The sequence below is a fragment of the Telopea speciosissima genome, chromosome 1 (assembly GCF_018873765.1).
Source record: "Telopea speciosissima isolate NSW1024214 ecotype Mountain lineage chromosome 1, Tspe_v1, whole genome shotgun sequence".
In the NCBI taxonomy this organism is placed as follows: Eukaryota; Viridiplantae; Streptophyta; class Magnoliopsida; order Proteales; family Proteaceae; genus Telopea; species Telopea speciosissima.
Genome location: NC_057916.1, coordinates 4,609,659 through 4,661,626, shown reverse-complemented (window position 1 = coordinate 4,661,626; position 51,968 = coordinate 4,609,659). Strand labels below are relative to the sequence as shown.

The following is a 51,968-nucleotide window of genomic DNA, read 5'->3' as shown; positions in this document are numbered from 1 at the left end:
AAAATCTTAAGTTGAATATTGGAGACTAAAATGAATTAATACTTCTAACTGATTTGAAGTTTTAGTGGTTCTCCAATAGCTAATTTCTTTTGGGAATGAAAGGTGAATTCAAATGTTCAAAGGAGAAGCTTAGCTTGACTGTAACGGCTAGTTCGTTTGCCTATAAAAGGATAGAGTCATTTGCTGTCAAAAAACAGATCAATCACAAGTAAAAAAACAACAGCAAGAGCCTAAATCGATCATCTTCTTGAGTAAAGCTGTTGTGCTTCATTGTAAGAGCATCTTGAAAAAGTGTTGTTGCTGCTGTGACTACTAGTGTCATATCATCTTGAGAAGGGCTGATACAAGCGTTGTAACGTGTAAAGTTCAAAAGCAAAGCATCTTGTACTTGATCATAGTGTACTTAATTGGTTTACTATCAAGCTTGAAAGTAGAAGCCATTTCTGCAGTAAAGGAAGCCTGTGTGGCTTAAGAGAAATCCTTGGTCTGTGTGACCTAAGTGGAAATCCTTGGCCACTGGCCAGGATGGTCTGGGTTCTCAGCCTGAAAAAGGGTTTGGGTTTGAAAGGGCTTGATTCTTACATGGGAAAAGAATTAGTTAGTGGAGAAATCCTTGGTCCCTGATCAGGGTAGTAGACGTAGGACAGCTGGACAGTCTCTCTCTCTCAACACACACACACTCGATTTTGGTCATCAGAATCAGAGGAGACTTTGAATCTGAGATATTTCTGAGAAAAAAAGTTCTGAATTCAGTTTTTTATCAGATGAGAAACAGAAGGAACAGGACATCTCTCACAGTCTCCCTTCCCATCTCTTTATTTTCCATTTTACCGTTGCCCCCAAGCAAAGCTAAAGAACAGATAGCAAGCAAAAGAAAAGGCAGCAGGAAGAAGAAAAAGCTCCTACAAACTCCCAGCCATTAATATGAGAAGAATTTGCAATTCTGAAGGAGACCCAATTGGATTTTTTTATGGGATGTCCACAAAGACTGTTAAACAAGGGCATTGTATGGTACGTATGGATTCAAAGGGAAAGAAAAGGGAGAGTAGCAAAGGGAGCAGCGCAAAAGTATTTTTACATAAATCAGAGAGGAGTGGAAAGAGAGGCAAGAAAAAAGATAAAAGAAAACATGAATTTTTTAGAATGACACCAAAGGTGTAATTTTGTCAATTAAGGGGAAAAAAGGAGATGGACTTAAGAAGATTCATGGCATGAATGGTCACCTCCTCCTTGTCCAAGCAAGTAGCAGAAGAACAAGTGGCTGATTGGGAGAAAGTCCTTGCTTCCTGCTATAAACCCCAGAATGGACCCTATGACTGCAAAGATACCTCCTCTCCCAGTCACAAAAAATTGCAGGCAAACCGCTGTCAACACACCACCATAAAGCTGAAGGAACAGAAACAAAAGATGAAGCCAATCTCGAAGATCGAATTCCAGTCCATAAGGTCTGTATCCTCTATGTTTTGTTCTTCATCTTTGTCACCTGAAGAACGGACAGTGAGCCCGTGGGTTATTTCAGGGCGTGCAAATCAGACAGAGTAGGCGAATTTAGTCCGACATCGACCAGCAGTAAAGGGGAAAAGGGAGGGAAGTGGACAAATAAGGGTGCCCACCTAATATTTTTTGTTCTTTCTGTTTTTTCTTCTTCTTTTTTTTTGGGGGGGGGGGGGGGTTATTGTTGGTTCAAAATGGAACTGACCGGTTAAAAGTGATTAGTCAAAACCAAAGACCGAAACTGATGAACTGATTATTAATCGGTCTCAGTTTTGTCTTTGAGAACTGATTACAGAATCGGCCGGTTTCAGTCTTAGGCTTCAGATGTTAATGCCCGATTAAGGCCCAACCGAAACCGACCAGTTGACACCCCTACCAGAAGCCTACTGTCTCCAAATTTAAGCATGAGTAAACTATCCATATGATCATTAGATTTACCCAAATGAAATTTAGTGCCAAGCTTCCCTGGTTCTCTTTTTCTCTGGAGTAGTGCCTTGTTGGACAATAAGTATCAACCTCTCAATAGATGAACAAAAACCATACTGAAACTACAGGCAAGACTCTACAAAACAAAAGTCAAGGATAAAAATGGAATATTATACCCAAAATAAATCCTGGTCCTAACAAACACTTGCTGGGTCAATTCATCAAGTCATCATCAATCTGATTGATTGGTCCTGGAACCTCCCCCCCAAAAAAAAGGATGTTAATAAGAGAAGATATGGAATGAGCTTGCCAGAAATCAGAATCTCGATGGACCACTCTAATAACTCATTCATTTAATAATCTTCCTCAACAATAGCAGTCTGAAACCTCTAGAAATGGCATGCCCAATGCCAAACAAAGAGATTATGACAGCCCAAAAGACTCACTTTTACCCACTGGACCTGAATATGCAGAACCATGTCACCTCCACTATCTCTAAATGTAATGCTTTTCTTCAAGGCCTGGGGATTGCTTTGCAAGGATCCGTCAGCTTGAGACTCTATGATCCCTCAGGCTGAGGAAAAGGCTATGATCTGCACTATAGGGAAAGAAAACAAAACTTCCTAAAAATCTGATAAATGTAGCTGGGAGTCCCACCCCTCCTAAACAACTCATCTGCCACATTTTACCAAAAGTATTTTTTTCAACTGCTGCAACCAAACAGAAAGGGGAACCTTACTTCAGACAAAGAGTTCCATACTTTACTAGAGCAGAAGGAAACTGCAAAGAGCCTGCAACTCAAGGATTTAAGCAGAAAGCACCTCTCTTGGGTCAAGGCACTAAACACGATTATCTATCTTACCATGTTGTGTTGGGATGTGTTTCGATAAAGGTCACCAAATGACATATTCGGACGTGCTCACTGTAGTCCTATCATCCACTGTATCACTTCTACAACTTTGAATTTCGCAGTCTTGTGTGTAGCTTTATAGCGGGACTTCTGTATGCTGAAGGTTATTTCAACTTGGCCATTTGACCACTGACTCGCGTCATCACTTCACCAAAGGTTGTTTTCATTTTATCTTCCTTTTACTAGTTTGATGAAACTGTTTAAGGTCCTCAACTTAAGAATAATAATGAAAACTACAAATATAGAACTAAAAAAAAAAACCTTCCAATGGAGACCTAGAAGTACCATTGAGGTGGCTAAAAACTTGGCAAAACAAGAGGTAGTCAGTCTATGCAAGGCTATGTTATGGGAATGATGTTCCTTTGACACAGTTCGGTAGTTTATCCAGCCGTGGGGAATTTACCTTGTATTGGGATTTGTATAAGCCCTTAATGCTGAGCCTTCTGTTTTGAGGGTCTAATGTTGTTGCTGTACTACTATTTCACATATCAATAAAATTCACACTCGTCAAAAGAAAAAATGAAAAAGAATTTTTTTTATGAATCTTTCAATACAAGAGACCGGACAATGAAGCTGGCCCACAACTCATTCATAAAAAAAAATGGTGTATAACTTAAGAGAAAAATGAAAATTAAGAAATATAGAACTAAAACTAAGATAAATTGTTTTATAAATCTACCCCCACGAGAGGCCACGGAATGAAGTTAATCATCATAAATTTCAAAACAGGGGAAAGGAAAACGCATCTAACTCCTTGAGATGAGATTCCTTGAAATGACACTGGAAGAAAGAAGCAAAAGCACAAAAACATGGTTATCTAACTTCCAGTGCTTCAACACTTATTCTGATCTGGAAGCATCTCAACCTTCAAAGGACGTTGAGTGTTTATCTGTGTTTATTTCGTCTTTCAGCTACCTTTGGCTCTATTTTTGGAGGTCAAAATTTGTCAGTTTTTCAAGATTTAGGTGCTATTTTCAAAGCTTATTCAGTTAACTTCCCAGTGATACCAAGATCTTTAACTCAGAAATTTTTGAGAAACTTAAATTAATGTTGGAATTTTTAGTTTTGAAGTTTAGATCATTAGGCAGTTGAAGCTCACTTTCTATTAAATATTTATATTTTATTTGGAAAGCAATCACAGGAGTTGCCAAAATTGTAATTAGATTCAAAATAGTAAGTTGGGATTGCAGGTCCTCAATTTATAGTTATGCGTCTAGTTTAAAAGGTTAAGAGAACTAAAATGCTTCTAGGTTGAGTCAAGTTAAAGGAAAGTCAGTTTGTAGTTCTTTCAATTTTTTCCTGAAACCATTGAACTCTTTATAAAGAGCTAGACATACAGATTTTAGAGAGAGAGAGTGGTTCTTTGAGTTTTGCATAGAGGAACCTGAAAGTCTTCTTTCTCCAAGCTCCAGTCAAGTTTTTCGGTTGTTTTGCTGCTGCTATTACTTAAGTTGCTACTTATCATCTGTTATTCTCTTTTACTATTTTCTACTTATTAATCTACCTTTTGTCAAAATTACTGTTCATGGATAGTGTTCACAACCTCATTACAGCACCTTATTTATTATTTCCTTCCCTAGTTTCTTTGATTCCTTTAAGCCATAATCAGCCTAGCTCTTTTCCCATTATCTCTTCCTTGTATTCAGCCCTAGAAATTTTAGTCTGCCCCAGGCAAGTTTTCAAGATTCAACCAACATACAGAAACAGCTCTAATATCCTATCAAGCAAATCCAATCAGGTAGAGAAAGCAAAGAATATCCATTAGAGGATATGGAGAACATTGATTTTTCTAGTGTCATTTTAAATTATGAACAGCCTTGGAACTGAATGCTTGAGTGATCTGATCGATCAGGCAAGCTCTTTATTTATAATACAGAGAAAAATACAAAGGGACAGAATTACCCCTACACTAGCCGACTCTATAAGAGCAGGCAATACCTAATAAAATAACAAATAACCAACCTAAAAGGACCAGAATACCCCCACGGTATTCTGGTGTACATAATTCAACACTCCCCCTCAAGCTAGAGTATACATATATCAAAAGAAAGCTCCAGCTTGGACCAATAAGAATAGAAAAAAGGTAAATGCTACACCAGTTTTGAATAGTAGTCGTAGACTCCAATGAGCACAGAGGGAACTCCAATCAACCACCATAAAGCACATACTCCAACATTCTAACAAAAATATAATTTTACGAAGCCCTAATGAACTTCCCTTTTTAGCCATTTTTACATCATGTCTCTAATCACGCCTCCATTGTATATCATAATTTAAAGCAGATATAAAAAGCTATTACTTTCTATATGAGTATGACGATAGAAAAAACTGGAACCAGCTCCTTTTTCAATTCAGTCTAAGTACCGTTCTGCTCATAAATTGGGATCAAACTGGGCACTTTTCTGGAAACCGTCCAGTTTGTGAGAACCGCCGGCTTGGTTTGATTGCTTCCCTCATTCCAAACTTTATATACAGATGTACTTATGGAGAATCAAGCCCCGTACGTATTAGTTAGACTGTGAAACACGAAGCACTAGGCTAGCCTACGGTGTTGGTATAAAGGAGCTTAATTTATCCTCATTTATTACTTTCCGATAGACCGATTCTTTAATTATGTTTTTGAACTGTGGTTTGGCCAGTCAAAACCCCTCTGAACGGGTACCAGGGCCTTTTCAGTATGATGCCCAGTCCGGTTTTGAAAACTACGAGTATGACTAGATTGAAGTCAGTCAAATCTGTGAGTACATAGTTGGGCCATTTCCCGTTCACCAGTCACCACAACATAGCCACTTGCAATGACATGTGGTAGCACATTACAAACGCACTTCTAAAGTTCAGCCACACTTATGGGCTTCTCTAAATTCAATAGCATTATTTGAGGCATGATTCTCTAACCCACCTCTCCTGCGAAGCAAAAGCAGGCAGTAAGGCTGCATACATTTGCCCCTCCCAGACCCTGCAGTTGCGGGAGCCTCATGTACTGGGACGCTCTTTTTTTTTAGTTTCTTTTAATTTGTAACAAGTTTAAGCAAAATAGAGCAGAGAAGGAAGTATTTATTCATATTTACATACAACAAGGTTAATAATCAATCCAATGAAAGGATCATATCTGAACTTTTCAATAGTTCTTCCCTGATTTCAGTATGGTTTGTCCTTAGGTTTTCTCCCTGATCCCCAAAAAAAAGGGATTATGTAGAACCAAGTTCCCAACTATTCAACTAGGAACCCAACTCTGTGAATTGGAATATGGCATTGGAAGAAGGATTAATTAATCTCAATGAAATCTGGAACCAAACAACACCCAGCAGCAGCAGCTATCGAACAGATTGCAAAAAAGTATGTAGATGGCGGCAAACAGAGGAAAAAGAAGGGGAAAACCTATCTCAGGTCAAAGAGTATCTCACCCACTGTATCACACGGCTCTCTTGCAACAAGGCAATCTCAAAATATCATTAATCAAATTGTGCACAAGACAGTAGCCCTTTACAAATTTATATAGAGGACTCAAAAACATACTCAAACACTAAAAATAAAAGCCCTAACCCAATCCAACTAATAAGGTAACATAAATTGACTAGTGAACCAAAATAATGAAAGAAACTAACTCAAAACAATACTCTAGCTAAACTAATGAAGTAAATCTCGTTATCCTACTTTCTACCCATATTTTAGGCCCATTAAAGTTGCCCATTACAAAGAAAACCTATCGGATCTAAGGCCAAACACCTACTGACCTACATAACCCAACCCAAAGCTTATTTCCAACAAAATAAACCCTTTAGGTGACTTATATGCATCAACGGATCTTTTTCATTAAATTTTATTAATGTATATAACAAGGAGTGAATGAAGAGGAAATAAGGTTTTAGGGAGGAAGCAGTTTGGTGGAAAATGGGAGGATGAATACCCTCAGCAACACCATTCTTTCAGTTGGAGGGAAACGGGCTCACATCAATGCAACAAGTGCAAGGCATTAAAAGTAATAATTCCCTACCAGAATTAGCTAAAAAGCTGGCATTGTAGGAGATGTGGATAGCTTTCCTGTTCGCAACTCCACTTGGAAGCCATGAGGACAATAAGATCACTTCACTCGTTTTTGAGTTTGCAAGAAACAGGCAGATGGCTAGTTTTCTTTTGCTTTTGTTTACAGCACAGTAAAATCAAAGTAATTTCAATTGTCAGATTGAAGGGAAGTAAATGAGAACTTTACTCGCTAAAACTGCCATAAACTGAAACAGTCCATTTTCCTCCTGCTTTTTTTTTCAGTTACCTCTTTCCTAGTGAAACAAAATTTGAATGGGTATCTTTTACATGTTATAAGAAACAAGAAAACTCAAGGGATCCTCCCTTGAAAATTAAGAAAGCTTCCGTTTTTAAAGTAATAGAACAGAGTTTCTTTTCGGGTTCTGATAGAGAGAGATTAACTTAGAGTTCTTCGTCCTAAATTGATATTCTTTATAGATAATCACATATCTATCCTCCATAATACCAGAATTTTACTTCTTCCTGTTTGTTCTTACTGTCAAGCAAGTAATACTCGATAAATACCACACGATAGTTGGAACTGGGACCTTTTCAACAATGTGGGTTTTCATGAGTTTTCAGTCCAGAAATTAAAGTTAACCAAGGAAGTGCTGGCATCTATATGCACTATATTCCACAATTAAGACGATCCAGCAGTATATTTCTGAAAATAAATAAATCAATTAATTAACAAGCTCTAAAATCTGACAGCGATTTCCCTAAAATTAAGGTGTGCAGAGGGAGAGAATAATTCCTAAACGGTTAAAATAAAAATAAAAGGCCATGTATTATGAAGATTGAAGAATGCGTAGTCGATTCAATACCACCACATAAGAAAACCCCAACAAAATTGAACTTGGTAGTCCTGGATTAACAGAAAACATACAGAGATAGAGGTTTATCGTTTTGGTTGACTTCAAGAATCTTCAGCTATTAACTTCCTTGAAGAATCCTCTGCAACTGCGAGTACAGTAAGTCAATTTAGAGAGCGGGAGAAGGAGAATGTGTGCGCTGCTCAGTGTCCACGGTGCTATACCTCAGCGAGCTTTAATCGAGAAAAGAGGGCAGGTCCAGGGCCACCCCAGGACTCCAGGGTTTTATGCAAACACACTACTACACAAACTCTCTAGTCTCTACGCATCAAATTGATTGTGTCACCCGTGGGTGAGGGGATCCTTTCCGGTGCAAAATCTATCGTGATATCCTCACCATGGAGACTTCTGGACTAATTCTTTGCCAACAAAAAAAATAAAAATAAATAAATAAAAAAAGACTTCTGGATTAATTGCTTTGGTATGATTTTTGTTTCAATTTCATGGGTGATTTCTATTTCCAAAATTGTTTGCTTTGATTTCTGTACCTTATTTCAGTGAAATAAAAATCAAATTCAATTGAAATTCTGAAATATGAATAGGTAAGAAACTCTTTCGATTTTGCAATTAAAATTGCACCCTATTGTTCTTTAATGAGCACATAGTTAATTTGATGGGCAAAGCAGTAGTTTTGTGTTAAACATAAAACACCGGAGAAAAATTCTCTATGGGGGACACAGTGGGGGGACAAATGATTGCCCCACCCCCCATGAAAGGTAGAAATCTCACCCCCCAAATGCCAGCATGCGCACGCATGGCCCCTGCACTCCCCCATAGAGAATGCTCCCCCTAAAACACTACATTTCTTCTACTCTTGATGGTCTCACCACCACCATGCCCCCACCACCGCTACAACCACCACAAATAAAAGGAGGTGGGTGGTGAGGATGAGTTTATATGAGTCGGGCTTTCCTTTTTTGTTTCTGAGCTTGGGTTGGACTTGAACTTGGACTTGGGCCACTTTGTGTGACTTAATTGTTACATGGGTTTGGATTCATTTAAACGATACATTAAATGAATTGAGGTGTCTATATATTCATTTCGTATGGACATGTCTTTACAAAGACATAACCATATGGATACACGTGTCAATATTCATGGATATAGAATTTTTTGCGAGATTAAATTTAGACCGTTGAAGCCTGTACACCTGTAACCCTTCACCAAAAACTGCTTAGCTCAGTTGGTGAGCCTAGGTGCACTTCATGTCCATGCTCACCAAGAGGTCTCGAGTTCGAGTCTCTTGGCTGGTATCTTATCCCCTCCCCGGTTCGATTCCCCCCCCCTCTTCTATCAAATATATATGTAAAGCTCCCAATTACCAAAAAAAAATACGAGGGCCCATAACTCTCTATCTCTCAATTATTCTCTTGAACGGATTTCATCATCTCTGTTTTTTGGCTTTTAGTATCTAAAATTGAATACAACTCCAAAATATCCTGACAAGGCATAGTCAGCAAGTATAAGTGGGGATGAAAGTCTTGAGGAGAATGATCAGTGACACAACTCAGCTCCACTGTATTTCTCTTAACCTTATTCGGATTAAGAGACTATAATAGATGACGTGATATACAACACAGTGGAGGCCTTGACTATTATAATAATGCTTCATCAATAATAATGAGTTTCAATAGCATTCATCAACAAAGATAAACCAAGTTTTATGCTCTATTTCATACCTTGCATTACAATGTCAAAATTGATCATCAAACAAAAAAATTGAATCTTTCTCCCAACGTCTCTCTTAACACCAAACATACGTGAATCCTGAAGTAACAAGTGAATTAAAAGGGGGAGGGGGAGCACAAACACATATGAGGCAACATCATTCATTGGTCCAGTTAAGGTTTCAGCAAACCATGAAAGGTTAAAAAATGTGAACATTCATCGAGATGTGGCGGCATGGGTTGCAACGAGAGAAAGATGTGGATTGTAGCAGCGAGCAAGAGACATAGAAAAAGGTTATGCAAACATCATTGGGCGGAGTGTGTGTTGCAAATAGTGAGAGAGAGAGAGAGAGACGGTGCAATGATGATGGAGTGAAGGATCATTCTCTGTTCCATTTCCCCGAGTTTTCCAAACAGGGGGTGGAAATAATCACCCAACCCCTGATCGGATGGGATCCACCCCCTATTAGAGGCACTTGAGGAAATGGAGCGGATAATTTTCCATGACTCTAAGTGGTAAGGTAATAGAAGGTTTAGATTACAAGCGAAAAAAAAAAACTTTATGTGGGAATAGACATCTTGTGTATTCCCCACCTTTAAAAAAAAACAAAAAAACTGGAAGTGGGAATTGACAATTTAGATTAAATACAAACGTAAAAATAGATAACTTAGATTTATATTATGATTTTCAAAAAACATCAGGATGTAAATAAAAAGTTTCCTTAAACAACCAGTAATGATTGAATTTTCATTTGTTTTATCATATGGAAGAGTGATATAATCCATTAAATTTTCATTTGTTTTGCCATATGGAAGAGTGACATAATCTAGTTGATTATTTAGGGAAATGTTGAAGAGACCATGTGTCAATTTGATATTCAATAATTTACCAAAAAATATATATTTTAATCTTGTAATAGAAAAAAGGTTCTCTCAGCAAGAGGGGTAGGATGGAATCTCTTCCACTCCCACCTTATTAACCATTTAATCCTCACATCTCAGCCACTCAATCCATTTGCTGCTACAACCTACTCACTCCATGGAAAATTATCTATTCCATTTTCTGTCCACTCCATTTCCCCGAGTGAGAGACTCTATAGTAATGTCTAGTATTGGGACGAATAATTATCACCTCCAATTCGTGGGCACCTTCAATTCCTACAAGTTCTCTAATAGGGGGAGTGGATCCCATCTTGGACAGTGTTTTCGAACAAGGGTAGAATAATCATTTTTGCCCCATGTGAGGAATTGGAGGAGACAGCTAATTGGAGGGGATAATGACTCGTGACACATCCATGCATGGACATACACCATGCGTGCCGATACAAAATTAGATAGTCGATTGTGTCAAAGTGTCAAATTAGGCAATGTCTTTTCCACCTGTCAAATTAGGTAAAATGATAAATGTTTTATTAGAAAAAAAAAATAAAAAATATTTGTGATAAAAAAAATCGATTTTTAAAATACTGCACCGCCAAACGGAGTATAACTTTACCCCCTTTCAACGTTTCCAATGCATCCCTGGATTCCCTTTCCCCCCAACCCAAATTAAACCAGAGTTTCATTTTCCTTTCCTCTCCCCGCCTCCTGCGAAATAGCTGCAAATAGCTTAGAAAGGAATGGAGATCTCTGAACTCGTCGAAGCGTTCAAGCACTTCCTTATTCGCTACCACTCCGAAGATATTCGCTCCATTGTTCTCTCCCAAGATCCCATGCTTCACTACCCTCTCCACATAGAGTAAGTAAACCAGGGCAATTCACATTTGCTCCTTCTCCATCATTTTTTTTTTCTCTTTTTATAAATTTCTCCCATGCCTATCACCATCTGTCGTATGATATCACTGTTCTGGTTAATCCATTGCCCTAATTTATCAGTTTTGCGGAGCTCACACAAGATAATCCTCCACTCTCACACCTCCTCTTCTCTCAACCCACAAACTTCTTGCCTCTTTTCGACAAAGCGGCTTATCTGGTTCAGGTATTAAAGTTTTGTGGAGCTCTCGTTTTCTCTATATGATATGTTAACTTCTAACTTTGAATGTATTCATGGCAGAAAGATGTTTTCGTTGATCTTAAGGGTTGGGACGATGCAAGTGTCAAGGAATTCGTGCACGTCCGCATCAATATTAGTGGTTCACCTTTGGAATTTCCTGGTTCGTTTGCTTACATGTGGCGTGATTTATGGGTTAATGGCTTCATATATGCTTGTTTTTGGTTTGATTTGTGGTTGTTTGGATGCACGCAGAAACCTTCCCGAGCATTGGACGTGTGAGAGTGAAGCACCGGGGGATTCTTCTCACTCTCAAAGGGACTGTCATTAGGTCCGGGTCCGTCAAAATGATTGAAGGAGAGCGGAAATACATGTGCCGAAAATGCAAGTTCAGGTGACTTTCTTTTATTTATTTTTCTCCTGGTCTCTCTTGTTTATTGTCCTGTTCTACATTCACTGTTTTGTTTTCTCATCAGTAGGCAGTTTGATATTCATTTTTCCCCTTTTAATGTTGCAAATATAGAGCATTGGTATATTGTAAATCTTAGAAGCCTCAGATTCTTATTACAGTAGTTTGCCTATTTCTTTACCCGTTTATTTTCTTAAATTTACATGGAATTCTTGTTCTGTGATGGGTTTTCCTAATTTTACTCTCTAATAACGAAGTAACTTTTTAACTTTTCATGGTTCCCAATGAATGGTTTAGGACTTATTTTGTTACTAATTTGTTGTCTTTGCTTTTAAAGATTGTATACTGTTACATTTTTATGGATCCTGATGGTCTATCCTCATCATTGGTATCGGAGGGAGGATCTATCGTTTCCAGTCTATTCCGAAGGTGCAATATAGTTTCCCGATTGAAAGAAGTCTGAAAGTTTATTCAAACAGAATAAGTTCCATTCCGAACTGTATTTCCACAAATTGAAAAGCTAAATTGCTCACCTTGGAAATGATGGATAGGTTATGTCTTATCTAATTTAATTTGGGCGGATAGGTATTGGTTCTATAAGCTATGACTAATCTCTGGATTGACTTTGTGTTTAGGTTTGATGTTCATCCTGAACTGGAAAGTGGAAATGCCATAAGGCTTCCATCATCTTGCCCTTCCAAGGTCTATTTCTTTCCACCCCCATGCTATGCCATGCATCAATTCCTCACTACCAATCCTCTTTAGTATAATCATTGCTGTTATAACAACATGAACAACCACAACAAACTTATGTGACTAGTATATTGCTACTGCTATTCTACCTCCTATTATTATCATACTATATGCTCTCTCATTTCCTCCTTTCTTTTTTCAAACGGCATATTTTATGGATTATAGATGAAAACTCAATGAAACAATCAAACCATGCAACTGTGATGTCCGAGATCTGAAAATAAATCAGTCCTGTTCCTCTTTTATCGTGCTTTTACTTTCTATCTTAAATTTAGTGTCTCCTTTGTATTTCAAATACTTTCTTTGGTAATTTTTTTTAACAGGAGTAGTTGTTAAATGCCTTGCAAATATTATACCATTTTTTAATGGCTGCTAACTGGAATGGTGGAGTCCATTTGCATATTTTACTTCATTTCTCCTGTGGCTTTGTGCATTAGTGCCTGCCATTGAAACTTTTGTATTCTCTAACAGGGGGCTAGATCATGTGAAGGCACAAGTTTCGAATTTCTAGAAGGCAGTATTGTTTGCCACGACTATCAGGAAATCAAAATTCAAGAAAGCACACAGGTTCTGGGGGTTGGATCTATACCTCGCTCAATTACTGTTGTTTTGAAGGATGATCTAGTTGACCTTGTCAAAGCTGGAGGTACAACATCTTGGAAGCTCCTCCTTGGGTCTTTATTAAATTCCTATTTTCATTGAATATTTGTTCGTCTTATGGCCTTATACTGCCTAAGAGCATCCATCATTAGGGTGTCCTGTATCAACTCTAGAAGTTTTATTGGTTTAACCATGTTACATAAAAAAAAAAAAAAAACTTATACAACAACAACTCAGCCTTATCCCAACTAAATGGGGTCGCCTACATGGATCCTTACTAGGACACAATAATAATAATAAAGGAAAGGGAACATACCACCACAGCTACGAATCAGTCTAAAACAAACTAACTGGGGTCGGCTATGCGGATCTTTGCCTTCCAATCAGCTCTATTCGACGTCATACTAGACACAATCCTTTCTAATAGGCCCTATTCTACACATGATTTAGTATTGGAAAGCATACAATTAATGTAAAACAACTTAAATAATGGGAAGAATTCTTAACTTTTGGAAGTCCACAACGAAACCACCGAGATGACCGAGACTTATCTAAATCTCGATTGGTCTCGGTTGAGATAAGGCACCTTTTATTCCTGGGTTCGGTTTGCTTTCGGTCGAACCGATATCTCGATTGAGATACGAAATCTTGGTCAAGACACGCAATCTTGGTCGAGTCGATGCTGATTCTTTATTTCGTATGCTGTCTCGTCTTGGTCTCTCGGACCTTAAAAAAACTGAGATAATACCAAGATCTTGGCGAGATCTCAGCGAGACCTCGTTCCATGGCTGACTGAACTGCACCAAGATGAACTGTGTTGACAACAACCAACACACATGCACTGTGTTGACAACAATGACAACCAACACAATCAGTGCCATCTGCACTATGTGTTCAACAGTTGTATGCTTTAAAGCACCACCGATACTCCTTTTTCTAAAACCTCCATCATTTGCTTGTTATAGCTGAATATTAGTCAAGAAAGCTGGCAATTCACATGACCCAAAAATTTCTTAAAAACTCAAACAAATGCTTTGTTTAACTTCAGTGAATTTAAGTGGACAAGATATCCTCTCCCTTATTTATACATACTATCTCAAAATCTTCCACGCCTTCACTTAAACTGCTCACCATTTCAAAGTATATATCTGTGGTTCCAGAAATGGAATTGCTATTCTCGATTCAGATAAGACACTGATTTGTTTACAAAACACTTGTTATTTTATAGAATCTCCCATTCATCAAAAAGGCCGTTCGATGAGATAATAGAACAAATGGTGACGAGAATCGGTTGTATCAATGATTCTCAATAGAGACCGGGAAGTCTACTATATGAATAGCTGCAAAAGTAAAATTTAAATGAATTTGATAGATTCCCACTATTTACTACCTCTTATAAAAAAAAGAGAAAGGTTCATGATACTAACATCATGTCCAATAGGCTTGAGTTTGTCCGGCATTGGGGCCTCTAGTGAAAGAGCATTATTTTAGGTCGGTTATTTGTTTGTTTTGCTTTTTAACGAGATATTTATTGCAAGAGGAAGTATAAAGAGGAAGCCTGATGTAGTGAGTACTACTCCATGGCCAGGAACGATGGGTTTTAGTTCCACATCGGTCGGGTAGTGTACGACTGTTGGGTTATGGGCTATGGCCTTGGAAAGGTCATCTACACCCTGATGCCCGAGCTTTTGGGTTAGACACCATCAAGTGATATCAGAGCGAGTTATCTGTGCGCTGACCATATGGGGGCTTATGGTCCAAAGTTTGGGGAGTTGATGCAGTGAGTGTAGTTCCATGGCCAGGAATGGGGGGTTTTACTCCCACATCAATCGGGTAGTGTGCGGCTGTTGGGCGAAGGGCCTCTCCAACCTGAAGCTCGGGCTTTTGGGTTGGATACCATCAAAGCTTTTATGCTTTGGTTGTTTTGTTTGGAAAGGCGATAGAGGAAGAGAGAGAAGAAGTAGGGGAAGGAAGGACAAAGTGTTCTCCATCTATAAATAATTGTGATATGGATGAGAACTTTGACGTTAATTTGTTTTATTTATTGAGATATTTGTTTTGTGTATTTTCCTCCCTTGTTTCCCTCTTGTTTTCAATTCAAATTTTTTTTGTTGATTTTTGTTTTGAAGAGACTACTTCAATGCTCTTTATTTTTTTGGGGTGGGTTGTCAATGGTATAATAGATATCTTACTAGAAAGAGAAGGAAAGAGAAGAGAAGCAGGAGCATGTGCAGGCCCCGAAATGGAACAGAAAAGAAAGACAAAAGGGAAACAAAACACCCAAGTGACACCCCCCCCAAAAAGAGAGAGAGAGAGAGAGACCACACCACCCTGCAAGAAACTGCTTAAGCAGCAAATAATTGGAGCAAAGCCCCTCAAAACCCCACTCCTTCAACTCACTAAACAACCAAGGCGTTGGAAAAAAAGCACAATAGATGGCTAGCGTTATACAAGATAATGGTAAGCAATATGTTAAATTATGTTAGGCAATGTTTAATTTGATGTTTACCTCTCACCTCTGTTGGATAGATTGCATTTATATATCCCTTGAACTTGTCTTGGCTTATATCTTTTTATGTATTCCTTGGTCAGATTTTACTAATATCTTGATTTTTCCAGATAATGTAATTGTTACAGGGGTTTTGACTGCAAAGTGGTCCTCAGATTTAAAGGATGTCCGCTGTGATCTTGACCCAATATTAGTTGCTAATCATGTTAGGTAAATGGAATTTTGTTTATTTTGTGAATTTAGAAATAACGACACTTGGGAGTAAAAAACTTTTCAACCACGTGCTAGTAACTAAATGGTCCACATCAATATACTCTTGCTTTCTTAGGCCAGAAAGCATGGTTACTGCAAAGTGGTCCTCAGTTTTAAAGGATGTCCGACAAATGGAATGCTTCCTCAGGCCAGAAAGCATGGTTACTCCCTATATTAGTTGCTAACCAGGAGTAGTCATGCTATTCCTAGCAATATGTAAGGGGAAGAGGAAGCACTTGCATGTCCCAATGTACCCTTCTCTCTTTTTTTGAATAGATATATCTCAATAAGCTCTTCACTTGTACATTTATTTTTTCAGGAGAACAAATGAACTAAAATCGGAGATAGATATACCTGATGAAGTTGTCAAGAAATTCAAGCAATTTTGGACAGAATTCAGAGATACCCCATTGAAAGGTATTATAAGGCATTTAAAATCTTTCATAGTCATCCAATCATCTATATATGTTCCAGTAAGCATGTAAGATTTTCATTTGGGTGCCAGTACCGCCTTTTAGCTGAACTATAAGTCTGTAAAGCGGTAAAAAGTTAATGCAGGAAGAAATGCCATTCTCCGAGGTATTTGCCCACAAATTTTTGGACTCTTCACAGTAAAGCTTGCAGGTAAATTGATATTACATATCATTTTTCTCGCTATTCATTTGAAAATTGAAATTGCATTCCTATTGTTGCAAGGAAAAGGTGGGTGAGCTAACCTTCAATTCCTCACTGCTTAAAATAATGTACCAAACTACTAATGAAGCAATTTTTTATTCTTCTGGATCTGACACCTTCATCATGTTTTGCCTTGTTCAACCTTTAGTTTCCTTAACTCTGATTGGAGGTGTACAACATGTTGATGCTTCTGGTACAAAGGTTCGTGGAGAGTCTCACTTGCTTCTGGTTGGTGACCCTGGTAATTTTTTTTTCTCTCATAAGACAAGTGAGGGTCTTTTTATTCTAAATATCAGCTTTAATTCAGAGTGTAGGCGAGACTGCAACGTGTTATCTAGACACTTCAGTTTTGCACATTGTTCATGGAAATTTGCAGGACACTTGGATTATATTCTTGCAGAATATATGAGGGCGAAGCATGATGGTAATGAAATAATTTCACATTTTGATGTTTTAGAATATAGGAAGAATGGTCCTGCGTCTTTGATCTTTTGAAGCTTAGGTGCTGGAAACATTTACTGAAAAGGGCCCTAAAAAAGATTTGTTGTATGACATGATAATCAGAGTTGGCATGATTTGTTGCATGGAGCAGTATCAGTTGCATTCAAGAAATAAGTTGTAGGACGGTCCTTGTAATTCAAACCAAAGATGCTTTAAAAGTTTGAATCTAAAGGTTACAAGAGAACAAGAGAGCAAGAGAGAAAGATGTGGGTAGAAGGTTGAAGAAGGGAAAGAGGAAGAGGAGAAAATGTGGTAGAATGTTGTGTGTTAGTGAATGTTCTCTACCACACCTATATTACTTCACTAACATAATATATGAAAATACATACAACTCCCTAGGGAGGTGAAAAGTAAAAAGGACAAAAACAATGTAAGACAATAAATAAATAAACTAGTTCCCAAAGTACCCTTAATACATAGCTCTAAGGCCCCGTTTGTTTAGAAGGGACTTAGGTGGGGTGGGAAAATGCTGATGTGGTAATTCAAAATCTCACTCCAACCTTGTTTGGTTAATTTGGGGTGGTGAACTTACAAAAGCTCAGGGGACATCATTAATTGCTTTGTCTACTGATATGGCACTCCAAAATCCCACCCCTTTGCTATCCAAAGTCCCACCAAATTGGTGGGACTTTGGTTACTGTTCATGGGGAAAGTAACTTTACCTCAACCTTACCTCAACACTTCCACCCCAACAAAACCCCACCAACATTTGGGTCCCATCTTCCCAACAATCCCACCTCACCTTCCCCTCTAAACAAACAAGGCCTAATGCTCCCCCTCAAGCTGGAGAATAAATGTCATGCATTCCTAGCTTGCACAACAGGGTACTAAATTGATGAGGGATGAGATGTCAGTCAATTGATCAACTATCTTAAGAAAAGGAGTACAAATGTAGTTAGAGTCAATCTTCTCCTTGATGAAATGTTGGTCTACCTCAATGTGTTTGGTCCTATCATGTTGCATAGGGTCGTGTGCTATACTTATAGCAGCCTTGTTATCACAATCAAGGTTTACAAACTCGTTTCGTTTCGGTATTTCGGTCGAAATATTGTATTTTTATGTATGGTTTCGGTAGGTCATTTCGGTGGGTTTTAGGCCAAGTTAAGGCCTGAAACTTCATGGAAACCCTATTTTAGGCTATATAAACACATGTAAATGTTCAAATTGCAAAAATAGTCACAAAAAATGGTGTTTTGGATTTGCACCATTGATTGGCAGTATATGGTCGAATCCTAATGTATAACTTAGTTAATTACACATACATATTGTTTAAGACTTTAAGTACTAGTGGACATAATAAATTAATAATTATAAGCAATTTAAACAAGTAAATTCACTTGGAAACATAAAGTCAATGGCTCATAACTTAAGTCCTAATATTAAGTACAATAAGTCAATAACAAGAAGATGTCAATATCCCAAATTCCCAATACAAGTTAAATAGTCATAAAGTGACTTAAATGTCTACAAATATTCTAATAATAATTACTCCGCCATCCAGGATCGACCCTACTCATAGTTCGATGGAGCCGGCATGCATTGTTCTTCGATTGTAGGAAATATGAATGCCATGTCATAGTCTGGGAGAAGAAACGAGTGTAGTCATCCACAGTTGCCATGTAAATTGCATCATCAACATGCTGAAGGTAACCATTGTTGGAGTTATTAGTAAGGGAAGTACTAGTCTCTCTTCCCCAATTCCAGCGGTCCCATTCGCTGCTGAGTGGGTCGGGGGTTGGGGGCACCCACCCATGAGCAGGGGTTCGGGGGTGGCAGCCCCCGACCCGTATTCAATCCTGTGTTCTCCAAGTGCTTCCGACGTAGATGCGGAGAAGATTCGAAGAACAAACAAAAAATCAGCAAAAATGAGTAAAGAATGAAGCAAAAGGACTAAAAACTCGAAAAAATGCACCCTTGTGAGCTCTCGGTCAAAATTTCGACCGAGAGTCACGAGACCTGGTATATTTATAATGTGACTTTGTAACATCTTGCCGATATTTCGGCGAGATGTTACAAAAGCTCGAAATATCGCGAAATGACCGAAATATTGCATTTTTTTTGTATCAAACTTGCATTTCGTTTTGAGCAGGCCGAGATACTCGAAATTCTCGAGATCTCGACCGAAATATAATGAGTTTTTGTATTATGATCACAATAGAGTCTCATAGGTGCCTGAGAATTAACTCCCAACTCTTGGACCAGCCTTCTCAACCATAGGAGTTCACACACTCCATGAGCCATACCCCTGAACTCTGCCTCTGCATTGGATTGGGCCACAATTTGTTTTTTGCTTCTCCATGTGACTAAGTTACTTCCCAAAAATGTACAATATCCTGATGTAGACCGTTTGTTAGAAACTGAACCAGCACAATCCACATCAATGTAGCCCTCTATCCTTAGATGGTTGTGCCTGGCATATAATAGTCCTTTTCCTGGGGTGGACTTCAAGTTCCTGAGGATACGTTGGGGGCGTGCATAAACTGACTCACCACCCCAACTGCGTAGATGATATCTGGGCGAGTCAAAGAGAGGTAGATCAGCTTCCCTACTAGCCTCTATGAAATCAAAAAATGAGTTCAGCAACTTAAAACACCTTTAATGTTGTTGGTCTGCTTCTTCTTTGGGCCTCTTTAGCTCCAAAGCAGCTTGGGACTTCATTACATCTTGTGGCCCCTTGTGCCCTTGGCGCAAGCTCATTTGGTTCAAGAGTCATATCCCTCGTCACAATTTCACTGTTTGGCGTGCCCTCTCCAACATCCTCCCAATGCAATCTTTTCTCTCCCATTGCCGGATTCTAGTCTCTCCTTCTTACTGTTTCTGTTGGAATGCTTTCTAAAGATGTGGACCACCTCTTTTTTGCATGCCCCTTCTCCTCGTTTATTTGGAAAGGGCTACTAGGAAAATGCTAGCCAAGGACTCATAAGATTCTTCCATTTGTGAGGGAATGGATTTGGGTAGATATGACCTTTGCTGGTAAGTGACGTAAGTCTCCTTGTGATTTGGTGGGAAACCTCGCCTTTGGTGCCGCTATTAATCATATTTAGATGGTGTGTAATCTTAGGAAATGGTTCTCCAGTTCCAGATCTTTCTAGTAGATTTGAGAATCTATCTCCTTTGAAGTTAGAAGCAAGTTATGTTCGATACTTCGATCTCCTCTCATTTTGGTGATTCCCCAAGGACCAAACATGTTGTTGTATCGTGGAGTTTGTCTCTTTCCCTTTTGCAGGCCTCTGCCTCACCCCCTTGAGGATTGGGCCTTGCTTTGTTTGTTTTGCTAGTTCCTCATTCTTTTTTCTTTTCCCTTTTTAGGGAGCCCTTGTATCTCCTTCTGTTGGAATATGTAATCCAGAATACCAGTCTTTTTGGGGTAGTTTTATTCTTCTTATGTTATTAAGTGTAAGTGGGCTATGTTGGTTTTAGTTCCACATCTCCTAGTTTAGTCTCTTTGTAATTTCCCCTCTATTATAAATAGAGGGGCTTACCTATCAATGAATACAACACATTATTTTCTCTCATTCTCTCATTCTAACCCACGATTCTGCCAACATGGTATCAGAGCTAGTCTGATCTCGGTTAGAAAAAGAGAAAAAACCCTACTCCATCTCTCCAATCAACCTCTCCTTCTTCTCTCTCTCTCTCTCTCGGCTTCTCTTTCTCTGGTTTTCTTCTTCTTCTCCTTGTACGGGGCAGCACTAATGAGGTAAAATCCTGGACCAATGATTTAGATGCTGCCCTCCTCCATTCTATCTACTTTTTTATAGTAAAATACTGCTGGAATCATCTTTGCGATTTGGGGTTTTCCAGAATTTTTTGGAGATCGACTTCCTATTACTATTGAAGGCTGACCTTCCACCATTGGAGCTCCTCCCTATGCACCCTTCTCCAGCCCCTTTCTACCCTATTCCATTATCCTCATTCCCAATTTCCTTTTTCTCCAAGCTTTAATTAATTCCAGCCACCATACTTTAATCGATCTCAACTTGTCGGGGTTTTCAAACCCCGACTCCAATCGATTTTGGTGTTTCCTTTTTCAGATGCAGCTGATTTTTTGGGGGTGATTCCCTACTACTACAGGCCCTACTCGACCTAAGTTTGGACACTTTTTGATGGCTGGATTTGTTTTTACAGCAAAACCTTCTCACCTGCTATTTTTTGGGTACCTGTTAAAACCCTGACTCAAATCGACATTAGGGTTACAGGTTTCAGTTTTTGCTGATTTTTGGAGGGATGATTACTCCAACTACAAGGACCACTCGACCTCAGTCGTAGCCTCTTTCCAAGTGTTTAAAGACCCCTAACCGCAATCGATCCTACTTTCAAGGTTTTACAAAACCCTGACACATATCGATTTTAGGGTTAGGGTTGATTGCTGTTGTTGGAATTTTTTGGAGGTGTTTCTACCATCGAGAGGGACATTCTACTTTAACTATTCATGGCTTGAAGAAGTTATATTACACAAGATAGCTGTTGCCCTATTTTTTCTGCAATTTTTGGTGTTTCTCCCACTTGAAGATCAAGTCTCAATCACCAAGGAGATTGGTTATTCGAACTGGAGATCCATTCCCGCAGTTGTGGTCAACATCTATTACCAGAAGACATCACTTTTGACAAGTCATCATCACTTTTGTTGAAGCCCCCTTCCCTACAATCGATCTTCACTTTCAGGGTTTTTTTACAAAACTCGGACTATAATCGATCTAAGGGTTAGGGCAGTCCACTCTTGCTGATTTTTTTAGGAGAGTTTTATAACCATCAGAGGAGTATTCAACCCATATTTCAGCAACATTCATCAATTTTTTTTGGCAAAAATTCAGGTTCATTCTTATGGCTCGGTTTCTCCAATTATCAACCTATTTTTTTACTTGTTCCAATAGTTGTCAAGGCGGCGCCTTGGTTGACTTGGGCGCCTTGGTCGCCTAGGCGGGGACCTTGGACGCCTTGTTCGCCTAGTTGGTGTCGCCTTAAACTTTGGCCCTCTCCACCGCCTTGGGTCGCCTAACCTCCGTGACAACTATGATTGTTCCTATGTGGCCGGTTGCTTCAATTACCTATGGATCTGTCGGGTTCTTTATCTTATATTTGCTGGTTCTATTGAGCTTTACTACATATATTGCTGGTTTTATTGATTGGCTTCTGTAAGCATGACTGGTTGACATGTTACTGCTGCCTTTATGTGGACTACTGCTGCCCTGTTATTGAGACTGAATATCCTACATTCCTACTCTTGGAGATCGAATTTCTTTCATTATTGAAGACTCGAATCTACTACCCTGGAGATCAGCTTATTTAGGATTACAACAGTGTGTTCCAAGGTTATTGGTTGTAACTACGAACCTATTTAGGTATGTGAAGCTTTTTTGGTTCATATTTAACTTACTTTGAGAGCTTGATCCTAGCCTTATTCACTAATTCAAATTTGATCCAAGTTTTTTGTTGAAGTTTCTTACATCCATTACTGTCCAGATATCTTCGTCAATTCTATTTAGCATGTGGGAGTTTATAGTTTGGAATTTTGCACACTGGTTCTTCCTTGTGTGAAGATCGACCAAGTTTTTGAAGGATGGTGCTTTCTCCTTCTAAAAATCAGACCTGTTTTTTTATAATTCAGATTTGATCATTGGAGATTGGTGTTTTGGAATTAGTTTGATCGATTGAAAAAGGTTGAAGATTACTGTGTTGCATTGTTTTTGTCCATGGTTCATTATCCCATTGCTCTTTTCACTTCACCACCTCCCAAAACTTACCTTTGGCATATACCCATAACCCCTTTGGAAGTAATGGTATTCTCTAATTTGCCATTTCTTCATTTTCCATTACCCTTAGCATCTCTTGGAAAATTCTGGAATATTATGTTTTTGCCCTATCTCTTACATCATCTCTGTTATGTCCACGTGTACTACACATGAGGGGGGGATTATGTACAGTACACCTGCAGACATTGTAGAAGCAGAACTTGCAAGAACACTTGGTGCAAAACATAAAAGATTAGAGTTTTCACCATTGCCAATGGGTATCTACTTTGTTAATGGGTTGAGTTTGCCGTAAGGGGGAGATTGAAGTATTAAAGTATTGAAGATGTTTGGTTATTGCCTACCTATATGAGGTTCTACAGTTGGGTTGATTTTTTCCGCTGCTTGATTCATCTGCTTGCTGCCTTAGTTGCTTATCTTCAAGATTATCAGTCAGAGATTCATCACTGGACAGCTGTTAAAGATTGGTGAAAGTTTGCTGCTCAAGTCTGCCCTGGTTTTGAAGACCTATTTTTTTCAAGTTCTTGAAGGTTTATTTGGGTGCTGCATTCATCTGTCAAGCTGGATTCTGCCACAACTTAGTTTTTTCCCTTTTTTTGTTCAAGTTGGGCATTAGTACCTTGTATGTGCCAACTTGAGGGGGAGTGTTAGCATTATTAGGAGTTATTTTTTTTTTAGTTCAAGCTGGATCTTCTTTCTTTGCTTATTTGTATAATCTAGCTTGAGGGGGAGTGTTGGAATATGTAATCCAGAATACCGTGGGGGTATTCTGGCCTTTTTGGGGTAGTTTTATTCTTCTTATGTTATTAAGTGTAAGTGGGCTATGTTGGTTTTAGTCCCACATCGCCTAGTTTAGTCTCTTTGTAATTTCCCCTCTATTTATAGGGCTTACCTATCAATGAATACAACACATTATTTTCTCTCATTCTCTCTTTCTAACCCACGATTCTGCCAACACCTTCTTTTGGTGATGAAATTTTTACTCACCCAAAAAATAGTCAATAGAATTATAGAACAGTACCTTGAAGTAGAATAGAGCAAGAGCAGTTAATGTAGTCCTATATAGGCAAAGCCTAATAGGAGCCAGGTAAGATCAGAGTTCTGGAACTGTTTGCTAATTAGGCAGATTTGGGGCTGTTTAGGGTAAAACTAGGGTTAGGTTTAGGAATTTGGGTAAGGATTGCATATGGTTTTAGTGTGCAGGTTTAGGGGATTATTATGGTATAAAGAAAATAAGATTTGGATAGGTTTAGAAATTCTGCAAATCTAGGGTTAGGGTTTGGGTTTTGGTTTTAGGTTCTAGGCTGTAAACTAGGGTTTAGAGTGGGGTTTTGAGGCTGGGTTTCTGGTCGAGTGTAGCTGTCAGTGGGGGAATGGTTCGATCAGAATTTAGAGGTGTTCTGATGGTTAAATAGGTATGGACAGAATTTAGAATGTTTTTAGGGCTTTTGAGTTTTGTGGGAGATGAGGGGAATTAGGGTTTAGATGGTTAGATTGGGTTCAAAGTTGGATCGAGTGTAGGAGGGAGAGGGAGAGATGTTTGCTGAAAGTTTGGGACAGATCTGATGGCTGGAAGGTGGTTGTTTGAATTTCAAGCTATGGATCGAATGGGGGGAAGTTGCAGGTTTCATGGAGGCTAGGGTTTGATGGATGGAGGGGGGTTTGGATGTGGTCTAATGAAGGGAATGTTGGGCAGATTGTGAAGGCTAGGGTTGGAGGATTAGAAGAAGAAAGTGATTGTAGAATTAAATAAACTACTTACTTGAATAGCACTGATCTCCAACAGTAGCAGATTGAAGAAGAGCTAAGAGAGGACCTCCCGATCTACAAGATGCAAGGAGTCACTGGGGATTCTAGTCCTTCAGTCCTTGATATGACTCACAAGGGGGGGGGGTCTTGATATGACTCACAAGAATGGATCTCATAGGAGAGAATAGCAGCAACAAAGGCCGCAAGCATAAAGCTGAGTTTTATTAATCAAATTCATATTCCATGTTAAAAGACTCAAAAATAGACTTAGACACTAAAAAGGAAAGGCCTAACCCAATCCTTAACCTATTAGTTAACTTAAATTGACTAGGAAACTGAAATAGACTCAAAATAGAGTCCTAATCCAGCCTAACTAAACAACTAAAAGAAAAACTAATAAAATCACTTAAATTGAACCATTGGTTGAACCGGTTCAATTTAAAACACCAAATAAAAAGCTAAGTATGGAAATAAAACTAAGTATGGGAGCTAATCCCGTATGCAACCTATTTACCCATATTTTAGGCCCGTAAAAGTGGCCTATTACATTAGAAACCTATGGGATCAAAGGCCCAACATGTATGTAACCTAACCCTAGACTTATTCCCAATGAAACAACCCCTATTTGGTAATGAATCTGCATCAACGGCACCCGGGCTTCCCGCTGCAAGGTGTTGGCTGGATTTACACCAGTCACACCTTGATTCCACAAGGAAGAGTACTCCATGCAGAGAGGCAGCAGCACAACTTTTTAACAAAACAAATCGTGGGCTAAAAGAACCCCACACCACTTATTTATAAAAGCCACCAAAACAATGTTTGAATCTGTCTAGGAAACCCCTAACCGATTCCTATTACAATTCTCTATTCCTTTTTAAAATCTAATAAGCTAAGTGGTCTTTAAAAAGGATGTGGATTCAACTTAAAAGTTAAAACACTTGAAACATGAAATATGATATCCAACTTAAATTGAACCAAATAAACCACCGGTTCAACCGAAACTGACTCAAAACAACTTAAAACAAGAAATAAAGAGGAGACACACTACCGATTTTAGGGCTTTTTGGTTTGCCACAATTTTGGCAGACAATCTCTCTCCTCCCTTAGTTCCCTCTCATCTCCGCCTTCTATGATTGTGAGCTAGGGTTTCTGAGACCCTAATTGAGGAAGAACATCTCTACTGCATTTATCTCTCCTACCCATGATAAGTAGCTAGTTCAAGTGCTGCAATCCTTCGAAGTACCTTGACTTGTGGGTTTTATGGAAATCCTAAACCCCCTATTAATTGTGTGTGATTAATCTTGTATTGCATGATCAACGGTTAGAGGGTACAAAGTTTTCGTTTGGCATCCCTCAGTGCTTACACTTACCAGCTTATCTTTTCACATGTTTTTAATCAGCCTACTGCAGATTTTAGAGTGCAAATAAATTTTTTTTCCCATCTATCTTGAAACTGAGTGCAGTTTGGATTGTTGTGGAAACATTGGAGCTCGTGCCTTTCATTTAGTAATTATAACTGCTGAATGATGCTAGCATGGAGGGGGACAATGTCTTATATTAGAGGTAAATAATAAGCCACTTGCTTTGTAGTAGGATGAAATTCATATGTTAAAAGAGAGCAAAATAGTGATTGCATATCACTTTGCTGCAAATATATTTTAAGATCATGTTCTAATATTTTAGAAGGAATGATCATATTAGAACTGGGTTGGGAGTAGCTCCGATCCATGATAAGCTAAGAGAGAGTCGTTTGAGGTGGCATGGCCATGTTCAACGGAGGTCTTCGGATGCCTCAGTACGGAGGAGTGGGTTGATTCAGATTGAGGGAACCAAAAGAGCCTGGGGCAGGCCTAAAATAACCATAGGGGAAGTAGTGACGAAAGACATGTTTAGCTTAAACCTTGTATCATCTATGACTTCGAATAGAGCTGATTGGAGAGCAAGGATCCACATGGCCGACCCCGTTTAGTTGGGATAACACTATGTTGTTGTTGTATCATGTTCTAATATATGTATTTTTTTGGGTGAATAAAAAAATTCATTACCAAAGAGAGATAGATACAGCAGCTCCCTTAGGAAGCGAAAAGAAAGAAAAGAAGGAACAACGCCTCAAACAGGGGAGGGCTGGAGAGAAATGGAGGACAGACCCCAGGAGACAACAATAAGCCTATTCCTTGGGGTATCGTTACAAAATGAGAGAGGGGCCGAAGATAAAAGAGCTTTGATTTCAGAAGAAATGGAATCCCAAATCTGTTGATGAGTTTGAGATTTGGAGGTCCATTTCCTAAGGTTACCCTCCATCCTAATGTGGTTGATGGCGGCACAAAAAGCTAACTTTCCATCCGTGTCGCAAGTAGAAGAACCAGCAAAAGTCATATCAATCCAAAGCCACTCTCTATTGAAGGGCAGAATTCTTCGACTTCTAGGCCAGCATTTTGCTAAGACTCCCTTCCAAATAGCCAAGGAGAAGGGGCACGCAAAGAAAAGGTGCTCAATATCTTCCTCATTGTTCCAACAAAGGCAGCAAGAAGGAGAGGCAGCAATGTGGCGATGGCGGAGGAAGGACTGAGTTGGAAGACAATTGGAGAGTGCTCGCTAGGCTGTGAAGCAGTGACGGGGAATGTGATGCTTGAACCAAAGAAGTTTTCTCCAAGGGGCAAGAGGGCTTTTGATGCGAATATGATCCCAGGTAGCTTTTGCAGTGAAGGAACCCATCTTGGAAGGCGACCAAATGACACAATCACCTCTCCAACGACTGATGGAGGGGAGAGCAGACCAAATGTTGGAAAGAGTCTGATGAGAAGAAGGCGGTGGATCCAACCAATGGGGTTAAGATTCTAATATTTTAATATTGTTTGATTCTTGACAAGAGGAGAGAATAATCATTTTCTATTATGTTCATTAGATGCATTTATTTTACAGTTTATGTTTTTGCTATCTAGTGGAACATTGCTCTGCTTTTTGCCAATATTGAATTTTTTGTTTTGTTGAAATTGAACTTACTGTAATGTTTCATTATTTACTGGTTGACTCTGTGATTTGATACCGTGAATTTCGTGAACTGCTTCTAGAGGGCAACGCTTATTTTATATTAAGAATCTTGCAGGTACTGGGAAGTCTCAGTTTTTGAAGTTTGCTGCTAAACTTAGCAACCGCTCTGTTATTACTACTGGATTGGGAAGCACTGCTGCTGGATTAACTGTTACTGCGGTCAAAGATGGAGGTAGGATTTGTGATTTTTTCTAATTCAGTTGTATAAAGTTTGACTTGCTTTTTGGGCATTCTAATAACTTGTTACTTATTAAAGAAGAGGGGAAAACAAAAACAAAAGAAGAATTCTCGTGAACTCTGATCACATTTTGTGTTATGTCAATATTGGATTTTTGACTTTGTATCTTTTACTTTTCTCTATTGTACGTAACAAAGGTAGAGCATCCTGAGGCATGGGACATGGATGGAGAAACAACTGGGAAATGAATGAGTAGATTTTGTGGGTCCTCTTCAGACCTTACAGTTTGTGAGGATTATAGAAATTTCTTTGAATAATATTACCTATCTTGTGCGGTTTGATATAGATTATGGAACTTATATATCTCTATCCTTTCTTAATAGCATTAATCTGACTTGTTACAAGGAAGTATTTTGAATTGATGGACCTTCTGAAGATCAGTGAGAAGCTAAAAACTAAGTACTGTGTTATAAAAGGTTGCAAATGGGGTTTATTGAAGAGGGGCTAGGTAATGGTGTGATTGGTGAAAGAATAAAAAGGAAACTTAATAGATATAGGATAAAGTGGAAGAAATATAGAATAATGGGAGGCTTACTGAAATGCATCTAAGGGTGAAGTTTGACGATCCTTGAAGCATCATAGATGGTTAAAGTATTTGGTGAGTTAGCTAGAGTGAGGAGCAATATTTGATGACATTGAAGATTTTCTCTAGCGTTTGTCATTTGATGCAGACACGAGGTGTATTTTATCTTCTCTACTCAAATGAAACTCTTGTTCCGGGTTTTGGCCACTCAGCAATGAACATACACACATGTGGGATGAGCCCCAGTTATTCATAAATCAGCCTTTCTACCTGAAATTTGTTATTGAAGTAAGATGAATTAAGTGGTTTGTCGTATGATGCAGATAGTGTGTTATTTTCAAGACTTATGACCCTTCCAAAGGAAGGAAAAGATCAGGCTACACTCAAATATCATTTGGTTGAGGATGAGTTGCTGAAAGCTACCTTACCTTGATAGCTTTTTCTTTTATATCTTTTATTGACCTCCCAAGAAATTGCCAAAGTCAATTCCTAAATTGAGACTTATACGAAAGGTCTCTTGATATATACTCAATGGACCCATGAGCTGTGAGGGCAGCAAAGCTGATTCACTGCTATGGGCTTGTTGAAACCCAATTGTAAGCCCACTTTGAGGCCCAATCTTAGGGTCAAGTTTGAGCTCAATTTGTTGCGTATCAGGCCCAGTTCACACCACATTCTATTAGAATGCCCAAACTGAGGCCCATGGGGGCTGGAGCATTGCTGAATGAGGACACCTGTTGTGCCTAGTTTTTTGTGGGCTTGCCCTTGCATAACTTATATGACTTGGATAAGTTAGGGCCTATCTGTTTTTTCATCATGATACTGTAAAGAATCTTTGTACTTATTTCTTCCTTATTTTAGGAGTTCCCTGGATAGACTTGATGTCAAACAGTTTTTTGCACTTTGTCTGTGGTGATTGGATCTAAAGCTTGATTGGCCCTTCCAGTAAAGAGCATGCAAAGATTTTGTAGGACTGATTTTGCTGGCAGTTTGGGTTTACTCTTAGAGTGGTAGATTGATCAAATTGTAGACAATTATTGATGCAAATTATTTGTGGTCCTTACTTTTTGGGGAATGTTTTACTTTGTATTGTTTGGGTTTAAGCATTCCATCTTCGAAGCATCATTGAGAGTTGTGATTCCCTGCTAGCATTAATTAAAATTTAGAAGAGCATCACAATGTTTCAGAAGGAAATATTTTTGATCTATCTGATCTCACTACCAATTTAGTCTTAATGTGAGTTATTACTTCACTGTGTCACTTTATATTACCTTGGATTCACAAGTTTTGAGATGGAACTGTATTCTGTTTCATGCATGATCAGACATTATTGATTGAACTTACGAGACTGTTGATCTCACACAATGGAGAAATCTCCAGGGGAATGGATGCTAGAGGCTGGGGCGCTTGTTTTGGCCGATGGTGGGCTTTGTTGCATAGACGAATTTGATAGGTATTCATACGGAAACAGTGGCATGTAACACACCCATTATTGCTTTATATATCATGTGCTTGATTTAGCATTTGTGACTTGTCCAAGGAGATCACTGTGCTTTCTGATAAAAGTAATGTTAAAACATGGATTTCCCCCCCTTTTTTTTTTAGTTGAAGTACAATTTAGCTGCAGTACTTATTTGCTAAAATCATTGTATTTTCTCACTGGCTATGCCTTATCAACAACCTGTTTACAGATTAGTTGGTGCTAGTTAATGTTTTTTGTATCCATGGTTGACCCATCTATCAATTCTCTGCTTGTACAAGTTGAAAGCCTCAGGAGGATCCCTTGTCAAGAATTCACTTTTAATATGTCTGCAAATTAGGTCTTTAAACGGAATGTCAAAATTGCAGTTGATAGTGGTCGGTGAACCCTTTCTTTGAAGGATAAAGGAGACTTGATATTCTTCTAGCTGAAGCTTTTCCAGACATCTGTAGAAAACGAAACCTATAACGATGCAGAAAAGAATGGAAATTGCAAACAAACAATCACACAGTGCACAAGGATTTACGTGGTTCGGCAAGATTGCCTACGTCCATGGTGAGATTGGAAAGTGGTATTCTTTGCCTCTGGACAGCAACAGCAGATTCAATTGTTGTTTAGAATGCTCTCTAGGTCGTCACAGATGTAGTAGCAGGTGGTAGCACTTGATTGTAGTCACACAACAGCAGGAACAGTAGGGAATCGAATAAGAGAAGAAGAGTAGAAGGTAGGAGAAGAAGGGGAAAGGGATAAGGAGATTCGGCTCTCTCGGCCCTTCATCCTCACAATAGGACAGAATATCTTTGCCAAAGCAATAATCTCAATCTTCATTAATTCATCTGTTTGGCTTCTAAAAGCCTTACATATAAATACGTAGCTGACTTGCTCTTCAAGTTACAAAAATTAGAAAGTTTTGACTTTGACAAGTCCTAAAATTGGAAACTATAAAAATAGAAACAATAAAATAGCAAGTCTCTTATAAGGCTGACACTTGGATTACAAGCAATGAAACTAACTGGAATAGAAACTAACTGGAATAGATACTTATGAATAAAAGCTAAGCAACTAAAATAGAAACTCTAATTTAGAAACAAATAGCTAACAAAATAGAAACTAGGCCTATGCCAAAATGGAAACTAAATTAATAGCAGCTTCTAATAGAATATTCCACCAGCATCCAGCACCTAATCTTCACACCAGCTGTCCATATCAGCCCCCAAATCATGTTCATATAAACAGTGACTCGTGGTACTGTTCACGTGAATAGTAACTTTTTTTTTTTGGTTGGAAATCTGTCTGTCTTCTTCATGCTTCGATCTACATCACTATCTCTATTTGCATTGCACCCAACTTAACCCTCTTTACTCCTCGCATGCATCAAAGTTTGATATTTTGGTTGTCTAGTGGCAATTGGAATAGGATAAAGAAACAAGCCATATTATTTTATGATACAAACAACCATTTGAAATTGGAGGAGTTCTGCAACACAAATATTCACTCAAAAGAACATGGCATTTGTTATAGAATATTTTATCCAAATTTCTGATGCTTCTGAAGTGATATAAAACTAATCCCCAGATTTGTTCATTTGATAGCATGCGAGAACATGACAGGGCAACCATACATGAAGCCATGGAACAACAAACTATTAGCATTGCAAAGGTATAATAAAGTGTTTTTGTTTGAAATGTCTATGAATTTTGTTGGAGGAAGTGAGTGCATAATGAATCTCATTCTAGCATAGTTTGTCTTCAAGGAAGTTAACATTATTTTAATCCCTTGGTATTTTTAGAATTCGGACTCTTCCTTTTTGTGGATTCTGCCATCACAAGTCGATGGGGACGACCCTTGGGAGCCCAAAACCTGTCTAGGTTCATTCCTTGGGCCCCAAGAATGTCCTCATACGTGATAAACCATGTTATCCTTGTTTGTGATTCACAAGGGTTTTATCCCTTTGTGAGCCATTGATCTCCAATGACCCAATCCTCACCCAAAAATCACTTCTCATTTCTTTGTAGCCCTGATAAATACTTGGTCTAGTCTAAGGCAAGGTTCTAGGTTTTGGGATTCAAACATGTTTTGATCCTGGCCGACACCAAAACTTCCCAGGTTTTGACCCAAACCTGGGATTTTCTTGGTCATTATAAAAAACCTAGGTTTCAAGGCCCAAAAAATGGTTTTTTGACCTATGGTTTGGACTCAAGTTTGCTAGTATACACTGAATGCTGCTGTACACTAGCCATCTAGCCCTATCATAAACACTGACTACATATAATTTCGCTATTGGAAATGTAAAAATGCAATTAAAACAATCAAAACATACATTAGGTTAGGGAAATACAAGTATATAACACACTCAATTCCACGTGGAGTTTCTTGGTAGGTCTAATCCACGAGTTGCGTATGACTGAAGAATTCGTGGAGGCTCCTCTAAATGCAGCACTTATGTATCCTATGACATATTTTGTACCCAATTGTTATGATTGTCCATGACATCCCACCTATGAGCCCCATCGTCAATATACTAGAGGTATCTCAACCTAGGGGATGACTTACTGAAATTGGAACTAGGTGGACCCTACACAAATGGTTGGGCCGGATACGAGAAGATGCTGTCGACGAAAGATGAAAACACCTGACCTACCCCCTGAGTGTTGGGGAATGAAGTAGAAGATCCACCATATCCACCACCATAGCCACCATACCCTCCAAATGCCGAACTGATACTCTCGAAGGATGGTCCACCAACATATCCACCATACCCAACATGTGATGCTGAACCAACTCTCTCAAAGCTACTATCACCATGATGTACTGGACTGGGGCTCTCTTTCCTGTGAAGGAATGTGCACGCCAATGCCCATATCCTCTACTCTCCCCCCAAACTCATGGCTTCAAGTGTACCAGACAAGCTCGATACATCCATGTCCATCCCAATTGCCTCCTCCTCAGGTCTGACCTGCCTGCGTGGACCTTGAGTGTAGCCTCTACCGGTACATGCACTGAGGTCTTTATACTCTGTGGCATGATCGAATCATGGTCGTAAGTTTTTCTTAGTTATTCTCAATTTTATTTTTTTTTGTATTTCATCAATTAATTTTGAAAAAATCCGTAAATAAAAAATAGGAATAAAATTCCGACTCCATCAAGCCCATAGTTGTCAAGGCGTCAATTAGACTATGGTCAAGCCGTAGATCGACCAATATATTAATTTAAAGTTCATCCGTCACATATTAACCCTATTTTTTTTTTAAAAAATTTGTTGTGGGAAAATCATATTTTTAAAGCAGAAAATTCAATAAATAATTTTACAACCTCAAACATAATCCTACTCTGTGAAGTCATAGATTGGGCCATTCTATCTAACATAAAAAATTGAAATGAAACTGCCATGTCTATGTACTAGTTCTTCTAAAAATTAGATTGGGGAAAAAAACCATTACCTTCAAGCTCTAATCACGCAAAGGCAAGCTATAGAAGGGTTGAACACGTAGAAGACTGCAAAAAAATTGGGAAGAAATAAAGTGATTTGGAAAAAAACTGCAAGTTTTTGACAAAATCCCCTTTGTCAGTGTTGAAACTTGAGATACTATGTGCTCTTGGATGAAACCTGTTAAAATAAGACAGGCTTCAATCGAAACCTACGATTTATATTAATGGTTCAACCATGTTTTGGTCGGACCCAAGGTTTCAACCGAAACATGGTCGAAACCTATCGAAACAGGTCAAACTTGGAACAAACCAGTTTCGACCCATGGTTTTGTCTTGGGTAGCCTCAAAACTGAGGTATCTGCAGTTTTGACCAAAACTTAAAAATATGGTCTAAGGTCCTCGGGAAAAGTTATTTAGTCCACTTAAACACCCAATGTGAATGTTCAAGATAGTGTGATTCTGCACGCATTCTATGATTAACATATTAGCATAGTGAGTTGAAGATGATGCGGAAAAAAAGAAAACATTGAATAATCTGGTTTTAAAAAGATTAGAGGAGAAAATAATAAGATAGAGCTTGAAAACGTTGATACAGGGACGTGGTAGCCCTTGTTAAAAAAAACCACTGAATTTGAATTTTATGGTAGATGAAAGGATGCAAATCGAAATTGTGGACTCTTTGGTATGATGTGTCTTGTGGTAGTCAAGGTGGAGTGCCATTCTATGGTAATGGTCAATATCCTTTGAATCATCAATTTTCAAGTTGGAACTTTTGGTGCTGTTGTAGACAAATCCATAGTCCTCATGGCTATGAGGAATGTAACCAAGCTGTGGTTTCTCTGGCTCAAGGAAGCTTTAACAATCTTATACATGTGAGATTCAATTATGCGTTTTCCTGCTTCAGTAACAAGTCTCTCTCTCCCCCCCCCCCCCCAAAGGTGCCCCAAAATAAAAGATGTTAACAATATTTTTCTCTATATAACCAATTAGACCTCACAGTTTTTGGGTTTGCATCATAGGTAAGATAATAATGGACTAATTAGGTGTTGAGGTTCGTTAGCTACATGTTTTTTTCTCCAAATTTGTTGAATGCTTTAAAAATAGAGCTTCAGATTCCTTTCTTTATTCATTTCTTATGCTTGCCGTGTTCTGAATGCTGGAAAGAGATTGTTGACAATGAATAAAATTGTGTGTACTTGGCAGGCTGGTCTTGTAACAAGTCTTAGTACCAGGACAATTGTCCTTGGTGCAACAAACCCAAAAGGGCAGTATGATCCTAGTCAACGTATCATTTTCATTTAAGTATTATGTTTATTCTAATTCTGTAAATGTAAGGAGTAAAACTGTATTCGGCTTTATTACATTCGACATTAGAGATTACCACAAGTCATACTGAGTATCTCAAGCCTTTCTTTTAATGCAATATTATTTATTTCCTTATTCTTTTGAACTTCATTTTATCTTCTTGTCATTCTTGACCAATTCTAGCTTTGTCTGTGAATACTACACTTTCTGGACCCTTACTGAGCAGATTTGATATAGTCCTTGTCCTATTGGACACAAAAAACCCAGAGTGGGATGCAATTGTTTCATCTCACATTCTTGCCGAGGTAAATGGGTTAATTGATTGATCTAAATGGCTTTCTGCAGCATTGTGAGACATATGGATGAAGATAACTTCAATTATTTTTTGTGAAATTAATCAGCAAGAAGAACCTGATAGAGGCAAGGGTAATGATGACCTAACAAATATCTGGCCACTATCCATGCTCAGGAGGTAAAAGTTACTTAGCACTCACAGTCAAATTAGTGACACTTGGTTGTTTCATGAGCGGATACATGGACTCTCTCTCTCTCTCTGTGAAACTTCTGCTTGAATTTCTGTTTCTCATTACTTACATGGGGCCAAATAAGCTTCAGTATATGATAGTAAATTTGATATATTTATTTATCTATTTACATTTTAGATTTTAGATATTTTTTGAATAGAAATTTGTTTGGTTACCTGTGGGTTTACGCCACTTTCTCTTTGCTGCTAGTTTTCTGCTTTTGTCGTCTTCTCAAGTTCTGTTAAGAATTCTAAAGTTTTGCTTTATCTCTGAGAATGAACCTTGCCCACTTGCCATTCCTAGTGATTCTTCATATTGAAGGTCAGATTATTGGCTATTTCTAGTTCTGGTTGGGCTCTTCAACTTATATCTGTAAACATTTCCCTACTTCATAGTTTCCACTAATGACAAAATTCATCTATTCATTTCTGGAGAAATAGATTTGAATATGCAAATCTAAGGGTCATACCAGATATGCTCAAGTTTGATACGATGTTTTGGGGTTTGAACTTACTGCTGGTGATGGTTAAAACCCTAGATGCTTGCCTGTATTTCAAGTTGATTCTTTATATCTGGTTGGTATTTCATAATAAGTTGAGTTGTTTGAATTATTTTTATTTATTTATTATTTTTTTTAATGTTGATAAAATGGGCTTGCAGATGTTATATTTTCAGAAAGTTGTATTCCTCAAGTTTCATTTGATTTTGGCTGCTGCTGAATCTTTTATGAATTTCTGATTGAATATTGTACAAAAGGAACTTAACCAGTATTCTGTGGACTAATATTGCCTTTTTGGGGTTAATTGGTCGAGTTATTCTGCAGAATAGTAAAGTTGTTTGAGTTATGTAAGATGTACATGTTATACACAAGGCAGAAGAAATAGAGAGATTATACCATTAGGTCCATAACTAGGGTAAACACCCACCCAACCATCCTCCATCTTAAATTCACCAATCAATACATCCACATGCGTAGGGGAAGATGTAGTCAACCATCCAGTCATAGGGTAACATCCACCCAACCATCCATATCGAACACACTTTTACCATCCACATTCAAGGCAAAAACAAGAGAGTTAAGTTGCTTTTGCTAAAAGAAAAACACATATTTTCCTTTCACTCTTAAACTTTTCTGTTCGTTTGTTGACCTTGTTCTGAAAAAAGTGAATAGAAACAGCAATATTACAAATTCATTTCCATATATGGACGTAATTTTATGTTTGCCTTCACATAATCAGAAACAACACCCCCCCCCTTTAAAAAAAGAAAAAAAAAGATCTTTTATGTGATCTCAACAAGTCAATCCTTTTGTTAAAGCATAACACAATGGAGTTGTTTATTACGTATTTACATTTAGTGGCTAAGCTTGACTAACAGAAGAAAATTGTTGTTAATAATACGTGTTTGGTGTCTTCAGCCAGAAACCCTGTTGATAACATTCACAATCCCAATCATAATAGGAATAAAAATCCTAAAGCGACAAGCAAAAGGAAAATACAATCCTTATCCTAAAGGGAAAGGGCTCTTCAAAATAATAGGGTTTTGGAGAAATTAAAGAGAATTTGATAGAGCTGCAGTGAAATGGTTTATATCCCTGATTCCCTATATGGGTACTCATTTTTGGATGGTCCTGTATCTGATTCAACACCATGGTACAGGGTTTTGGAAGAATTTCACGAAACCTACTGAAATATTTTGGTTTTGCAAAGGGTCGAAATGAAACCCAATGCGATACTGAGAAATGATCAAGTTTCGACCAAAATTTCAAACTTTTGGCGAAATTTCAACCCAAAGTTCCGTTTCATCGAAATTTCAGCTTAAATGTTATTTTGACTTTTGTTTAAATTACCACATTGCGAACGAAATAGGGTCAAAATTTTGACCCATTTCGTTCATTTCTACTAGTTTCAACCTAGAAGCTTGGAAAACCAGTTTTGGTGCTTTCTTGGCCAAATCACTGTTGTACAAGGTTAGAACAAATACTTTGGCAGTAGAGGAACACAATGGAAGTGATGATTTGCTGCATTGTTGGAACATTTGTGTAAGATTAAAAGTTGGAAGTATATCACTTTTTCCCAAAAACTAATTTGCAAAAAGTTAAGATAAATACTTGGTGGTCGGCTATCAAATTTTTATATGTTATACACTATAGCCCATTATGTTTAAAGGCCTAAAATAGGGTGTCCTAGAAGTTTCAGGACGTAATTTGGCCATTTGAACATCAAAATCAACCATGGAAACTTCCAGAAAAAAATGTGCAGATTTCGACCGAAATTCTGGTTTCGGACAAAACATTTCAGTTTGGAGCCTGGTCGAAACCAGGCTCGAAACTGAAACCTGGAACCTTGCTCAATACATACCTATTCCCTAGCCCAGGTAACATATAAGATGGCTATCATCTAGTTCTACATCACTTCAATAGAACTAATGTGCTCAAACCATTAGAACCTGATAACATTATGTTTCTACACTGAAAAGTTGTTTTAAGAGTCAGTATGTGTTTGGGGGTTCTGAATTAGTCTTCTTACAGGTACATTCACTTTGTTAAAGGACACTTCAAACCTGTCCTGACCAAGGACGCAGAAAGAGTTATTTCTAGCTATTATCAACTCCAAAGAAGATCGGCAACAGAGAATGCAGGTTTGACCCCATACAAATACATCTTTGTTATTCATCCCCCGGCCCCCCGCCCCCCCGCCCCCAAAAAAAAAAAAAAAAAAAATCTGTTTGGTAAGCCATTTTTGTCTTGATAGACTTCCTTCTATTACGCAGCAAGGACAACTGTTCGCATGCTTGAAAGTTTGATACGACTAGCTCAAGGTCTGGTACTGCCTTTTGCATATTACTTCCTCATTAACTTCCACTATCCTGGGATTTTGACATTATTAACATTGCAGCACATGCAAGACTCATGTTCAGAAACGAGGTGACTCGATTAGATGCCATTGCTGCCATTTTATGCATTGAATCATCCATGACGACTTCTGCTATAGTGGACAGTGCTGGGAATGCCCTTCATTCCAATTTCGCTGAAAACCCAGATCAGGAATGTATCCTAGCTGTTTTATTGTCTTACAGGGGTAACAAAAGCCTGTTTATAATAAAAACACTTTCCACTCTTGTAAAGCTTATAAGCATGGAATCCTTCACTTCAGCTCTCTTTGCTTTTCTTTTGGCTCAAGGCCGCTTTAGAGAATGTTGAATAGCACCTCCAGCTCTCTTGGGAGTCTTATATGCTTTTATACATGTCAGTGCTATTGCCACTTGAGGAAAAATTGTTTTTCAGGTGTGTTTTTTGATTTTGTTGAACATTATGACCCAGTATGTCCTTACTTTTATCATTTGTGAGTTCTTGACTGCAAAGCACCATAGATGTGATTCAAGAAAAGCTGATCCTTGAAAAGCTGAAGTCAATTGATGGATTTCCTTCATAAATAGCTTGGAAAAATCAATGTGCAGATGAGATGTCCATGCAAGTTTAGGTTTACTTGGAGTTCATATGATAAGGATTAACAACAATGCTGACACTGTTAAAAGCAGAATGCTGGAATGGTTTAGGCAGGTAATTGTTCAGAACTGTAAAATGGCTTGGTAGGGTAGTTGATCTTTGAATTAAGGTACCCCGGAGGTGTAGTATGTAATTTCCTGTTCAATTGAAGTAATCTTGCCTCTTGTTTGATGTTGCAGCTGTGGAAGCTAGTTGGTTGATGTGAGATGTGAGGTAAACTACTGTTTTATTACATTTACATCCATTTTGTCTTCTGCCAAATTTGACATTTTTCCTAGTCATTTCTTCCAGACTGTCCCTCTCCCCATGTTCTTTTTCTCTCATTAATCCTTTTGTGTTCTCTTTTGGTGGTTCCTGTTACTTTGAACTTGTGTTTGTTCTTATCAAGTGGATCCATAGTAGCAAGGACATGCGGTCTTCCTCAGAGTCACTCTTTATATATGGAGGTTTTCTTTCAAAGTGATTAACAAGGGCTCTCGACTTGGGTGCATTGGACATAATTTTTACTTAATGAAGGAAAGAAAATGGCCCAACCTTCAAAGGGATCCGTGTTCTTTCTTTATGTGTGAAAGCTGATACTTACGCATTCTGAGTCATCACAAACTGCAAATTGTGTTGCTTGGGTAGGCGATGTGGACCATGTACATTAAATGAGGTTAGGATTTGAAACTACATCAGAAAATACACTAGGTAGACAACCTTGTCCCCTGAAACATTTCCCAGAATTAAGCCCGCCCTTTTCTTCCTCTGATTTTGCTAATCAGAAAGTCTTAACCATACTCAATAGTATAGGACATGTACCCTGTGTTAAAATGAGGCAGCTCAATATCCTTATCAGTTAACCTGTCAGTTCTCTGAAGTGTTCATAACTTCCTATGCTTCTGACCACTTGTACATATTGCTTGCAGAGATATGTCTGCATCTGGTGATAGTCATGACGGAATTCCTGCCAGGCTTATCAACAGGCAAAGCCTAGACTAGGTTATCCTTGATGTGGCCCATCAAGTTCATCTGTGTAAATTTTAGACCCAAGACAGATCCAGTAGTGCTAGAAAACATGAACTGGGCTGGGCGTGGGCTACCAATATCATGTCTTGGGCCGGTCTTTAAAGTCTGATATTCCACAGGCTAGAAACTGGGGGGCAATGCAAAGGGTGAGGGTGAAGGGCCAGCCCATACCATTGTGTATTTGATCAGATCAGGTCCAGTTCGTAATGAGGATTGCCCTAAACAAAGCCTACTCAGTTGACAGCTCTGGTTATCTATTCTGTGCTTCTGTAGGTTAGCCAAGGTCCAAGAGGCATTTGAGGCCTCGTGGGCTTATGGACATCCTTAAAATGATTTATTATTGGGATCTCCCCTGGGACGGAATTGGTCATTGCCGATTCCAATCTGATCCAGATCGGAATTAGCCTGAACCAGTGATCAAAAAATGTCTGCATAACCAAAAATAGGGAATTTTTAGGGTTCTTGGGTGTGAAGCAGCCATGTTGGATAGGTGGGAATCGGCAGTGGTCAAGGACTCATGGCCGATCTGAATCGATCGATTCGTTGATCCAATTCCTGATTCTTAAAACCCTGGATCTCCCCCGAAGGGATAAGCATGGGTTAAGGAAGTGTGGGCCCCATGGCATGACATAGCAGAGACTTTCCTAAAAGTCTTACAAACTCTCAACTATTGGGTGGTTATCATCCAAAGGCTTTTTTCCCTAGTTTCTATTTTAACTTCCTCCTTTTCTGGGGATTTTGAATTTTTGATAAGACGTGTGGGGTCCATATCTTTCACCAACCATGTGAGAGGAGCCAGCAGACCCCAGTACCTCCGACATCGAACATTGGCCTGTCGTTTTTAAAAAGTAATATTGGTTTCTTGTGCTTATTTTTTTCTAAAAAAAAATACAAGAGGTCCTACACCTAGTCACCTACCACCTAGAACCTATATGTTCTGGAAGATCTAAAGATGCCCCTTTCTGACTGTCTTTTTCCCATGGGCAGATGGGTTTTGCTTGCTTGCTTGCAGAAGCAAGTGTAAGTTGATAGTTGATTCATTGAATAGTTATGAGAACCGGATCAGACCAGACCGGAAGGTCTAATTTGGTCCTACTTGAATTGGGTTTCCCATCCGCTTGATATACTTGAAGAATTTACTATTCATGTAATGGTTTTGGTTTATTCAGATCGAAATCAGCCATGATCGAATCATCAGATTCCAAGTTGATTTTGCTCCATTTCTGGTCGATTCTAGTCAATTTTGTCTGATTCGGATTGGAATTGGCAATGATCGATCCCCAACTGATTCTGGTCGATTCTAACTAAGTTGGGCCAATTTGGATGGGAATCAGCATTGACGGATTTGATTTCTAAATCCAGTTGGTTAGGTTGACAAATTGGAGAGTAAGGGGTTTTTGAGATAAATCGGAAAAGAGGAAAACCGCTAAGAATAGAAAAGGAAAGGTAATGGCGGGTTGGGACGAATGCCGCAAGAGACAGAGAGAGAGAGAGAGTCCTTTTTATTGTTTGGAGTTTGCTTAAAAGCAATCTTACTGTTCAAATTGGTAGTCCCCACACTCCCTTCGCGGCTTCTGTTGGTTTACGGGAGAGGCTTGTGGTCCCAAACCCACAAAGTGTCCACTAGGCCCCACCATCTACTCTCTCTCTATCTCTCTCTCCAGATCCGGATGCTGTGGGATGGGCCAAGGCCCACTTGAGGATTCCTTGTGTCTTGGGGCCCATTAATCACAATAAAGCTGTACACAACGGCAACTACCCCCACCAAGTTTTCGCTCATCTTCTCTTAGAATAGAAAGCAGCCTTTTTTTTTTAAATATGGAAAAGAAACAAAAAACCTACTGCAATAAAATATTACTTACATCCTTCTCTTTGGTTCCTATGGTTATGGCTCTTGTTATCTTGCCCTATAGGCACACCTAGGCTTTGGCCTAGCGGTTTGACATTGCATGGTTGAAGGCATGCCCGAGGTTTGATCACTTAATCAAATCTGCACAAGTGCACCAATGCTTGCATTGCACCAGTATCTAGCTATCTCTACCCCTTAGGCCCATTAGGCGATCACTCCCTCTCCAGGCCACTTGGCACCAAAAAAAATAAAATACACCTTGCCCTATAGACTATTCTATTAGCTACTGATAGTTTGGAATTATAGGTTACAGTTGTACCAAAGTAAGGCTTCTTATAAGCATAGTTGGAAAATTAAATTTTTTTATTCAATTTACCTTTTTCATAGTGATGCGTATGAATCAAATCTTGTCAGACAATATATGTTTTTTTTTTTTTTAAATATTTATTCTTCTCCTTCTCCAAGTGAGGAAATATATTTAACCAAAAAAAAAAAAGTGAGGAAATATTGAGGTAATACTTGCTTCACAGGTGAGAAGAAAAAAAAGTTTCTAATATTGGAGGCAACACACAAAATTTCTAGGGTTTTTTTTTATTTTTTTTTATTATTATAGTTATAGATCAAACTTATGACCTATGAATAGTATATGAACTAATAAAAAAAATCGACAAGTTTCACATGAATTGGGCAAAATACCGTGTCAATGAAATGGATTGACTCGGACTTGGTCTGTTCATTTTTTAAACATGGGTGAGTCATAATTTTGATCAGGTTTCATTTTTTTTTTTTTGACTTGACTCGCCGGGTCAAATCTTGATTTTCCAAACATGTTTATAAGCCCCAAAAGAAAAACCAATGATGCATTTAACACCTTTGCCTCCTCTCCTGTGCCTCATAAGTATAAAAATGATAAGATTCCTAGTTTAGTGTTCCAAGAATTCATGTGAAATTTTTAGAATAAACCCAGGATCAGGCGCTGTTAACCGCTCAGAATCTTGGATGACTTGTTTCTTTGTATCCCCTTCAAGAGTTAAAATAAGAATAGAGGAAAACCAGTACACTTGGAAAGAATTATTTTACAAGATCCAATGGCTTCATATAGTTTAAGTACATGCATTTGTACTGGGATGTAATATAAACAACAACAGTGTATGGTAGAACAGAATGTAGCCCATTACAGAAACAGGTTAGATATTTACAGGTATTTTAAGATATAAGTTTTTTTAATTGACCGGTCTGGTTGGTTTCATATAAAACTTTGTTTTTTTAATAAGTTTTGGGTTGGTATTGGGTTCTTATCGAGTTATATTGGTTTCGTTTTGGTTTCAGTCCGGTTTTCACCTGTTTTTGATTTCAGAGTCAGGTTAAGTCGGTTTGATTTCAGGTGTGCAATAACCCAGCCTAAAGCTGACCAATGAGGATCGGCTCGGCTTGGTTCAGGCTATATCGATATGGTTCGGGTGGTCCAGGCTAGATTTTGGTACCCATACTATAGGTGAATCTGAGTGTTGGAAGGTGCAGACCCAAACATCTAAACTCTTGTCTTGTCCAGAAGTAGAATGGAACCCTATTAATGTTTCGCATTACAGAATAGGCTAGACACTGGTGAATGTTTAGTGTTGGGTAGGTAAAAAGATGACAAATAATATATAATCTTAGAGCGTTATAATCTCAACATGAATAGAGATTAAATAGAATAAGCTAGACATTGGTAGATGTTTAGTGTTGGGTAGGTATAAAGATGACATTTATATAGTTAAAATCCCGACATAAGTAGAAAATTAAGTGAAAATTAGAGAGCAGGTGAACAACAAGTGATGCTAAATTAAGCAGGAATAGATTCCACATATAATGTTTAGTTCCTTATGACCTGTTAATGAGGTTGTCTCCTAGGTTCCAACATGGCTGGTGTGTGAGAACGATAATTAATATTTACATTAGACATTGTTAATTCTATAATCTTCTTAATAAATATAACTTAGCAAAAGTTATATAATCTAAGTACAGTGGATCTTGAGGAACACTGTACATTGCTGTAATGGCATCAACCACCCAATAAATATAGCTTAAGTTTGGCTTAAGAAAGTCTATAAATTATAATGCAGATCTCTTGCTCATATAATACTGGATTAGGAACCATACGGAACCAATGTGATTATTGCTTTATAATAATAATTAAGTTGAAGAAAGCCTAACAACTTACACATAAATGGTCAATTTCATATGTGATACAGAAAATTTAGGTGACTAATCTTAGCAAAGATTTCATTTCTGTCAAAGCTGGTTTAAGTAGGTGGAGCCTGTGACTAGTTATGGAATGCTTTCTCAATTGTGTCCTGTTTATTATTTTCATGGATGCAATTGCATTAATCTGAGCATGCACCAGTGGTCCTCTGGTAGAAGGTGAAGAAGCACAAGGCAATAATAGGTAAAGACTCATTTAAGAGAAGAATATAAAATGCTGAGATCGTATATATGAATGTGTGGGCCTGTGGGGGAGGGGGGGGAGGGGGGAAGAATCTGCATGTCACGTCGATGGCAGTGTAGAGAATAATATCATCCACATGGGATCTACATGGATAGAGTAAGAGAGAGTGCCAATGTGGAACCCACATCTCATTCTGTGAGAGGGTGCATGTTGGAATTTGCATTCCGCGTTGTTCTACGCTTTTTTGTTTCCCATGAATGACCTTTTTTAGCAACGGAAAGGAAAAATTGTTTCTAAAAGTGTTTTGTTGTGCTTCATAAGCTATCTACTTACCATGAGAAACTGTGTTATAATGTATTAATTAGCTTTGTACATCAACTGATGAAGTAGAGTCAATTGTTATTCCCCAAAAATAGTATCAGATGATTAGCAGGTGGCCAACTTGATGCCTCCCACTATGGATGGAGACCTCATTGAACTTTGTAATCCCATATTATTTGTTAAACAATTAGCATAATTAATTAGGGCCTTTAGGGGTGTGTGTGTTTGTTTTAGCTTTATAATGTCATGTCCCCACTTAGGGGATAAGACAAGTACCAGTACCAAATGTAAATTTCAAAAAGTTGAAAAAGAGAGGCCCTTTCTAATGCTTTTATTAGAGAAGGACCCATTAAGGGAAATCCCCTCCACAGATGTCATTTTTGGAGAGATTTCACATACTTCTTAAAGCAGCAACCTCTCTTTCTCATCTCCAACCCGGATTTGCTTTTGAATTAGAGTCTGGACATGTCAACCCAAATATTCAAAGTTCTAACAGTCCAAGAATCTCAGCTTTATATCAAGCTTCTTACACTACAGTATAATGTACACTAAGCATTCACAAGCCAATTAATGAGGAAAATTATCTTTTATAAATAAAATTCCTATTCAAAACCTAAAATCATGGGGCCAATGAGTCTCGGCTATCTTTATTAAAGGGCATACCCAATGCACGAGGCTCTTGCTACCGCAGAGTGTGGAGAGGGTCATAATGTACGCAGCCTTACCTCTTGTTTCATGGAGAGACTGTTTCTTGACTTGACTACTAATATTGATATAGAATATATATATCTAACCAGGCTTCGATTCTTTGTGTGTAGGGTGGGGGTTAAGTCGCTAATTAGTACTTAAGCTCTCTGTTTTATGTAAAGTAGTTTATAATTTCATAGTACTTCATTTGCAGTATTATTTGTATGCTTTGATCACTTTGCCCCCCCCCCCCCTCACCCTTTTCTTTTCTTTCTATGCTTTCACCCATTTGCAGTAGCTAATATATTTAATGAGGTTCTCTCTCTCTCTCTCTCTCTCTAAGCAGGTGCATGATCAATCATGAGGCTTATTTAAAGGTCGTCCAATATATTAGTACATGCATGCATGGCTTCTACGTACACAAACCAAGCAAAGTTGGATTATCTACAGGTTAAAACATTTTATTATTGATAGTAGAACAAACATATGTCATTATTTTGATTTAATTATCAGAACAAACTAATCTCCCTCTTGTGGGTTGGAAAAGGACCCTTATAGTACATATGTGGAGATTGACACACTCACCACATATGTGTTTTAAAGTTGAATTGTTCTAGATCAGCTAATTAAACCTACCCAAACAATAAGACTCTTTTAGATTGTTTAAAGGATGAACCCAATAATAATTGAGAGAGTGATTCTTAGGGTAAGGAGTGATTTTTTTTATCTTTGAACCCAAAAAAGAAAAAACTCCGAGAGAGCAAAATTTTGAAGAATTATTCTAGAAAAACGAATTTGTGTGAAACTTGATTCTAGGTTAAATCACTCTGAGAATGGCGATTCGCCACGTAAATATAGAGGTCTTGGTCTTCCATTACTTAAACATTATGTTGTCCTCATGAAGGGGAGGCATTGTCTAGGGAATGTGTTAACAATTAATCTATTATTTATATGAATTTATTGAGGACATTTATTTATTTATTTTATAATAAAAGATCTACTCTCAGTAGCAAATCTAATATTAAAATCCTAAATGACTTATAAAATACTCTATCTACTTCACCAAACTATTAAATCATAGTTGGGTGAAGTAGATATGATATTTTATAAGTCATTTAGGCTTTAAATATGTAGAGCATAAGAACAAAAAAATAAAGTGATATAATAGATTTATGTTGCTTTCTCTTCCACTAGTCTATTGGTTATGTATCTTAGATTCCAAGAATTATTTTTAAAAAAAATTCAAGACTTGTATAACAATTAAAGAAAGGGAAATATTTAGTTTTTGTCGTGTACATGTGTCCAACATGAAGTGGTCGCCGCTAATCAAAAACACGAAATTGATCTTCCAAATTTTTATAATAGTGGTTCATTATTGGGTATTGGGGGTGTAAATTAATAGATACAGAAAATGAATTCATATCAATTTCTTTGAATATTTAACTTAGATGTTCAATATGATAGTGGTTCATTATTGGGTATTGGGGGTGTAAATTAATTGGGATTGTTTGCATGATTTTGGACTCGTAGATTTTCTTGTAAGTTAAAAGTAAAGTCAAATTAAACCTACTTGTTCTGTAATTAATTTTCTTATCTCGTAAATATAGGTAATCATTTGCGGAGGATTTGATCTCTTTAAGTAAAGATGAATACAATTGATTTGTTTGGTAATTACAATCACAATTAAAATCACTATGGGATTCTGCCGATCTCCTATTATACTGGGATTAGGATGATTTGGTTTCTTTATGTCATGACTTGGATACCTAATCTCGCTAACAAATACACAAGAACAAAATATTCAAATTTGTTTTAGAAGTTACATGTCATTCTTTCTTTCAGAGGGCGGACCTTGATGCAATAGTGAATTGTTATCCCCTCCAATTTGCTGTCTCCTCCAATCCTTTCAATTCCTCACATGGGGGCTAAAATGATCATCTAACCTCCTCCCTGAAAACACTGCCCAAGGTGGGGTCCACTCCCCCTATTAGAGAAATTGGAGGAATTGAAGGTGCCCGCGAATTTGAGGGGATAATTATTCATGTAATAGTAGTGGTGCTCCATTGCAATCTAATGATCGTAGGACGTTCAAATGTGGGGATAATCCTTTCCTTCAAATGTAAGATGTCATTATTCCAGACATGTCACCTTTGTATAAGAAAGAGAGAGAGAGAGAGAGAGAGAGAGACTCCTATTTGTAGAACAGAAAGAAAACCTAGTAGAGTCCATACATGACCAAACACCTAAATGTCAAATTACAGTGACACTCCCTAGTAGAATCCACATCCAGACTCTTCTAGTAGTTAATCGTCATCAATCATTGTCTTTTCGCATTTCTACCGTCTACGGTCTACGGTCAACGCCATTATATTAGAGGTAGCGACTTGTTTATTGTAATAATATTAAGCTTTCATCGTAAAATCAATTGGTTTAAAGTGGCGTGGTCTTTTGTGATTCTTATAATTGATAGACGGAGCACCCACAACAGATGTGAGATTATTAACTCAATAGTAAAAAAATATATATTTTGCTATAAATTCATAGTGAAATTCTCTGCAAGAATTTTACCGAATTACCCATATATTCTTTAAAAATAGTTAATAACCCTTCCAAATCAATCCACTTATGGAACACTTCTACATCAAATGTTCTCTCTCTTCACAATGAAGTGAGACTGTGAAGAGAGATCAAAATTCAAAGAACTGATTGATCACCAGAGAAAGCTAAAGTGGGATACTTCAATGATTTGAATAGAAAATACGATATATGGTCGGATGAGATCATAGAAGAGTGGGTATCATTGAAGACTTTAACAACGAAAGCGAAAGACGAAGAAAAAAAAGGCACCAAGAAACTGTAGGTTACTATAGGTTATAAAGACGTTATAGGTATAACTTTTTTACTGATATATATTTATAAGGGCTTTCTTCTATCCTGGGGAGCAAGGAATTGTGCAATCAGGATGTTCCACGTGGACATAATTGACAAGTGGGGTCAATGATCTCTAGGGTAGGAGCATATTCCTTCCTTTAATTCTTGGTGGATGTTTGCTTTCATTATTAATACATGCATGAGATCATCAAATTAATTCATGCATTTTGTGGTGATATCATCTGAGGGAAACGGGAAAAGAGAACCCAAAAGGAAAGACTAATGCTTGGTGGAGTTGGTTGTAATTCAACAAAGTGATGAAGAAGATGCTGGATGAGCTTCCATGACAAAGGATATGTTATGGGTTCCACTGTTCTAGGTGGTCTTCCTGTTGTCGGCTAAGATTGTAAGGATAACATGAGTAGATGTCAAAGGTGTTAAGGGTTGATGTTTGTATTCTATGTTTTGGGTTGTGGGTTATCTCTGAAGGGCATTAAAAGTTCATAAGGGGTAATTTTAGAAATTTATTATTTTTTGTTTTCTTTATAAATTGGTAGGGATGGATGTTATTACGGTTATGACAGAGAGATAGAGAGAGAGAGATAGAGATAGAGAGAGAGAGAGAGAGAGAGAGAGACAGTTAACATCAATGACCCGAGTTTTCCTTAAGCCACAGTGAATGGATTCCGAGAGGCTTCAGATGTGTGCAGAAGAGAGAATGTTAACATCAAGGACCTGAGTTTTCCTTAAGCCGAATGGATTTCGTGGGGCTCTAGATGTGCGTGAGAGGATATCAAGAAGGTATTTTGGAAAACATATTAAAACCTTAAAGGAGTTTGTGAACCTTAGGATGGTATGGAGAAACATCACTCTGTGGTGAAGAAAAACTTTCTCCTAAAATCAATATCAAAATTTCTCCCTAGACAATGTGTCAGAAACCCTAGACCAAGGAAATCAATTTCACATCTTCTCAACTAGAAAGAAGAAATCAATGAAGAGAAGAGGAGAAATTAGGTAGCTAGGTTATTATGCACACATACAGGTTTCATGTCAGGTTTTGTTCATATTGTCTCCATCAACTGATGGCAAGATTTGTGGGAAGGAAGAGTGAGATGCTGCTTAGTGGTTCACTTTCCATTGTTGGTGGAGAGAGGACAGCCCTTTTTAGTTTTTACCATTGAAAAGGACGTTTTTTATTTTTATTTTTATTTTTTTGATCCGATTCTGATCCTTGAATAGAGTAGGAAGGGTATTTTGAGCCTCTATTGCAATAGGGTGTGAGAGTTAATGACAACATCTACTCTTCACAAAATCCAATCAAATGATCAAAGCATCAATCTATAGCAATCCGTATTTTTTTATTTGATTTGTCGAATTTGAATTAATAGATACAAATGATTTATACATTAAATTTATTTATATAGGGAATAAAAAAGATGTACACATCGTAATTTCTCAAATTCTCTCCTCTCTGACCATGTGAGTCCCTCTATATATGAATCATGAAATATTTCCTCTCGTTCTTCGAATGAGTTTGTAGTGAGATTCACTACATGTGAGTGACATGTAGATCCTCTACCCAATTTTATTTAATTATGTGTGGACTTTACCACTAAATTCTCTTTAGATTAAGTTTTTCTTCATCATGAGTAAAGAGAAACTTGGTCCTTTCCTGTATGTAGTTTAAATATTCATTCAAAAAGAATCAAATTATGTTATCACTTGTGACGTAGCGAGGAGCACAAGTCAAGATTTTATATATCATTTAGAGATGGAAACATGGCTAACACACGAATACATTTTTTGTGTGGTGGGAACCAAAAGCATAGAATATTTTTTTTTTCTTTCCCAACCCTAATAAAGTTGGAATCTCTTTGCTCTGTTCTTTTGTTTCATGATTATAACACAGAATTAAAAATAAATTAAATTAAATTTTTTTGTTTGGTTAAGAGCAATAGAAACATATATGGTATAAGTGAGTGTGTGGGCAAAGTGGAACAGGCCACCCTATGTGCTAGCTGCCTGGAAAATGGAAAACCCAATAAGAATAGAAATTAATGGAAACAAATGGGAAAATTATGTTAAAATATTAGTAGTGGGAAGAGAAAGAAGGGGGAGAAAAGGATGATATGAAATTAAAATAAACTCTAAAACCAAACTATTGGTGAAGAGGAAAGAAAAAGAAGTGGAAAAGGGATTCCAATTTCTTGAATATCCCATCTCCAATCACCATCCATTTGCTAGTCCAACATGATGATGGTGATGATGCATCATGGCCCCACATCACATTCCCCCTATCAAGACTCTTCCACTTTATAATTTAGAATTGAAAAAGGTGGGTCCCACTCATAGTGTATCTTAGGGACCATTCGATTCCCTCTCTCTTATAAAAACATAGAAGAGAAGAAAGTAACCGGAAATCTCTCTATTTCTGCCAAATAATAAATGCATATATCATATTTCAAGAGCTGTGATGGCACCACACGAATGCTAACTGCCAAGGACAATCCAACGGTTATAGTTATGTTCATCGATTGGGGTCAATAGACTTGAGTCCTTTAATACCATACACATTGTACCATCAAATCAAGCCCTATTTTAAATTTTAATCATTGCGCTATGGTTTTATTTTATTTTATGACGACTAGGGTGGGGTCTAAACTCCAAATGAAAGGGTAGTTGTCTGAACACTCAAATCTCGACCCTAACCCTCATCAACAAAACATAAAAAAAGTCACCAATAGCATATTATCCGAATCTGTCCGAATAGGGGGAATTACTATCACTACCCTACACTTAGCCTGTAATTATTAGAACGATCCTACCATAAACTTCTTTTCTAATATGCTTTTAAACTTTATATCTCCTTCTACCTTTATGTTTTTAAATACCTAGATTGCCCTTCCTTATCACCATCTATTTAACCTACCACTCTTCTTCTATTTTTTACTATTTTTATCCTTAAAATAGTAAAAAATCAAAGTAACCATCCACTTCTTCTCTCTCCCATTTTTTAGTCTTTTCGATTTTTTTTTCTTTCAATTTTTTTATTTAATTAATTTTTTATTCAACCCAACGATGGATGCCATGAAAAAATTACCGGTGAATGATTTACCACATGTTTCTTAACCAGCGTATCAGGACAGCAGTTTAAGGTAAGTAATTTTAGTAAATATAGGCGAAATGTGTCTAAATATAATCAAATACTTTTATTTTATTTTATTTTTGTCTGAAGAAAAAAAGATTTACATCCTAAAATATATGATTACATGGATCATTGATGGAAACTTGCATGTCAGAATTCTGAATCAATCGGAAGGTCCATAACTTTCACCAATGCCATGTGAGAGAGAGAGAGCTAGCGGACCCCACAACTCCGACATCAACATTGCCCTGTCGTTTTCACGAAGCAGTATTGGTTTCTTATGCCCAATTTTATGAAAAATTGAGAGCTCTCTATTACTATATAATATATGGTATTACCCCCCTTAGCCTTAGGTGTACTGGAAGATCTGAAGATTCCCGCCCTTTTTATCTTTTTCCAATGGGCTTGCTTGCTTTATTCCGGAAGTGTGAGAGTTTATACGTTGTATAGCTATGGGAATCGAATCAAATCTATCCGAACCGGACCAGACCGAAACGTCTTATGGGGTCGCATTGAAATTGGGTCTCCCATCTACTTTAAATGGATATACTCTTGTACTTCACGGTTTAAACAAAAAAATAAATAAAATGGTAGGATCAGCTGATCTAGATCAGAATCGACTACTGTTTCAAAATTTGGATCAATTGAATCAGTCATGATTGATCCTGATTTTGGATGTTTCAATCTAACAAATTTTAGGGTTTTCTCTTTTTCCTCATTAGATTGTTAGGTTTTCGTATTTGAGGATTCGATTCTAGGATTTTTGAGATCAATTCTAATTGATTCCAATAGACAAAATCGCTTCTAATCCATTCAATCCCTAATTCCAATTTTTATAATTTTATAATCAGTCGAAGCCGACTAAGTCCTTCCAATTCCAAACATCAGATTCTATTTTGACCGATCCGAATCCTGTGTGTTATTTTTTTAACCTTGGCATACGGTTACCAATTGGGGAAGACTTGGGACAACAGGAGAGTGGTTAGAGTAACAATTTAAAGTCGGATGGTATAAAAAAGAA

At 37.9% G+C, this 51,968-nt stretch overlaps 2 protein-coding genes and 1 long non-coding RNA gene across 7 annotated transcripts in view; 2 read left to right on the top strand and 1 right to left on the bottom strand.

The window, feature by feature from the left end:
- Positions 1-1,483, bottom strand: part of LOC122648914 (protein FAR1-RELATED SEQUENCE 5-like) — a 14,300-nt gene extending 12,817 nt beyond the window's left edge. The window contains exon 1 of the mRNA XM_043842231.1: positions 1,310-1,483. The gene's annotated coding sequence lies outside the window, so the exon portion shown is untranslated. The remainder of the gene's footprint in view (positions 1-1,309) is intronic.
- Positions 1,484-10,987: 9,504 nt separating this feature from the next.
- On the top strand, positions 10,988-38,642 carry LOC122648909 (probable DNA helicase MCM9). Of its 5 annotated transcripts, none has more exons than XM_043842218.1 (20): positions 10,988-11,130; positions 11,268-11,370; positions 11,446-11,545; positions 11,638-11,776; positions 12,427-12,493; positions 13,016-13,190; positions 15,782-15,863; positions 16,225-16,322; positions 16,464-16,529; positions 16,729-16,821; positions 27,687-27,803; positions 29,773-29,845; positions 31,465-31,531; positions 34,505-34,586; positions 34,790-34,911; positions 35,008-35,078; positions 37,661-37,770; positions 37,903-37,950; positions 38,028-38,180; positions 38,503-38,642. In XM_043842218.1, the coding sequence occupies exons 1-20, from the start codon at positions 11,012-11,014 to the stop codon at positions 38,562-38,564; spliced, it is 1,947 nt and encodes a 648-aa protein (XP_043698153.1). In that variant the 5' UTR covers positions 10,988-11,011; the 3' UTR covers positions 38,565-38,642. The 5 variants fall into 5 exon arrangements, with proteins under 5 accessions (XP_043698153.1, XP_043698152.1, XP_043698154.1 ...); XM_043842217.1 differs by having other exon boundaries at positions 15,764-15,863; XM_043842219.1 differs by having other exon boundaries at positions 15,764-15,863; positions 38,495-38,642.
- A 169-nt stretch (positions 38,643-38,811) lies between these two features.
- LOC122648916 lies at positions 38,812-39,492 on the top strand. Its single transcript, XR_006331145.1, has 2 exons — positions 38,812-38,851; positions 39,027-39,492. It is a non-coding gene; the product is annotated as an uncharacterized LOC122648916 (long non-coding RNA).
- Positions 39,493-51,968: the final 12,476 nt, after the last annotated feature.

Excerpts from the sequence above, each read along its gene's own strand:
- LOC122648909 (XM_043842217.1), top strand. The coding sequence starts at position 11,012 with ATGGAGATCTCTGAACTCGTCGAAGCGTTCAAGCACTTCCTTATTCGC. Across the intron at positions 16,323-16,463 it reads CAGAGATACCCCATTGAAAG|GAAGAAATGCCATTCTCCGA; the intron begins GTATTATAAGGC and ends AAGTTAATGCAG. Across the intron at positions 38,181-38,502 it reads TGAAAACCCAGATCAGGAAT|ATGTGATTCAAGAAAAGCTG; the intron begins GTATCCTAGCTG and ends AAAGCACCATAG.